At 33.5% G+C, this 72,089-nt stretch overlaps 7 protein-coding genes across 8 annotated transcripts in view; 6 read left to right on the top strand and 1 right to left on the bottom strand.

Moving 5' to 3' along the window:
• Positions 1-1,054: 1,054 nt before the first annotated feature.
• Positions 1,055-9,124, top strand: LOC149483318 (uncharacterized). The gene is made up of 3 exons (XM_089702322.1): positions 1,055-1,240; positions 7,773-7,903; positions 8,385-9,124. The coding sequence occupies exons 1-3, from the start codon at positions 1,175-1,177 to the stop codon at positions 8,485-8,487; spliced, it is 300 nt and encodes a 99-aa protein (XP_089558448.1). The 5' UTR covers positions 1,055-1,174; the 3' UTR covers positions 8,488-9,124.
• Positions 9,125-14,073: 4,949 nt separating this feature from the next.
• Positions 14,074-15,194, top strand: LOC149483319 (uncharacterized). The gene has a single exon (XM_089702327.1). The coding sequence runs from the start codon at positions 14,111-14,113 to the stop codon at positions 15,089-15,091; it is 981 nt and encodes a 326-aa protein (XP_089558453.1). The 5' UTR covers positions 14,074-14,110; the 3' UTR covers positions 15,092-15,194.
• Positions 15,195-15,623: 429 nt separating this feature from the next.
• LOC149483320 (uncharacterized) lies at positions 15,624-18,593 on the top strand. 2 transcript variants are annotated; one of them, XM_089702328.1, is made up of 7 exons: positions 15,624-15,769; positions 16,087-16,234; positions 16,307-16,429; positions 16,547-16,660; positions 17,021-17,169; positions 17,421-17,598; positions 18,041-18,593. In XM_089702328.1, the coding sequence occupies exons 1-7, from the start codon at positions 15,683-15,685 to the stop codon at positions 18,208-18,210; spliced, it is 969 nt and encodes a 322-aa protein (XP_089558454.1). In that variant the 5' UTR covers positions 15,624-15,682; the 3' UTR covers positions 18,211-18,593. The 2 variants fall into 2 exon arrangements, with proteins under 2 accessions (XP_089558454.1, XP_089558455.1); XM_089702329.1 differs by having other exon boundaries at positions 16,307-16,423.
• A 3,096-nt stretch (positions 18,594-21,689) lies between these two features.
• CenB1A (Centaurin beta 1A) lies at positions 21,690-40,735 on the bottom strand. Its single transcript, XM_089702325.1, has 20 exons — positions 40,494-40,735; positions 40,278-40,394; positions 39,826-39,999; positions 38,851-38,935; positions 37,844-37,987; positions 32,709-32,804; positions 32,151-32,407; positions 30,718-30,834; positions 30,159-30,335; positions 29,528-29,634; positions 29,204-29,292; positions 28,827-28,921; positions 28,315-28,449; positions 26,874-26,944; positions 26,312-26,443; positions 25,674-25,831; positions 24,444-24,557; positions 24,075-24,181; positions 23,105-23,253; positions 21,690-22,208 (listed from the first exon to the last, which is right to left on the bottom strand). Exons 1-20 carry the CDS (start codon positions 40,544-40,546, stop codon positions 22,189-22,191), a joined length of 2,397 nt encoding a protein of 798 aa, XP_089558451.1. The 5' UTR covers positions 40,547-40,735; the 3' UTR covers positions 21,690-22,188.
• A 317-nt stretch (positions 40,736-41,052) lies between these two features.
• Positions 41,053-43,302, top strand: LOC149483322 (transmembrane protein 19). Its single transcript, XM_089702324.1, has 5 exons — positions 41,053-41,659; positions 41,770-42,018; positions 42,127-42,276; positions 42,496-42,816; positions 42,940-43,302. The coding sequence occupies exons 1-5, from the start codon at positions 41,500-41,502 to the stop codon at positions 43,098-43,100; spliced, it is 1,041 nt and encodes a 346-aa protein (XP_089558450.1). The 5' UTR covers positions 41,053-41,499; the 3' UTR covers positions 43,101-43,302.
• A 388-nt stretch (positions 43,303-43,690) lies between these two features.
• On the top strand, positions 43,691-53,510 carry MFS10 (major facilitator superfamily transporter 10). The gene is made up of 11 exons (XM_089702326.1): positions 43,691-44,001; positions 44,252-44,451; positions 44,567-44,647; positions 45,059-45,302; positions 46,180-46,394; positions 47,165-47,326; positions 47,772-47,904; positions 48,490-48,603; positions 49,233-49,363; positions 49,645-49,743; positions 49,947-53,510. The coding sequence occupies exons 1-11, from the start codon at positions 43,908-43,910 to the stop codon at positions 50,019-50,021; spliced, it is 1,548 nt and encodes a 515-aa protein (XP_089558452.1). The 5' UTR covers positions 43,691-43,907; the 3' UTR covers positions 50,022-53,510.
• Positions 53,511-64,557: 11,047 nt separating this feature from the next.
• hry (bHLH transcriptional repressor hairy) overlaps positions 64,558-72,089 on the top strand; it is an 8,557-nt gene continuing 1,025 nt past the window's right edge. The window contains exons 1-4 of the mRNA XM_089702330.1: positions 64,558-64,849; positions 70,942-71,037; positions 71,154-71,451; positions 71,783-72,089. The exon at positions 71,783-72,089 is cut by the window's right edge and continues 1,025 nt beyond it. Coding sequence (XP_089558456.1) covers positions 64,754-64,849; positions 70,942-71,037; positions 71,154-71,451; positions 71,783-72,063 — 771 coding nt within the window. The 5' untranslated portion in view covers positions 64,558-64,753 and the 3' untranslated portion in view covers positions 72,064-72,089. The remainder of the gene's footprint in view (positions 64,850-70,941; positions 71,038-71,153; positions 71,452-71,782) is intronic.

The following is a 72,089-nucleotide window of genomic DNA, read 5'->3' on the forward strand; positions in this document are numbered from 1 at the left end:
ACAATCACAATCATTTAAAATTTTAATATCTTCCTAGAGTGAAATCAATAATAATTAATCTTGCGCAAGTATGTACTAAGTACCTATTCCAAACATTTTTTCAATATAAATATTAGATAATCTAGTAAAATTAATTTCCTCCAATACCTACTAGATAAAGTTAAGTATTCAATACATAAATGTACGTAAGTATATAATACAGATATTATCAAATAGTTTCATGGAATTGTGTCGAAATATTGTAAACCATAGAGATAAAAATCGTACGATCGGAAGTTCCGACTATTACTAGTAAAGTTACCCCGTTACGAAATGACGTGGAAATTTTGTACTAATTTTAATTAATGTATGTGGCTGATAAGTTAATTTAAATAATGTACACTATTTGCTTATTTCTAAGTGTCATCATAGAGGTTTAACAGTACATACTTAGAAAGATAATAAGAGGGAGAAATAATTATAACGTAGAACTTATAGTAGGTACTTGTAGTAATGAGAAATTAACGGAAACTAGGATGATGCAACTTTGGTGCACGCGACGTCAGGGCGGGCGCGCTCGCGGGCTTTGTGAAATACTATAATATTATGCCTTTCCAGTAACCATCAGGCGTCAAAAATTTTGTTCAACGACCTAAATACTCGTATAAAAAAGATGACACATCATATTCGGTTATATAAAGAAAATATTATGTTCATGAATTTGAGCATTTATTGAAATCTAACTAATCACCGTTTATTTTTAACTCGAGACATTTTCGCTCATGTTTTATAATGCAACCATTTTTTTGTATTAAATCATTCCGAGAAATTATTTTGGGAAATATCTTAATTACTGTAAAAATGTTGGTCAATTTTATTTAAAGATCATCGATCTCGTAGAACGTCTACGATTACTAAAACAAACAACACAATATGTTTATTGATCGATCGGCGGTTATCGCTCGCCCATTCATTCAACTCATTGAAATCGCAATGATAATTAAGTGATAATTTTCGTCGTAATGAATCGTGATTTAGTTTCGGACAATTTGATGGACTTCAGAGTACTTATATATCGCAGCGGCCGCACGCGGCCGACACTCAACAGCGAGCCGTCGCGACGTATACTTCCCTCGTAAGACGTATACCGTATACACTGTTTATCCATTTCGAAGTACCCACATACTCTAATACCATGAAGGCTCTGATAATCCTGCTGGCTTTGGTCTCGTTCACCGCCGCCATGGTGCCCCGACATCGGGTGAGTGTTCATCAGACCTTTTCGTTGATTCGCACAACTTTTATAAATCTCAATACTCGTAAGCAACATGTATTATTGTCAAACCATAATCACGCAGTTTTAGTGTTTATAGTTAGGTCTGAGTATAAATAAGATCGATTAAACCTTGCTTTTAAATTAGGCACTGAAACAAAAAAAAAATATTTTGAATATTGTTAACCAACCAAATTATATCTATGAAAAGCATTTTTGTAAAGAAAATCCTAAAATTTGTTTAGAAATTATTTGATAAAAAATGTCTACATATAGGTTATAGGTATTTGAAACTTGAACCTGAAATTGTCGTAAATTTATTTGTGCTAGTGTTTATAATTAGCTAACCTTGATGCTTGAACGTACTATTTTGTGCTTCCCCTGTTTCTAAGCTAAACTTAGAATGAGCTTAACTGTCTTGTGTGTGCTTTTTTGGTAAATGTATCAAACTAATGGATTTCATTAACAACAAAGTGAAGTTTTCTTACAGGATATCAGTATTTACTATTTGTAGGTACGCTTAAATGAGCGTATTTTCGTTCAGGACATATTTTAATTAAATTATTTCCACAGTTTTTCAAATACCAATCGTACAGCAATAATTTAACATTTATTTACAAACGAATGGTTTCAACATGTATAGGTTTAGTTTAAATTTTATGCATCATTTCAATCGATTAACTATAATTATAGGTATTCTTAGCGTAGCACAAAACAATATTTATCTTTTTGCTTTTTTAAATCAATGTTAATTAGATTCACGAACAAGGAAAAAAAATAACCAATGAGATATTGTTCTAACGATTCCAGGTGCTGTATTTTTAAGATAAGTTGTATAACGATCATGTTTGAGTTAGGAAGATCTTATTTAATGTTTCGTGAAGTGTTATCTACATAATAATTAACTAGGAAAATACTTCTCTGACTTCCGACCAAAGCTAATTTCTCGCGATATCTAGATGTAATACAATAAAAAAATAAGTCGATAGCTGCTAATGCGGATTGCACCGGGACTGGTCATAAAATGGCCTGATATAATGACGTCTCAAGTAACGAGTATGCGATATTAACTGTCTGGGTATGGGACTGACGCAGACATTCCATTTTCTGTTTAGCAGCTCGAACAGTAAAGTTTCAGATCAGCACTTGCGTTTCATGGTAATTACGTGTTCTTAGTAATAGTTGGCTCACGACTTACGAGTGAGCCTGTCAAAATGATAAGGCTTCGATAGCGCATGGCACACTGCTCTTTATTTAATGTTTGAAGAATCTTTTTTTTATGTATTAAAAGCTTAAAGAAGACTGTCGACAATATTCTCTCTAGATATATAAAAAATCGTTATTAACCTACTTAAACTTAAGTATTTTAAATTGAATCGAAATTTTAGCGAAATACCTATTAACAATGTTTCCAACAGAATTGCCTACTTATACTTTAAATTAATAATTAATGACGATAATTACATAGGTACTATAAATTTGTAGGATAATTGAATAATCTTCTATAATATAAAAATGAATCACAAAATGTGTTGGTAAGCTCAAGGTAAGGCATAACTCGAGAACGGCTGAACCAATTTCTATAATATTCCTTGAAGTACGAGAATGGTTCTTATGGAGAGAAAACGTAAACATGTACCACTGGTGAAGCCGGAGCGGACCGCTAGTTTTTAATATTTTTTTAAAATTATGCATAGAGAATTTAGAAAAGAAGAAATAAAACGGACGGACTAAACCAAAAGATGTAGAAGAAGTATCACATCCGTGTATTTTAGACGGATGTACTGAAAAATCTATTTTAAAAATAATAATATCAGCGAAAGCTTTATTCTCAATCGGTATCGAGGCGCGAGGGCGAAACAGCGGGGCGCAGTTAGTTTTCATTTATGAATGTAGCATCCTGAAATCGTCCAATGGCAGTATATATGTAATAAGGATATACGTCATAGTTTTCAAACCGAGCTTCCGGTGGAGAAGCAATTCGAGTTTCTCACGGTTACCGCGAGCCAGGATGACGTGACGTCACGGGGGCGTGACGCCTGTCACGTTTACATCTTCTGCACTAGTTGGATTACGCAAACGTGCATTGTTATGTTACCGTAGGTCAGTTGTAGAGTTTATTGAATAATAGCCGTCGGTAGGGTTACTTTTAGCATGAAATTGCAACGTTTTTATGATGGAACGATAATCTTTATTATAGAAATTGCTCGACGACACTGTTTCTGATGACATGCTATAAATGCATATAATATATTATACTTATTTCAAGTATATTTCACTGTGTTGCTACTTTGATTATTCAGTTCAACTTGTTTTTGGTCAAGCCAAAAGTAGGTCTATACTTAAGTAGATAGGTATTATTTTTTAGCAGAAATAAAATATTTTGATTTCATATTTAGTTATGCAGTAACTGAATATTTTTAAATTATTAATTATTATTTACAATATAAATATCAATTAATTGAAATTTATTTGATTTATTAACGTTTGGTTGATTTAATTAAGATAAAAGGGTTAATTTATTATACCAGAGATGTGCAGCTATGCTGCGAGAATGAAATAGTTATGCTGTGAAACTATTTGACTGTTTGAACTGATACTAAAGATATTATGTAGCGGTGCGAGTGATGCGCTAGGAAGATGCGCAGCTCGAGCTCGGAGCTATAAAGTAGGTTCCGTTCTAACAACACCACTCGTGACCATCCACAACACAAATCCATAGCACAGTCCATGGCACGCATTTTTAGCAAGCATCCATAGCACCCATCCTTCCATATACTTAAAAAAAAAAGTACCTACATCTTAGTTGAAAGTTGAAACCATTAAGCGAAATCCTAGATCTATGGTTGAAACTATTTCCACCAGTGCTAAGCTATATTATTTCACGCCTTTGCCGGACCCAGAACAAAAAAAACCAATAACACTAAAAATCAGTTTCTTAAATCGATATGATACGTACCGATCGGGCGATATCGACCTCACAAACGTTACCTCTTTCTTCTCTGTAATATTAAGTAAGGAGAATAGATAAAACGTATACCTATTAAGTAATAGATGTACCCAATAATAATGACTGTTCCTGCAAGAAGAAATATGATTATAATTTTTCCATCCATGAGCCACCAGTGGATTAACTTCGTAGTAAGGCTAAGATTGTAAATAAGTCATCGACCGACGTACGCTACCATTTACGCGGTATCCTGTTTACATGTTTTAAATGATAGCTAGTCGATCCACGTGATTTTCAATTCCATTCATCCAACGATACTATAATATTACAGAACGACGTTTATAATGTGCTTCGCTTTGTAACCGATAAAAATACTGAAGATACAAGCTGAATTTATGAAGTAGGTATATTGTTTTTTAACTATAACGTCAACCATATTATATTTAAGTAAGATACATAAGGCCTTTGACTACATTTTTCTGTTAGAATTCTGTCGAATTTAATCCCTATATTTCGCTTTATAGACACCGTTGTATCTAGCCATTATAACAGTATAAAATTACCAATTTAAACATACACGGTATTTCACTTATTTTCATTAGTGCCGTTACTGGTCTAGATTGCATTCGTAAAAAGTAGTAAAATACGCGTTGTCGTATTATAGACAGTGTAGTGACAGACCCTTTACAGTTTACAGTGAATTTTCCATGCTAAGTCGCACCGGATACGTTCAAGGGCACAATTACGATGTACGAAAGCAGAATAATATGGTGTACATAGTAGGGAATATCTACTGATAAATTATAATTACATATTTTGTTATTATGTACAAGTATTATATGGTCTAACTGCTAACAGGTTAAAAGTCAATTAAACGTTTCGAAGTAACTTGGATTATGGATATCTTTGTTATGAAAGGAACAACGAAAAAAATAAAGCTAAAAATGTAACTTAGGTCATATTGTTTAATATTAGGTCATTTTTATATTTTGTAAATAATAAATTTAATATTACCAAATGACCACAAAGCGAAGGTCATACTCAATTTACAGCTAAACTTTTACGCGCCGAATGTTCTGTGTTAATAATACAAAAATTCTCGGATTCGGTTTCAATTGGATTATGTAGACATTAATAATGATGTTTAATAAACTACAAGATAATAAAATGGGCAAGTATCGTACGGGCACGGGTGTCTCACAATTATTTAGAGTACGATAATACGATGACCTGACCAAGCTTGACCATGACGTCATTTGGTTCACACGATACTCAACATTGTAAAATCGAAAATTGATACCGCTAATATGGTAATATCGTATTTATGTCGCAGGCAAATTGTATTATTTCGCCGTTTACAAATGCTCGGCATTTTGTAAAATGCTGATTTACTTTTTCCAAAATTCTACAAAAAGACGGTCGCGAGCCGGGCTCCTATTTCTGTGTAGTTAAAAACACAAACCTAACTAACCCATTACCCACCCCCTTATCCAAACCAAAAACTTCTGATTACGAATTCTCGACATATTACAAAATGCAAAGCGTTTGTAAACGGCGAAATAATACAATTTGACTGCGACATTTACAGAATTACGATAGCGTCATTGACAAATAAAAACAATAACATTAACGACGCAATTTGTTTGAAGTTATGCTAGAATTACGCACTTTGATCTGTAACCGTCGCCGCTGATGACCTTTCAGACATTCTTATCAGTAATTGATTTGCTATAAATCATTGCAAAAAGTATTTGTGAATACTTTTATTTATGTGTATTTAACTTCTGATGATTTCTTCGTTCAACGCCCTCTAGACTATTGTAACTATGTATTTGATTTTCAATTCTGAAACATGATCGTTAGGCTTTGTGACGTAGACCTATGTTTTTGAAGTGGATAAATTCCTATCTAAGCGATCGTACATTTTTTGTTGCTGTTAACGGGTTTGATGTTTCGCCACACAGTGTTACCTCGGGAGTTCCTCAAGGTTCGCACCTTGGTCCTGTTCTTTTTAATTTCTTCGTTAATGACATTCCAGAAATATTAGAAAATTCTCGTTGCTTCATGTATGCTGATGACCTCAAGTTCTGTAGAATTATTAATTGCTTTGAGAACGCATTGAAACTACAACAAGACCTTGATAAGCTAGTCTTATGGTGCTTTAGCAATGGTATGGAATTGAACACTGAAAAATGCTTTTTCCTCCGCTTTGCTAGAAAATCTAAAATTATTCCTTTCAAATATCAGATAAACAATATCAATCAAGGAGAATTCTGTCACAAAAGACTTGGGAGTGCTATTTGACACTAAGCTAACTTTTATTAATCACCTTGAATATGTTACGAATCGTGCTTCAAAGATGTTGGGTTTTATTGTGAGAAACTCTAAAGGATTTCAAAACACCAAAACTAAGATCTAATATCTAATATCTAATATCTAATTCTAATATCTAATATCTTCTAATATCTAATATCTAATATCTAATATCTAATATATATTATAAAGGCGAAAGTTTGTAAGGATGTATGGATGTATGGATGTATGGATGTATGGATGTATGGATGTTTGTTACTCTTTCACGTAAAAACTACTGAACCGATTACAATGAAATTTAGCACACATATAGAGGGTAACTTGGATTAACACATAGGATAGGTTTTATCCCGGAAATCCCACGGGAACGGGAACCATGCGGGTTTTCCTTTGAAAACGCGGGCGAAGCCGCGGGCGGAAATCTAGTTATGTTATATAACAGTCTCGTACGTAGCATTCTTGAATACTGTTCGGTTGTCTGGAGACCACATTACGCGAATCACATTTTAAGACTATAACGTATACAAAAGAAATTCTTATGGCACCTGAGTTTCTCTTGCAGGTTATCTCGCAAAAGGCTCACCTCTTACCAAAAGCGTTTGTCGCATTTTCACATTTTATCTCTAGAAAACCGTTTTATATTTTCAGATATTATTTTTGTCACCAAAATTTTCCAGAATAAAATTGATTGTCCGCAACTCTTAAATAAATTTAATCTTAGAGTTCCTACTAGGTACCCGCGTAATAAAATTACACCTTTGGTTCCTCCTCTGCGTAGGACCGTATTTGGCCGAAATTCACCCATTTGTAGATTAAGTAAGCTGGTCAACGAGCATGCCAATTTTATTGATATTTTTCACGACAATTGTAATAAGATCCGCAAGTATTTAAAGGAATTATCTTAATTTTGTTTATTTTTTATTTTTTTGCGTTGTGTACCACATAGTTGACTTGACTCAAAAATCATGTTGTGTTATCCTGTAAATTTTTGTCACAATTGTAATTTTTTTTGTTATATTATGTACCTTAGCTATAAGTATTGTTGTGACTAATGTTCGATGACCTAAATAAATAAAATAAAAAATAAAATAAAATAAATAAATAGACCTGTATTGTAAATTTTAATTCAAAATTAGTTCATTGTTTTTAAATAGCAATTTGTGTACTATGTATATGCAGAGCGAGGTCAAAATATATAATTGTGCAAAATAATATTTAGCAAAAGCGATTGATTTTATTTTTATTTTTATTTTACAGCGGGCGATAAACGTAGAGGAAGAAAATACTATGAAAATTTGCGCGCCCAGCACCCCTTGTGCTTGGTCCATTTACCAACCCGGCAACAAACACGTTGAATCTTCTCAAATACTCCTCTTAACAAATACATAGTGAGTAGATAGATACTAATCTATACTTAATATTATAAAGCTGAAGAGTTTGTTTGTGTGAACGCGCTAATCTCAGGAACTGCTGGTCCGATTTGAAAAATGATTTCAGTTAGATAGCCCATTTATCGAGGAAGGCTTATAGGCTATACATATATCATTACGCAGTCCAACAGGAGAGGAGCTACGCGGGTGAAACCGCGAAGCGCAGCTAGTTGTAATGTATAATGAGATCGTTAATATATGTAATTGAAGATTAAAATTATAAATCGCAAGAAAACATATAATAAAAAAAAAACTATTCAACGAATCTTGACCGTCTTGACTAATTGGCCAAAGTGTAAGAGTTTTCATATAAAGCAGAAACATGTTGTAGAGCATGAAAAACGTGAAAGACGTGTTGAAAATCTCTTCAAAATATATGTCTTGTATTTGTGATTTTGTGATATCCACGATTTTATTAAAGATTTCACTAATTTTCCAGTTGCAATTGTGACGTAGGCGAATCGTGTCAAATGAGTGAAGACAGTGAGACAGCGAATGCATTTGTTCATCGTTGCAAAAGGCAAGGTGCGCCGGAGAGCTAGCGCGCCACTGCGGAACCCGAGCGGTATCTACGAGTCTGACGCCGCTTTTTATCAATAACAAAACGTTGTTCCATTTTAGGAAATAACGGAGTTCACCGTCTTCACCTACCTGTGCCGAGCGGTTATTTCCACAAATTTTTACACTACTAAAATGAATTTATTCTGACTTAATAATGTAAGACCGTTTTGTTAATGACTGATTTAATCATAAATCAGAATGTAAGATATTTTCGCATTTTAAAGAACCTTATTAGGATCAAATAATTTAGTACATAATAATAATATCTTCATTTGATTATTTTGATCATTAATCTTTTAATACGGACATAGTATATTAGGTATTCGTTTTATTCCGCCTTGATCCTTGATTAGGAGTTTTATTTTATCTAATATTCTATCTAAAAACATTGTTTTCAATGGAAGACATACTTGTTACTCATAGCATGCTTCTCGTATGTAACATACATATTACATACACTATACAGGTACCCACACTTCTTACACTACACATATATTATACTATGCCTACACTCACAGTTTCTGATATTTTCACCAGAAAAGTCAGCATTCCAAAAAATTGAAGGTAATTGTTTCAGTATGTTAAAAGCGAAATAAGTATGTATATGTGCCGTTAATTAAAACAAATGAATTTGATAAAATTTAATCATAATAATTTACATAACTAAATAAATATCACTAATGACTTATTAAGCCATCTTTTAAAAATTTCATTTTCGTATTATTTATAATTTTAGTTGGGTACCTTCTGTTTATTATAACGATAACATACATCTGTATTAATTATGTATTTAAATGTAACGATATAGAACATCCTATTGATATTCATTTGTCTTGGTTACAGCCACAGACGATAGATTAAACTAGACTGAGCGAGCGCGTTTTTGGAAACCTAGCATAATCTCATCTGTAGACCATCGTGTAAAATTCCGAAATAAATAATTGAAAGTGGATATTCTCCATTTTGTTGCAGACTTTTTTAAAACATTTATGTAGAATTTTTTTTATGTTTTGCACAATTTAAAATGAACTTTTAATCTGTTACATGCAATTCTCTCAAGATGCAATAGTACGTATTGTCTTATTGTCTAGTTCAATTTATGGTATGTGTTTACAAATTAGTTTAGATTTATCGTTCTACTGACTAAAAATATGAAGTACTTATTAGCTTTTAGTTCTATAAATTTTAGTGCAAACGAGATGTACAACCACGCCATTTATATTTAATATTTTTATTGTAATATTTCTAATTGATTTTAAAGTATTTTTATACATATTAGCTACAGTACATAAGCTATTGTCATTAGATGTATGACATAATACCTACCTATATATTAAGTAATACTATAATCAATTTACCGAATAAATAATTATAGAAATAATGGTGGTTTACTTATTTATTGGGATCGATATCAAACTTCCTTTAAGTATAAGTATTTGCTGCTGTGTGTAGAAATAAGTCATTGCGAATAACATTCAATTGTACCTGTGATATAGTTAGAATTGCGAATGAAAAATATCCAATTACTGTTTTGTCGGAAGATTTTTTTTTATATAAGTAAAGATTTAAAGTTAAATTGAAAATTCTATCAAAAATGAAAGCTTCAGGCAAGGGAGCTTACAATATCAAATTATTATGTTCGTCCTACTAATCCATACTTAATATTATAAATGCGAAAGTAACTCTGTCTGTCTGTCTGTTACTCAATCACGCCTTAACTACTGAACCAATTTGCATGAAATTTGGTATAGATATATTTTGATATCCGAGAAAGGACATAGGCTACTTTTTATCCCGGGAAATATTTTATCCCGGAAATCCCACGGGAACGGGAACTATGCGGGTTTTTCTTTGACTGCGCGGGCGAAGCTGCGGGTGGAAAGCTAGTATAAATATATATAATAATAAATAAATACATACTTAACATTATAAATGCGAAAGTAACTCTGTCTGTCTGTCTGTTACTCAATCACGCCTAAACTACTGAACCAATTTTCATGAAATTTGGTATAGAGATATTTTGATACCCGAGAAAGGACATAGGCTACTTTTTATCCCGGGAAAATGACGCAATCCCGGAAATCCCACGGGAACGGGAACTATGCGGGTTTTTCTTTGACTGCGCGGGCGAAGCCGCGGGCGGAAGCCTAGTATAAATATATATATATAATAATAAATAAATAATATTATAAATGCGAAAGTTTGTGAGGATGTGTGTGTGTTTGTTACTCTTTCACGCAAATACTACTGAACCTATAGAACATATAGAGGGTAACTTGGATTAACACATATGATAGGTTTTATCCCGGAAATCCCACGGGAACGGCAACTATGCGGGTTTTTCGTCGAAAACGCGGGCGGAAAGGAAGTATGGTATATTTTGAAAAACTAGGACCTGGGTAGATATTGTTTGCTAATATTGCCTACCTAGTATAACATATTAGTCCATGGTATAACCTACCTAATCTAAAATTATAATGATATATTATGAATATACACAGATTGTTTTAAATAATAGATATTTAAAAAGCGTAAAGTATATCATAAAAGTATATCGCAAAGTTGTTTTTAAGATTGTCATTAGTTTCTAGTGAAATACTTCATCATAAACAACCGATACACAAATCATAAGGCATAAAAACAAACATGTTCTTATCATGATGTACCTACATATTATTATGTTGTAGTTGTTTTGAAGTACGCATAAAATTGATGACCCCTAAATTATGTTCGAATTGTGCTTAATAGTCAATGATAAGCACATTTTTAAGCTATTGCTTAGCTTCTATCGCGGGCCTTGAGCGCGGGGACCGAATCGAGAAATTCCGTAACGAAAAAACCTCACGCTCCCCACTCCGACGGACACGGAGGTGTGGCTTGAAGGCATGCTATGCAATAGCTTTACCGCGGCAGTCCCCGAGTGCCACACGTCTTTTTTGTATAGTAAGATGAAATATATAAGTTGCTTTCAAATTAATATATTACAACAAAGTTAGACCATGTTTTACTCAAACCCTAAGGTGCTTTCTCTGGCTCCGCCCGGTAGTATTGCATTGTCAGAAAGATACATAAGTCAAAAACAGGACCTTCTCCATTCTTTTGGAAGTTGGTTTAAAAAAAGTCGTGTAAGATCAAATTTACACAAGGCTAGCAGCTAGTTAGATAGGTACATGTAATATGAGTAGTGAAGTAGGTATATAATAATATGAAAGCGATGAAAACACAATACTTATGCAATTAAATTTTTTCTTGTAGGAATGAAAGGACCCATGGAAAAGCACAACATCTTTATTGTGCGTGAAACGATAAAATTTGAAGTGTTTATTATCATATTTCTTAACGACACAAGATTTTAATGACAAAAAATAATATATTAGGTATGTTGACATGTTTACCACCTACGTGACTGTTTACGTTTTATAATAATTTAACGACTTTCTTTTTCGCCTCGTTTGATGTCAACAAATCGATAGCAACTTGTTTTCGTCAAGTTGTTCATATATTCTTAAATTAACTTTTTTATCAATTAATGATATAAAATACAACAGGATACAAAGCTAGACACGCGGCAGCGTGTCAAGCCGAGTTCAAGTGAAGAGACCTGGCGAGCAGCAGCCGTGTGTAATATATTACACGAACCATTTGGAGCCACTTTTCACCCCCTTATAACTCGAAAACTATTTAACTTAAACAAACCAAATTTGGTTCGTATAAAGAGAACTCCAAGATAAACAAGAATCTTAAATTTCATAAATACAGATTAAACAGTTGCGTAGCGTAGCATATCGCAATTTTTAAGACTGACTGACTCATAGATATATATATATATACAAAACCTAACCCACTTCCAGATGACCTAGAAAGTTAAAATTTTGTAATCAACTAGGTAATAGGTACGTACAAAGGAAAAAGTCAGAAAACAGTGAATTTATCTGAATTTAATTTTTTTTCAACAACATTTTGTTAAAAAGGTAAAAATTATTAGCGCGTGTTGAATTCATACGAGCAAAATAGTAGATTGTTAAAGCAAACAATTACTTATGACTTTTTGAACCTCATAATTTGACTTGGCTAGTTTTTAGAACCTCACAAATAATAACGTTCAATAACATCAATTTGAGAAGATAAAAAAACTAGCCTGATCAAATTATGGGGTTCAATAGGTCATTAGTTGTTTGCTTTGTGAAAATAATTCTATTATTCTAAATTTCTTATTAAAAAAAGTCATATTTTGGAATAAACGTTGTTCTATAAGGAGAATAAAACAATTGAGTTTTCAGTTCACCTAAGAATTTACATCTTTGTAAATAAATTTCTGGACTGTCTACAGAACTTGGCACACATTTAGATCTCAATTCTTTTTTCGGCAATTAAGTCAACGATTGAACTTGGCTCTCATTTTTACATATTTATGTTTTTGGTGGGATTTTCATTATTTAAATTGCAATGGGGAGGTCTGTGCCAAAAAGACAATGGCGAAACCAGTGTCTACTAGTTATTATTCTGTGCCAGTGTCTAAATACAAATAATAATACTATAATTATGTTACTTTATAAACATGCATGTTTTAGGATTGTTAATTAAGGCCGGTTGCAGAGCTTCACCGACCATCAGTGCGTACGTCAGTCGCGCTTGTCATATGTATGGAAATTCATAAAACCGTTCATAGCTAGACCGACCATACGCACGCGTATTTTGCTACGCACTGCGTACGAGGACCGTCGGTCGAGCGCGTCCGCTTGCGTAGCGTCGGTCGACTGAGAGCCAGTCCACACGGCGCGTTGCGTTGCGTTGCGTCGTCGCAACGCAAATATTTTGACGCATAGCCGGCCACACGGGCGCTGCGCCATCGCAGCGTTACTACGACGCAGTCTTAACGTTCCGTGCTGTGAAATGAGCTTGCGTGTATCCTCCCTATCAACGCACAAGCAACTGAGCGCTGCCGCTCCGACGCGACGTCGCAATGAGTACACCCCCTCCCGCTTCGTCTCGGGGGCTGCTGTCCGTCACGTGTGCGTTGCGCCGACGTAGGCTCGCGCCGTGTGAACACCTTGGTTATTTTATTTGTATGTAAAACGACGCAGCGACAGCGCTACGTGCGTCGACGCAACGCTGACGCGACGCGCCGTGTGGACTGTAACGTGTAAAATAACGTGTACTTGAAAATCCCTATGATTTTCTCAAGTAACTTTTCAGTTTTGAATTATCTGCCATGAAAGAAATAACAGGCACAGATGTTTTTTGCATCATCATTCTAAATGTATTATGTAGACATAAAAAACTGTGTAGGACGAATCAGAATTATGTACATACTATTTTTAGCTTCAAGAATTTCGTGGATAAATCTAGGTACGTGAGTCAGTTTAAGAAAGACGTTCATTTGTAAGAGAACAGTGCATTTTTAATTTTTATACTAAACATTCACTTATCAAGTACAATAACAATATCTACAGCCTACATATGTGTTATGTATGTTTACATAACACTCAAGTAGATAATATATCAATGTTATGAGATAAACGTTTTACGTTACACACCTAAAAATCTGTATTTCTGTGTTCAGGTGTAGATAATTGTGTGTTGGCGTTTAAGACCGAAAAAAATATGACCACATCGACTAATTTTCCAACCGATATAAAATCATCAGCATTAGAACTAATTGGGAATACTCCACTTGTTGCGTTGGACCGCTTGCACCAAGGACCTGGCCGTATATTAGCGAAATGTGAATTCATGAATCCCGGAGCGTCAATAAAATGTCGCTCTTCTTTGCATATGATACAAAAAGCTCGCGAGCGAGGAGATTTAAAACCTGGAGATCCTGTTATAGAAGTGACATCAGGAAACCAAGGTTGTGGTCTTGCAGTGGTATGTGCAGTACTAGGACATCCCCTAACCCTCACTATGTCTAAAGGTAATAGTGTACAGCGAGCTATTCACATGGAAGCTCTTGGTGCAAAATGTATAAGATATCCTCAAGTGGAGGGCACGTATGGAAACATTACGTACGCTGACGTATCGATCCCAATAGAAGCCGCAGTTACTTTAGCTAAAGAAACGGGGGCATATTTTGTTCAGCAATTGTGCAACGAAGATAATTCAGCTGCGCATTACGAAACAACAGGACCCGAAATTTGGAGACAAACTGGACACAGAGTTGATGGCTTTGTGACTGCTGTAGGGACATCTGGAACTTTTAGTGGAGTCTCAAAATTTTTAAAGGAACAGAATCCTGAAATATTTTGCTGCGTCGTGGAACCCGCCGGCTCTGAGCCGCTAAAAGGATGTCCTATTGTAAAACCGAAACATTTATTGCAAGGATCGAGTTATGGAATAGTCCCAAATTTATTTAAATCCGAATTTATGGACGAAAGTATAAGCGTGACTGATGAAGAAACGGAACATTATAAAGATTTAATTGGCAAGAAAGAGGGGTTGTACGTGGGTTACACAAGTGGAGCAAATGTTGCTGCTGCTGTGAAGTTGTTGAAATCGGGAAAACTGCCAAAAGATGCATGGGTTGTCACCGTTCTTTGTGATTCGGGTCTTAAATATACTCCAGTACCAGAATCATTAATAAACTAGTGATATGGAAATCGGGTAACGATTCGGACTCGCAACAACTCCGTACAAATCAGGTTACTTTTTTACGCTTACTGTTTTAAATCGCAAAATGTATTATGTTATGCATTAATTATTTTTTTAACTTTTAAAATACATCTTGTATTCTTCCTATTATTTTTTTATACATATTATATGCATTGAACTTCCTCGACTAAACAGTTATGTAGCTTATTCCTATTCATAAATAAATAAAGTATTAAAAGAAATACATAGCGTCTCTACTGCGTGTTATAAATATTAGATTTAAATGAATTTAACTTTTGGCGTCGATTAACAAATTAGTTAGTAGATGGTAGGTACGTTTAAAATTGTAAGAGATTATCACGTAAACAAATGTCCGCAGTTTTACATCCACACAATTTGTTAACATTTTGAGGGTAGGTGAAAATATTTCATCAAAACATCTTGGGATACATTGTGAACAGTTGCTAGTCACATGACCGTATTTAGCTATAGGTGTTGCTATACAGCTTTACTATAAAATAGACGCTCGCGTCTCGAAGTTTCTTTTTAATTGCAGTGACGCGTCGTAGACGATAGTGTTAAATAAAAATGGAACAAATAATAAAATTTAATTTGGAAGATATAGACGAGAATAAACCTATGTTTACCACGAGTGATACAAAAGCGACGACAACGGTAAGTGAATATTATTTTATTTCAAAAAATAGCTATTTACTACGTTCCGGGTTCATTTTTTTTATAAATAAATTAATATCAATATTATAATATTATGAATGATTGGTATAAACTTTGGTGTTAGTTCGATTAAGTTGAATCATCTAGCTATGCTTCAAAAATCCCGACACGTTTGTTACACGTGGCATTGCATTTTGCAAAGAATGTACCTACGCAGTTCTGTTACTAATCCAAATTATGTTGAATTTGCGTAAGTTTCAGGATGGAATTATACGTCTTTGTGCAAATATTATATTTACTTTCAATATTTACTTTAGGATAATTTTGGACCGACTTTGGATACTGCGAATATGATGAAAACTGAAGACAGTCCATTTTCACCATTAGCTCCACCGTTTCAGAGTCGGGTCGGTAATGATTTGATTAACTTGATTGGTCAGCCGGAACCTAACGTGGGTGATACAGGTGCGTAAATAGCAGACTATTAATTTATTACTAATATCGGTAGTTCAATATTAAATATAAATGAAATTTCAGCACCTCCGACATCGGAAATCGATGACTTGCTGTTAAATCATCGAACTTCTACAACAACCGGACGTTCAGATAGTTTGTATGACGACTTGGAGCAAGGACAACATAATTTTTTCATGGGTAATGGTAAGATATTATGATTAATTGATTTAAATTAAACAAGTGAAATACTTGTGCCTAACAGTATAAATATCGGTATAAGTTATAATAAATTTGAAAATTGTAAGAAAATATTATTTTTAGGAGGAAATAGACCGGATTCAGGATCGTCGGCAAATTCTAATATATTTTCGGAAGGATCTGGAACCCCCGGCAGAAACGGCGAAATAGTTGACGTTTTTGATTTTCTTATAAAAAGTAAGTAAATTTCTTTAATATTATAATATTTAAACAAAATACTTTACATAAACCCTTGTGTTTTCTTATAACACATGATGTTACAAAATTTATTTATGGATCCATCCATATTCATATTTTATTATGATAATGCATTCAACCGTCGCGTCGGAAGCTATAAGCGGTTGTAACACAAATAAAGCTTACTCGGTGTAATTAAACCGACAGGCTCTCTGGCATAACTTCACTGAAATATTTGAAATGTTTTATTCATTTTTATACTAACTATGTGTATAATTAAAAATAGCAATTGTTTATTTATTTTTTAATTTATTGTCCCAAAAGACAATGCTTTTCATTGTGGAATCTTTATTGGTGTAGGCTTGTCTTCGGCCAACTACTACGTGTCGATGCTGACCCGGGAGCAGCTGGCGGTGCTCCGCTCCGTCCGTCCCGGTCTCCTCTACGAATTTTTGCTAGAAATCGCTAAAGTTAGAAGCGACAAGTTTCTACGACGCGCATTACCTAACGTAAATATTACTTTTATTTAGTAGTAACTGCAATTTTTTGGCTAAAAGCATTTTCACACAAATAATCGTTGTTCCCGTAATAATATAAATAATGTACTTGATATAAAAGCGAAATTTAATTGTTCTATTTCACAATAAACATAATTAACCCATTGAGCCCCGAACGGCCCGATCGGTTCACGACATTCTATTGTGTCTGTGATTCCGGGGCCTGAGTTATTTACCACTAATTAAAAACATTGTTTACACAGGAGTGTGCCTTCTGCAAGAACAATGGCGAGAACGAAGAGTACTATTCCTCGCACGTGCTGAAGGACTGGCGCGGGCGCGTGCTGTGCCCGGTGCTGCGCGCGTTCCGCTGCCCGCGCTGCGGCGCCACCGGAGATCGCGCGCACACCATCAAATACTGCCCAGAAAGCTCTGATGGCGGTAAGTCATTTATAAATAACTGCTTCGCTCGCTTTGTCTAAAATCTAATAAATTATATACTAACTTCTTCTTGAATCACTTTATCTATTCATTATTCAATAAACCGCAACGTAGTTTTAAAGATTTAAGCATACATAATAATTATGTAGACATGTTTTTACTATGTAGTGAAGTCTACAGGAGCACACCTGTATAAACTTATTAGTGTACACTGTACAGCTAGTTTAGATGTACATCCCTGATATGCCCAGATTTGTGAAATAAAAACTTAAAAATTTTCCTATGTTCACAATATGACTTTCCATAATTGAGTAGAGAAGAATTCTCAAAACTCACTTTATTTAATAAATGTTGTTTTGTTTAAAAAAGGCGTGTTTTTTCAATAGAATTAAATCTAAAAATAGGCTTTATTGGGAGAAATATTATTTTTTTTTACTTGTAGGTATTGAAAGGTCAGGCCTCCTGTCCCGTCGTCGCATGCAGTCGGCCTCCCCGCTGACGCTGGGCGGCGGCAACCGCAACATGGGCGCTCCTTCCACGCCCGTCACATCGCCTTCGCCAGCCTCTGCCAACCTCAACAACAACTGGTGGACCAACTTTGGCATGAATTAACGTGCCAATATATTGGAAAAGTAATACCTACGCATAGGTATACGATATACCTACTGAGTGAGGTATTAAGTAAATTTAATTTAATCGGTGTAATTTTTTTCTTCCGATTCGAAGCAAACTGTTCACTTTACTACTTTACGTAGAAATGTAAACAAAGCAAACGGCCATTCCTTACTAATTCAAATGTTAGTATGCGGGTCATACTTTCTTTGAAGAAGTCGCAATGAGGCCGAATCGGAGTTAAAGTTAATTTAGTGGATTTTTCATTGGGCCTTTGAAATTTAAATATTCCATTTATATCCCCGTTTTAACATTATGCAATATGTATTTACTGTCTTATGTTCGTATATTAAATGCAATCAAAATCATTGCAATCCAAAATTTCAATAAATTTATTGTCTAATAATTATATTAATTCGTATCGATAAGCCATCAAATTGTTTTAACCTTTCAAATTATAATTGATTATGTACCGGAATTATTGTACCAATGAAAATTCGAATTATAGCTATACTCCTGGTGTGGGTTTTACTTGGGTTTTAATAAACGTGTGAAAGCATTATACTAAGTTTGTTTTCTTTAAATATCCTTTAGTAAATTATTCATGCAGATCATATACTATTACCACAGACTAATAATATATACTACGTATACAATTACTCGCTATTACTCGTATTGATACCACTTGATAGCATAGATTCCTTGAGCACTGGATAAGATAAATAAGAGATACTGATAGCAAAATAGTTGAAATTTACATTTGCAAATCAAATGATTTGTTTCAATCTTGGACAAGGCTATAAAGTTTTTTTTTAGTGCTTTCATAAAATGGATGGATGAACATTCTTTTGCAGAACGTACAGATGTAGAGTAGATTGATAGAATTTTTTTATCTTGGTTCAATATTGCCCTGGGATTCGGGAATAAAAAACATGCATTGAATTCGTAAACATTTAATAGCAATACAACTACAAATAAGTTCTACATCAACGATATAACAGAGTATTATATAATCTAGCGGTAGACATAATTATTAACAAATAATATTAACTTTGTCCTGTAAGTGCTGACTGGCAATGGCACTCGAGTTCTGGAGGTATCGTCCGATACAATAACGATTATTTAGAAATTTAACGGATTTATATCCAGATTTATTAACATATTATTAATTTGGTGACCTCGTTTTTTTAATTAGGAATAAATCCCGTCTAAGTCTTATTAGTAAATAGAATAGCTGTTTGTTTTAATAATATAAGTTAATATGTAATAAGTTTCCTTTAACAATATATTGAAAAGTGAAAACAATTATTGAACGTATTCAACAATATGTATGTTTGTTTTTCGCTACAAGTTCATAGTTTTAATAACATATGCAATGCCACATATTTAATATTAGTCGTTTTGTATCCAGAATAGGCCTTTATTAAATTGATAACTATTTCGGCACGATTTAATACGTCACTAATAGGCCTTGTATATTAGCAATTATTGAATGAAATAATATTTAGCCCAATCAGGCAGTTTCGTTTCAAATCCACATCAGTCTTATAAAATAGTTGATATCGGTTTTCAAATGTAATACATACATCGTTTGCAGTAATTTTATATTTTAATTATTTAATTAAAAGCTTAGGCGACAAACAATGCATTAATAATAACACCAATATAGTAACTTAATGTTACAAAATTCATAATTTCCTTACATTACATAATATATAAATAATTTTACCTAATTACCACAATTGAGATTCGATCGATTTAAATATCGTGTCGTTGTAAATGCGTATTGGAATGATTTCTGATGATTTACTATGGGAATGTTAAAAAATAAGTCACAGAAAATTATAATACATGATACAAAATTAAAATAAACATACATAAAAATAAGCACTAATGCATTTATCGATTATAATATAGAAAAAAAAAAACATTTAAACTGCAACAATGATTTATAAAACTACGTTCTATTCATGTAGTACAATTAATATCCTAAAAACAATATCCTCAATCCCTTGAAGGTATCACAGAATGTGTTTTAATTCACTGAGAATTTTATTGAAACAACAATACGCAATCAAATATAAATGAAACATTAATTTAATAACATATTAAGTCTCTTACGCGACCATCACAGTTTTTAAGGCCAAGGTCGTGTGACGAACGGTTTTCCAATAATTTCTTTGGTTATAAATTGAAAATCACAAAGTGCTATCAAATAACAACGAAAGCAAGGCAAATGGCATAGTATATAACGAATATTTTCAAACATTTCAAGCCTCAAATTAGTTAGGAACAATCTGACGAAGCGTGAAAAGACACCTGACTATATTTATAAAACTTACAAATAAGAAATGGGTTATTTATCTGTGTGTCAAAACAGTTTTTTATCAAATGCAATTAAAAAAAAATTCTATGAATATTCATAGTAGTGTTAATAACTCTGTCCTTCTGTTTACCTACTTGATTTAACTGAACTCGGTACTTAAAAATTGCTATTTTTCAAGATTACAAAACCAAAGCATCAAAATATGATATATTTTGGAAAATTAAGGGGAGGAGGTGTGAGATAATATGACGTTTCTTATAAAAAATCTGACTTTTTATTGAACGAGGAGATTGAAAATTTAACTTATTTTTTTGTTCCTCAATTCTAATATTGTTTAAGTGCTACACGCTTCGTCAGGTGTCCAATCTTGCACCTGCACACAAATATAATACCTATATAGTCTAAAACAAGGACTATATTACTAAGTATCCATAATACAACATTAAAAGTAAAGACAATTTTTTTTTCGTTTAACGTCGATGTGTTTAAATTTTTTCCTTTATACAATCTTTGTATAGAAGAATTACAAATAAAAGTTCAAGTTAGCGCTCGTTGTAATGTACTTATCAATGTAAGAACAAATTTTAGTAATCAATTTTAAATTTTATATCGATTTTTATGTATGTTTTTTATCTTACAGAACCGGGAACATCAAACCATTTAAAATGATTATTTATGGTCTTCTTATTATTTTAAGCCATCCATATACATATATGAGCGAACGTAAAGGAAAAAGTATTCGAACCAATTTTTAGCGGAATCAGACATCTATTATGGAATTCCAGAAGTTTTGATTTCGTATAATATCAAATTCAAATACACCAAAACTTGCGTTGTCTATAATACAATCTATCATGGCGCAGTTTCATTAGTCGTTAACTCGTTCGGTATACAGCATACGGGGAGTCCCCGCAGGCGAGATAACAACCAATGAAAACAAGTTCCCCGCATGCTTAATACCGACCGTGATATCGACCAATGAAATTCATCGGTCAATATACAGCTTGGAAAATGGAGGTTCTCCCTACACCCCGCATGCGGGCCCTATCGACTAATGAAAACGGTTCCCCGAATGCTGGCCCTGTGGCACGCGTTCCAGAAATCTCTCGCACCCCGCATGCGGGCCCTATCGACTAATGAAACTGCGCCATCAATATAGATATTGGACCAAAAGTTGGCATCGAAGCTTTAATGGGCCCCCTTCACAATCGAGAGCATTGGCCCAACAAATGATTGTCGATGATTGCCGCCATTATGGCGATTATGGAAACGTCTATAATGACGGCCGATCATAGACATTCAGCCTTCAGGTAATGCTTCTGGCCATTGTGAAGAAGGCCCATCAATCTATACTATAAAAATGAATCGCAAAATGTGTTGGTAAGCGCATAACTCGAGAACGGGTGGACCGATTTCGATAATTCTTTTTTTATTATTGAAGTACCAGGATGGTTCTTATGTAGAGAAAACATAAATATGTACCACGGGCGAAGCCGGGGCGGACCGCTAGTTGCCAATACAAATGGCATGTCATCAAGTTATTATAGCAAATTTTGGCACAAATGTTGGCGCCAAACTTGTAGCGATGCGTCCAACGTTTGTCAATCCTCGCACCACCAACGTTGCAATCGACGCAATTGTTTCTCCAAACGTCATTCACTCGACTGTTCGCCTGTAAATAGAAGTTTATATGAAGAAAAACACATAATCCTTGTGGACAGATGGCCTGTAAGAAATAGTTGAAAGTTACAGTTTGTTTCAATACAAACGGTAACTTTCAACTTACATACTGTATGTGCCATACAAATTAACTGCTTTTTTTAAAGTGAGAGATGAAAGTTTTCTAACATTGTTCGTGTTTATAACGATTTGCATGTGAAGTGGGGAAACAGTTGGTGGTAAGTTCAGTTGCTTATTCTAACATAAGTAACAAAATCCTAAAAAAAAAGAATGAAGACAATCCCGCCTCGAGATCGGATTATTTCATTTTTTTTTATGAATAGAAATACATTATATGTATATATCGAGCTGGGATACAAAATATAAAACAAAAATAAAATAACGCGTGAAAATAAAATAAATTTTACTCTCAACACACCTAAAGAAGTTTCATTAAAAAAAATGTGTGCGTGTACTAGTGTACACACGTAAGAAGTGAAACTTCTTTATGACCTTATTTTTCAAAATATAATTTACTATATGAAACTTTACAGAAATACGTCGAATCACGCGTGGTAGGGATAAGAAAAAGATGGCGCGTAACGGAAAAATGTCACGTGTAACGAAAAAATGTTACACTAAATTCTTTTACAACCCCGATAAAGAAGTTTCACTTCAACAAATACTTTGACGTGACAACGTCTTATAAATTGGTTTGCCGAGTGACACTTCAAGAAACTGCGTTACGCTCCGCTCACGTTATGCGCTCACAATGAGAGCGAGTGAGGGGCACGCGGGCATGGTTAGCCCGCCTAAGAGCGAGAGAGACAGACATAAAAAGTCGTTGTCACGTAAAACATTCGCCCGTATACCGACTTTACAGGCAACCAATTTTTTTTTGTTCCATACCCTCGTTATTATTGTGTTTAGCGCGCACGAGCCGCTCGGGGTGCGAGTGCGCGAGCTGCGTGTAGTCGCGGAACACCTCGTTGTATGTGTCGTCGTTGGACGACATCTCGCTTTCGCGCATCTCCTCGTTTAGTTTCGTTAGACGCAACCTGTCACACACATACATTCAAACTCAATAATGTACATATACATAATTCATTGAGGTATTATTATTCATCAATCATTAATCATTGATTCAATTAGACTTCTTCTAGAAGCACTTTTCAATCGTCATAACATAATAGTTTAGCATATACCAAATAAATGTATTACTAGCTTTCCGACAGTGGCTTCGCCCGCGTATTCAAAGAAAAAAACCACACAGTTCCCGTTCCCCTGGTGTTTCTAGGATTAAACCTATCCCTTGTCCTTCCTCAGGTCTCAAGCTATCTTTGTACCAAATTTGAAGTAAATCCATGCAGTTATTTTGAGTATAGCCCGGAAATACATACAGACAAACAAACAAAAATTTTAAAAACTATATTTTTGGCTTCGATATCTATTGCAGATCACGCCCCAAGTAATAAGTATTCTTTTAAAATAATATTCAATGTATAGATAATATCAGTTGGTCAATGTGGTATCCGCTAAAAATTAGTGAAGAATTTAAGTCACATCAATGTGCTTAGATTATCATATCACGGAATGGACATTCCATTTATACATGGTTTAGTTTATTTTATTTTGTGTTTAAATATTTTTAACATATAAATGAATGTTTTTTTCTTTCTTTCTTTCTATAAATAATTACAGACTGTGCTTCACCTGTTTGGTCTTCAACTCAACAAATTATATACAAAAACCTTCCTCGAGAACCATCCTATAAAAAAAATACCCATCAAAATCTGTTGTGTAATTTTAGAGAATTATGTCTGTGCATTACTGTTCTTTAATATGTAATGAAGTAATGTAAAGTAATATAAATACATACAATGTGACGATATCAGCATTCGCCTGTTCAACAGCTATGTCGAGCGGCGTCCGACCTTGCTTGTCCACTATAGATTGGTCCGCGCGGTATCGGAGTAACAGACACACCTACAAACATTTATGTATTTTAGTACAATACGCGATAGTTGCCAATGCGTATTGTATACAATTAATATGTATTATTTGATTATTTGTAACGGATAGACTCAAAAACTACTATACTTACGCCTAAAATCTATAAGTGATAAAATTATTTCAAACATAATGAAAAACATTCAATATCAATTATAAAGTTTTAAATACAAAAATGTTTTGTTTCGAGTACAACCGCGTGACTTCACTAGTATGTATATATAATATAATATATCACCTGTCCAGTGTGACCAGCCTCTGTGGCCAGATGCAGCGGCGTCATACCGTCGTCATCTTGAGCGTTTATCTTACTGCCGTTCAGCAGAAGGAACGAACACGCCATTACTGAACCCTGTCAATTAAAGATATAGTTTTATTCACTTTTATTACTATTTTTATCATAAAACTACGATTGGTTCGGCTGTTCCGTAACTTTCGTTACATCATCTTTGTAATAAAAGCGGAAGTGAATTGTGTGTAACTACGACAAAAAACGGCGCTGAAAAAGTATAAAATAAGATTTTCAGAATACTGAACTGAACAAAGTTGCTAATGTAGTTGCAAGTAAATGGACACGGTAGACTCTACCAAGATGCCTTCGTTGTAAATTGACAATAATGTCATACAATACTATTCTGAAGTAAGTATGCAATATTCCACTGTGTAGAGATAAATTTTCATGTTTGGAAAACCGCAGACACACGTTGTCAAAGTGCTACGGTAGATAGGTATAAGTAACGTGTGACTACGCCTTTCCAAACATGATAATTTATCTCTACACAGTGGAATATTGCATACATTCACCGACTTGACGACGACAACGAAGAAAAGACTTTTTGGTTTTGCATAACCAGCGTTTACAACATTACACAAATTATTTAACCAAAATTAAAATATTATTTTGTCTTTAGTCTTTTCTTCATGAGTGTACGTGCGCAGACGGCCGCCAATTTGTGGTCATCTTTCGTGAATCGTACCGTACCTGGGCTAGGGTATGCGCTTACACCCACACAGACAATAACCGTCTCGTGCGCACCACGTCATTCATACGAGAGCCGCTTTCGAGAGTAGTAGCTTTCGTGTTGGTAGTAATTAAACGGATCTACAAGCCTGTGTGATATCCCACTATTGGACAGGTATTATATCTAGTACAATCAGGTACATACACTAAGCACAGCATTATGCAGCGGCGTGCGAACTCGTCGTGCTTGCGATCTTTGTGTAACCCTCTCCTACGTACCTCATAGTAATAGCTCCCCCCCCCCAACTTTCAAGCTGTAAAGCCTTGTATCTACTTGAGCATGCTCAGGCGAATGAGCGGCTCATTTGGCCGAGCCGCTCAAGTGGAGACGCCTGAGCATGCTCGGGCCGCGCGTGCTTAGGCCACTTGAGCGGCCAAATGAGCCGCTCATTCGCCTGAGCATGCTCAAGTGGATAAAAGGCTTAACTAGTACAAACGGATACATACACTGAGCACAGCATTATGCAGCGGCGTGCGAGCCCGCCGCGCGAGCGCACTGGGCTCCGCGCCGGCCGCCAGCGCGCCGCGCATCACACACACGTTGTGAGCGCGCGCCGCTCGGTGCAGTACTGCCTCGGGGGACAGGCACGATATGTCCTCCGCGTCTGTGAAAAAATTTAGATCTTTTATCTATTTATTTAACAAAACAATGTAAGTAAATCTAGTATTTAAACTAATAAGGTATAAATATTTTGCACAATAGGCGGCCTTATTGCTACACAGCAATCAATGACAGGCAACCTGGTAGAAAAGGAAATGTAAGAACTTTGTTGTTTTACAGCAAACACATTATATTTTGTCGTGTTTGATTTGAAATTGAACATTTTAATGGCAGAATCCGTCCTCACTGGGATCGGGAATTGCCATTTAACAAAGAGAAGAAATATTTTAACAGATTTTAAACGCTATTTATATGTATATTCATTAAGCCGATTTTTTTTTTGCGTAAAGGAGTGACGAAACCTCAAATGCTACAATATTCTGAATATCAATGTGCAATTGTTATATCATAATAATATAGAATCAATTATTTTAAGAACAAAATCTAAATTACTGTATGTATTTGTATCCATTTAAACCCATACCTAGATCGTCATCCTCCCCTTCAGTAGAGTCGTGGTCTGAAGGCAGGCTGAGGTCCACCGCTCGGTCTGTGGCGAGCTCCTTTCCGATCAGTAGCACTGGACTGCCGTCCGACTTACTCGAACTTTCTGATACTGAAAAAAAAATATTAATACATGATCTTTTCACTCTGACCTTGTTTAAAATCTACCATATTTGTTATGTGTATTTCGATTTTTTTTTGCTCATATAATACTAGCTGCGCTTCGCGGTTTCACCCGCCTGGTTCCGCTCCTGTTGGTCTTAGCGTAATGATATATAGCCTATAGCCTTCCTCGATAAATGGGCTATCTAACACCGAAAGAATTTTTCAAATCGGACCAGTATTTCCTGAGATTAGCGCGTTCAAACAAACAAACTCTTCAGCTTTATAATATTAAGTATAGATTCACAAAATAGTTATTCAAGGAGAATATTATTTTGTAGTTATAACTGCAAAGAGACAAGAGTTAAGACAGAATCTACCATTCATAACATTGTATATTTATAATTATGTGTATAGAGAAAATGCTTTATAAGACTTACCACTTGAGTTGCTATTTACATCGCTCTTTTCATCTTTTATCGTGTCTGGGACTGCGGGTGCAGGACGCAACCTGTAAGTAATAATTTATTATTATTTTCATCACGACTAAAAAAAGACCATACTATTTTTAGTATTGTACATTTACTCTTGATTTAAAGAATAAGGGACGCAGTAATGTTTTATTTTTTCAAGAAAATAATTTTAATAATTATATTATTGATATGTACACTATTTAAACGACACTCGTCAGAATTTTTTATACTAATAAATTTTCTATTCTAACACACATAGATACTTATTATCCAATCATGAAGTGTTTATTATATGCACCAATTGTTTAAAATATATTGTTTTATAAACCATATAAGGACACCTCACCGCTACCCTGCGATCTCTTATATATTTTGAGGACAATCAGAGCAATAGATGATAAAATACTTCAAGTAATCTTTGTTGAAGTGAAACTTCTTTATCGGGGTTGGAAAAAAATTTAGTGTAACATTTTTTCATTACGCGTGACATTTTTCCGTTACGCGCCATCTTTTTCTTATCCCTACCACGCGTTATTCGACGTATTTCTGTAAAGTAGCATATGGTAAATTATTTTTTGAAAAATAAGGTCATAAAGAAGTTTCACTTCTTACGTGTGTACTAGTGATGCAACGAATACTACTTTTACGAATACGAATACGAATATCAAACCTACTATTCGGCGAATACGAATACGAATACGAATATCTCGCCTTGGTAATAAAAAACTTATTTATTTAATGAATGCTTACTCTTCTAATAATTAAAATTTACAATGGGCAAATTTTTATTTAAAAAACATAAAATTCGTAGATTTTCTGGTTTTAGACGTTTTTTTTTTCAGTCTGGATATTTCCAGCCGTTGAAAAAAGTCTTTCCTAAGCGACTGTACATGGCTTCAGTGAAAAATATTTTTGGGCGAGTTTTTTCTAACTTGGAAAATGGACATCTTCTCGCCAAAAGACCAGTGGATCAGCAGTCTCTACACACGTCATATTTTTACGCGCGATTTTTTAATCTGTACCTACCTAGTACCTAAATAGAGTTGCGTACAAAAATATTCGTTTTTAAATATTCGTATATTCGCCGAATACGAATATTCGGTAAATGTCTACTATTCGGCGAATACGAATATTCGTATTCGTATTCGTTGCATCACTAGTGTGTACACTAGTACACGCACACATTTTTTAACGTGATAACGTTTTTAAAATCGTTATAGTCGGGTGACATGTTCAGAAACTTGTGTCACACCAAAACCTCACGAGCGCGATCGCAGGTATAACGAGAGAGAGACGGACCGATCTCCCGTCTCATCTCGAGCGCTGACACCAATAAGACGTTATCACGTAAACATCTCGATCGTAAACCTACTTTACAAACAACCAATTTTTTATGTAAATGGTTTACCTTCGTCTGGGCCGCCTCACGGACCACCGGCGGCCGCTCTGCAGCGGGCCCGGTTTCGCGTCGCACGAGTTCACGATGTTGCGCACAAACGACAGGTTCACGTATTTCGCGCGAATCCATTGTTCTCGCACGGAACTGTCAAATTAATAGCTATATTTATGAATTTTACAATCAGTTATTATAGTTATAGTCCATTGAAATGTTACATTTTTTAGGCCTAACCTTGTGTTACTCACTTACTTACACATCAAAAAATAAAATTGCGTCCTCTAAAAAACGCAACCCCAAATGTAACTTTTCAATGGACTATTAAATCAAATTTAAAATTGCACCCGAAGTAAGAACATTTTATATGTACTATTATTATGTTTGATTATTATGAGCATACTTTTTGACAAAAAAAAAATATCCTTAATACGTGCATAATATAAAGTAAAATATTTAAACGAAAAACATCTTTGGCTACAAATAAAATAAATATGATTTTATTTTTTAATAAGTTTAAAACTTACGTTTCACAGTCTGGAGTAGCTCTGACGATGGTAGATCCTTCAGTATTAGCTTCGTAAATAAAATTCACAAGCTTGTTGCCCAGTTCCGCCATTACCTGCAAAATAAATATTAAATAATTTGTAAAACTATTACAATTAATAAATAAATGTGTTATCAGTTTTTCGTATCCATACTATACTAATATTATAAATGCGAAAGTAACTCTGTCTGTCTGTCTGATACTCAATCACGCCTAAACTACTGAACCAATTTGCATGAAATTTGGTATGGAGATATTTTGATACCCGAGAAAGGACATAGGCTACCTTTTTATTGCGAAATATGTACCACGGGCGAAGCCGGGGCGGACTGCTAGTATAAAATAAATTATGAATACCTTTATAATATCGGGTTCCCAGTCATCCAAAGTGAGTGAACGCACTTTACTAACATGCACACCGAGAGATCGGTGTATGCCGGAACATTCTAAAAAATATTTTAATCGTACTTAATAACTGGTATTTTATAATTTGTAATTTTAAGTGATATAATTAAAAAAAACTTTATGATAATAAAATAATTTTGAGAAAAAAATTCAACCTACATAATATTTGAAATACTTACTTATACATTATTTTAAAAAGAAACTTAGTATCATACAGCTAAGAAATAAATAGAGATATGTATTTTTAGATTATTTTGTACTTAAGTCTTAACATACCAATACAAAGTGTGATTCCAAGATTAATGCTCGCCCATCGCGGGTTCGGACTGCCGCAGTCACAACAGTAGTTGTTACCCGGTATACTGAGCAATTGTTCCCATATTCTGAAATTGTATCAAACACTATAATAAGCATCTCACACTTATAACTAAAGTATGTGTGAATAAAATATGAAGAAGCAACAATTTTGTAAGCATGTTTTGTTGAAGCTTCGTTCGGTTAGGTTCGAAAAGAAACTCGTTTGTTGCGCAAAAGTACTGCACGACATACGAATTTATTTGCGAATTAGCGCCAAACTGATAAAATTTAATGTGTAACAAATTTGAAGCATCATGAATATACTTCAAACTCAAACATTTATTTATTCAATTAGACTTCTTCTAGAAGCACTTTTGAATCGTCAATACATATTTTTTACATATACCACCAATTCGGAAAGCAGTATCTATGGAGAAGAACCGGCAAGAAACTCCATATAGTTGCTTTTTTAAATATACAATTTAGGTTTACAATATTATGTAACTACATAATATATCATAATATGCCAAAGAACTGTCCTGTAGTTCTTACGCGACAACCCTCAAGTCATGACTGTTAGTAATTTATTATTATGTATCAGTGCATTTACCTAACTTTTTTCATATTCCTATCGCTGTTAGGTCTAGATTCGTCTGGCACGAGCACTAGTTGCGAGTCCGGGTTGTCCCTGCTTTGTCCCTGTTGTATCGCCGATCTTATACCATTTTGTAGCGCTTGTATCCATGAATTTAGCATTTCTTCTGAATCCGCTTGTAGCATGTGACTCCTGGTAAGTTAATTATTTCTTAATGCTATTAATGTGTCTGAAGTTTAAATCAAAAATTTTCGTAATTAAATATTTTCTCTATACGATTATACATCTTCCTAGTTTCTATTACTGTAGGACTGCATCAAAGAAAATTATTTTATTGTTGAATTGAAGTTGAAGTTTTAAGTAACCAAAAAATGAAGCATTCTTATTGTTTTATTTTTAAAAGGATATCTATAAATCTTACATAGAAATTATATTATACAATAACACATACCTACTTATATAACTACTTATACTATTTACGTAGTACCCAGTCATAGCCTTCTACACACTGTGTCACAACATATTTACATGCAAATATCTTTGTTAGTACAAACGCATTACAAAAGTAACTCACTTGGACGGTGAAAGCACTTCGAAACAATACCGCCGTTCGCCATCAAGCACCGGTTTAACTGTACACAGCCTTAAGTCTTCCTCCATTACTGTCACATTCAGTTCACCGGTTCTTTTTCTGTAATACAAATGAAAAATATGTCGCTACTAATGCTTTTTTTAAATTCTTTCACCAGTTGGCTATTATTCTTGGTTATTCCTGAAAAACAAAGGTGTTTTTCTTTTGTTTTTAACCTCGCTTTCACGCGGGTAAAAAATGGTTAAGTATAATATTTCCCTACATTTCATTCATTCTATACTTTTCTTCTATTTCTATACCTCAAATAATAAAAATATAACTATTAAACATTTCTCCTTATAAGTTCCCTGAGCAAATATGTACATACAGGCAGTAACAAAATAAAAAAGAGTAAGTAAAATGCAATCCTATTTCCTGCCACGCTTAATTGTGATAAAAAGTTATCAACATTGATAAAATTACTCATCAATAAAATTCAATAAATAACTTCGATAAATTAATTGGTTTTGGGAAAATATATGAGATAAACTTGAATATTAATAATCAGAATTTAATGTTTATTGAAAAAAAAAAATATCATTCGACCCGACTCCACTTTAGGAAAATAAGCTATAGTAATCACCCAAAAACAACTTTTACTAGTTATATTGCAAATCCTACCAATAAAGAGGATATTTTTCAATTTATTTTAAAAATATTGAATAAAACGTCAATATTATGTGCGCAAAAAGTGTGCAAATCGTATTAATTAACGCGTCCTTGACCGCAATACCTTACGACCCACTTAGCTCTTGCTGAAGCGTGACGGACGAAGGCAAATAGGAGACTTTTGGTTTCAGTTTCATAGAGAAACAGCTAATGTTTGGTTAAATATCGATCAAGTAAAACCACTTAAATACTAATGAGGAGACTTAAAGCCACGAAAATTTAAAAGCCGAGTAGACTTAAAAACTGAGGAAACTTAAAAGCCGGTTAGGTCTGAATCCTTGATGTCTTAAAGCAGTATTATATTCTCTAGTGTGTAAAAATAGCAGCTATATATAGGTCGGCTAGCGCCATCACTTTCCCACACTCGAGAAGAGATAATGGTGACCCTGGTCGGGTCTAATATCACAAAAATACAGCCTACCACAGAAATATTACTACTCTACGTAATAAAACCGATCGGAAAAGCAGATGGAAAATACATATGCACTGGTAACCCAAAGTTCTAACTCGCATATTAAATTTCTTCTATCAAATAACCTATTTGATCACTTGGGACATCTATATATTTATTTAGAGTGCTATATCGCAGGCAATAAATATAGTTTTGTCTTCAAGTGTAAATAAGATATAGAGTAACAAGCCATATCGCAAAAGACTTTCAACGTTTGATTCATACAAAAGTGTCAATAAAAGCATGATTCACTCACCTATATACAAGTCGATTATCATAGAGATAGAACCACCGTCGGTTCCACGTCTTGAAAGCATTTGACGTCCTTTTGAACAGATACCCTTGCATTCTGGGCAGGTTTTTCAGGCATGGTGTGCTCAATAACCCCTCTTTTTCCCCCACCCCCTTGCTAGTATCACAACTGGGCAATACCGTATCCTTACTGTTCACGATCGTGTGACGATTCTCCATCTCCTTGTCCAATACCTTTGTGTCGTTACGCATTACTGCGATCTGCAATTCGATCGTTAGTGAATTGTTTAGTATACAATAATAATTATAATTCTTTGCTTATTCGCTAATTGATCCGGTGGCGATTAATGATTAATTAACATTTCTTTTGATGTTACTTCGCTATTGCTTTCAGACACGCGATCGCCAGGAGATGGAGGTATAGGTGTCTAATTAGACGAAAAATTACAGGTATTTTGGCTTTCTATATACTTATGTACATTCACAGAGTCATACAGTATGACTAAAATTTTTATTGGTAAGTGCATTTAATGTTTATTGAAAGAGTTGTAGTGTAAGATACCTCGTCGGCTGTCGTTTTCAGGAAGGGTTCCAAATCCTCGGACAAGTCAGCGCCTTGGTGGTTGTACGTGCAACAAGCTTGCAAATATGACAGGAACTGTAATAGATATAGGCCACTTAATTATTTGGAATCACCGTTCAAAGAATATGACATCATTTTATTTGTTATTGCGCATTATTTATAGGGTATACATTTTATGTACTTGAAGGATACTTCAAGTACATTACTGAAAATATTTATAGACCAACTTTAATTCATATAATATAATCTAAATATATCTCGAATTAATAAATACAAATTTTGTTTAAATTAACATCAATGTAAAGTTTTGTTAATGACATTGAAAAGCTTGAAGCTTGTTTTCAATGTTATTTTTAAATAAATGGGAACTTCTTTCTGGTTTCTGAAAATACGAAAATTTAGCACTTTTCATAGGGCAATTTTTCCTGTCAAAGAATAAACATTGTAGAATACTACAACAATATAAAACACATCAATGTTATATAAAATACAAATACTCGCACACACTTAAACATTTTTTTAAAACATTTAAAAACCACAAATTTTCACCTCGAATCACGATTCACTGTCACTTGTCGCACAGCACTTTCCCATTAAATAAATACTTATACTATATGTCATTCGAGTACATATCACATGCGCAATGTTCAAACCCACTCCTTGCGCGATTCGTGAGTCGAAACGAGCAACCTCTCGACCGCGCCGACCAAAACTATTGAGGCTCTAAACTTCTGAGACTAGAACAGTATGAGTAATCTTTTCGACGATTGGCTCAAACACAATATTGTTACGGAAGGAGTGTCCTATAATCGGTGTTGCGAATCGTGATAAGGTACGATTATATTGATAATACGTGGACGTGTTAATTATATGTTACGGTCTTTGCATATTTATTTTTGATGTTAGAAAGTACATTGGATGCGTGTTTATAATTATAATATAATTACCGAAATTATATAAACAGTTGTCTTGGGCAGGTATCTCTATTGTAAAGCGAAACACTTTGTTTACGTCTTAGATCAGTTTTTATTTTAAGGAAATTCCACGATAGGAAAAATCAATGATTAGAAAAAAAATACTAAGGAAGAGTATAACTACATATTAGGTATTTGGTTAGGATGATAAAATATTAAAATATACTGACGTCGTTAAAATAACGTTGCTAACGAAAGAAATAAATACAATTCAGACAAATGACAGAGTACATACCGTTAAAATAAAAAAAATGTCCTAAATACAGCATTTACCTACGAAGCAAACGACACGACAGAATTTTAAATGTAATACCTAATTATAATATACAAACAGGTTTTTATAGTCAACTTAATTTTGCTTTTAAAAGCATGCATTTTAAGTTATGTTTTTTTGTCTTCTGTTTAGGTACATTGAACGCTGAAAGTGTTCATCTTAGTATAATAAAAACCATGAAAAATTATAACGGAGCGTAGCTATAAAGCCATATAAAAATTTATAAAAGGTGAAACAAATCAAATCTTAACCACAACCAAACATGAGTATACCAAAAACATTCCCACGGCATACGGAAATAAACAATTCGATTGGAACAAATCTAATAACTGTAATAAAACAGTATACAATCTCCTAAGGAGTCGTGCTATTTTTATAGACCTTCCCAAAATAAATATCTATAAAACAGAACGGTTACTAAATCTCGATGAGTTTCAGAAGTAGGTATACATGCGACTCATCATTGAATCATACTATTTCTATACATTTTACATTTTGCGTATGGTAATATGCAAAATAGATGACATAGTAAAATAAGTTGCATTTTATCCGCATAAACAGCTGTACATACGTACTTACTGCTTTTTTGCAGTTTATAATAATTTAAGATGATACCTTTTCCTGAAGCCGTAATTAACCTTCTCTGCGATTTAATTTATGTTAGTAAAAAAATTGTATTAAATATAATATTATGTATGAAAACGTATGCATATTGCATACTACAAGTTTACTGTGAATTAGGTATATTTCGTTGTTTAAAACATCTTAAGATTTAAACACGGTGGATGGCATTTTAAAATTCCCATACCTAATTGTATTTTTAAAAGGCCAAACATTGAATTAACCACGTATTGTTTTCTATACATAGCGCACAATACATTATCTCAATCACAACCGACGAGTCGACGTAATTGTTACCTTTTACATAATTACGTAACAAAATAATGCCGACACCTGACTTATTTTATGAATGTATTTTATATGTAGTATGCATACGTTTTTAGATATATTAGTTGTTACTAATATTAGAATATTGAAAATCTTTGAAATGATTTTAAAATCTCATTGTAATATGTTTGTCTATTGTTTTAAATTGATAAGGACTTGATTGGATTCCCCGTTGTTTATAATACCAGCTATAAGGATATTCTTTTCGATAAAAAAACGGAAAATTAATTTATCGAAAAAATAACAAAGCAATTCTAACTAGCTCGTTGAGACGGACGTTGTGATAAAAAATGTAAAAACAAAATACCTAACTGTACATTGCAGAATCTACAGTGTAGACTGTAGATAGTCGTGTCTTGGCATTATTACATTGTATAAAAAGGAATTGATTGAAACACTAATCACGATATTTGATCAGAAGTAATTTTATAATGACTCTGTAGTCTGTTCTACACAAGTTTGTTAAAGGTATGGTAAGAGGCTTGTTTAAACGCAAAATGCAAAGAATGAATAATAATGTTGTTTTTTAAGTGTAAGAAAGAATAAGAATAGATGGTTAGCAAATTATTAATAGTATTATAGATATATCGTAGAGTCGGTAGAGTTTCTTACTGACTCTTGTTTGTAAAAGCTGTTTACCAAAACACAGTAATTTCGTAATGTGACGATTCAAGAGCGATTCATTCATATAAGACACGGCAAATAAATAAATTATAAACAGAAGATAAAATTTTATTTGTCTAAGCTTAAATAAACGACCGTAAAAATGCAAGTCGACTTCTGTTGTCGCGTGAATGAATTTAGTGAATCCATAAAATAAAGATCCACTCCTTTCAAGCAAGCTTATCAGCATTCAGTCAAAGTAAATTAAATCTAAAGTCAATAACACGTTTTATCATTAGTCATACAACGGAACATGTCTACAAATTACAATAATGAAGTTAAAACTGTATGCACGCGATAGTAGCACATGTGACCGACCGGGTGATAGCCCTGAATCCTGCCACGCAATAAATACCCACTTACAAAATCGATACTTCTGCAATGATACCCGTAAAAGGCCTATGCAGAGCCTATTGAATATTGAAAGGGTACATTTTGAAACCACGCATTAAAAAGTATATCGTTCGATATGCATCATTAGGCTTGTATATTTCTGGGTAGAGATTGTCTAATCTAAAAATGAACGCCCCTCCACTGTGTTTACGCTCACATTCAAAGTACGTGTATAGATGCAATACACACAAATTGGTCTGCCTCATTGGTCGTTCAGTCTTCCAGTCCCGTCCATGCCCGAACGACAGGACCAGTTGGCCAACTAGTGCATAAATGACGCGATGCACGACAGAACGGACGTGTCATTCCGTACATAGCGCGCTCTCCCCGCCATACAATGCTAGGCACCTGAACTGATCGCCCGATTAGTTGACAAATCAGTGCGCGAGTGTCAAAGTTTGCAGTAGAATCGACGCGCGCACACATATAAAGTGGTTCAATAATTATTTGTCCTCACACATTGAAACAATTAAGTTTAGTGGAGGGGCGTTCATTTTTAGATTAGACAATCTCTACATAGTTTAAATATTTTTTTGTTGAAAAAAAAACTCATATGGAAACTAAAACTAAATTTACTTTGTAATGACTAATGATATAACTTATAAATATTTATATAAGCCATTAACACTACCTCTAGGCTCTAATATCATTACCACGAATTCCGCGTAAAAATAACGTTATACTTTTACTATATAACCACAAGATCCGAGTTGTATAATAATGTACGTTCTGATACCATTAACGTGTTTATTCTATGACGAATCAATTACATATAGGTACTGCATTATGTACTTATTAACCACACTCAGGTAACATAATCTCCATTATTAAATGAAGCATAAGTGGCGACAAAACTCGTTAAATCGTATTATATTTCTCAATCGTTAAAAATATTAGTAAGAATCAGTCTTATTTCGTTATTGAACTTTATAAGAGATATGAAAATAAATTCTTAATATAGAAAAATCAATAGAAGCTGTCTGTGAAGCTTACAAAGAGGTCAAATACCCGTTCGACTGAAGTATATGACGTCTTACCTCTCACACTCTCTATGAATAGGGAGATATTGATATGAATGAGGGGCATAAAATATACATACTTTTAACTATTACTGCATGGTGTGAATAAAATACACTTTTATAATATAAAATCTGTCAAGGTTAGTAACAAGGTTAATAGTTCAGGATCCATCGCCCATTTTTGCACTTGATTACTATCAAGCTAATTTTCCGTGAGTAGCTTTATTTTGATGAGACGCCCAATAATTTCTTATACGAAACTCTCGATTGTGGTATTCACTAAATATTTGAGAACCATCAAATCAAAACATTTTATCCTTGTTACCTCTGTAAGCTACCACAATCAAGAGTTTCGTACAAGAAATTATTGGGCGTCTCATCAAAATAAAGCTACTCACGGAAAATTAGCTTGATAGTAATCAAGTGCAAAAATGGGCGATGGATCCTGAACTATAAGCTAATAAAATGTAATTTCATACCGCGCCTATGTCCCAGAGGGATGATAATTAACTACTAAAATATTATATAAATAATTGGAAATGTTCTGGACATTAGAACCGAATATTAACGGCTACATAAAGCTTTACATTTGTGGAATCACTAATTAAGAAAATAATTAATTGCCATATTTAATTGGAAATAACTAAACAACAAAGAAAAATTAAGTACTAGGCTTATGTATTTAACATTGAATTCACTGACATATAACCAATGTTATGAGGAGTAACTTAGGCTTCATTTTATTTTGTTATTCCATAACGCTTAGGAATGTTAGGATTAACAGGAAAAACTTATTCACGCGGGTGAAACCGCGGGACGCAGCTAGTGTATAAAGCAACTTACCGTTGCAAGAATTTCATGGCGTTTCCTCGCTTGTAACATGGTAATCTTCTGCACATGGTCCAAAGCCGTGTGTCGGAAGCAAGAACGCGTAGCTAGCAAGAGATTCACTATCTCCTCTACATCAGATGATTTGTGGCGTGATACCTGTATTGGTATTTGATAATAGTTAAAAATGGGATATTTAAAAGGTTTCACTTTATAACATCAAATCCATTTTATATTAGGAAGGTGATTTAGAAACAACTTTTAGATTAAAAAAAAGTAGGAAATACAAAGAACATATTCTTTGTACTCATGTTTCAAAAAGGTGTCACAAAAACAATTATTTCATGCAATTTGAAATATCACTGACACTGGAAACATTTCTGCTTGGAAAGTCATTGTGAATGTGGCTTTAGAGGGTAAATTTCTGAAGCACTGATCTGATCATTAAAATTCTTTCATTATCAGAAAGGTATACCTACAAGTTACACTAACTACATATTTTTAATTTCCCTGTCAACTTTATCATTATTCAGTTATACTCATATATCCATAGTTAAAGATTTTCTAAATAAGGGTGCACTCACACACATCAGTCACCGTCAAGTCACCGATGACTGATCGGTGACGGTTCGTGTACGTATCCACAAACACCAGTCACCGTCATGTTGTCCGTCAGTCACGTCGCCGGTTTGACTGAATCATTGAACACATACATCAGGTTAGTCAGTGATTAGACGTGTGTCACGCTAGAGAACATGTAGCAATTGACGGTAGCACGACGCTGACTGAACTGAGACGTGACGGCACCGGGTGAGTGGGGATAAAAGTATGATACATGTATGGAAAGATTATTTGACGTGCCTGACCGGTGACGTCACTGATAGATTTCGTGCCGGCGACTGTCGTGTGGGAACAGAGTCATACTAGAACTATTGATACATATTTTTTTTTAATCCTGTCCGGTGACGTGCCGTGACGGTGACTGATGTGTGTGAGTGCACCCTTAAGATGTCAAAATCTACCTGAGAGTTTCTAATTAAGGCTATATCCAGATCATTTGAGATTTTTTCAAAGTGATGTTTACTCTCCTTTACTCCTTTTATATCTCTGAAATAAAAAAGAATATTAAATATACAAGTATGATTTATCAGCAGCCATATGACTCATGTTATTCTATTTTACGGTTAATTATTGTACTGAGTCATCATTTTATTCCAAGACTTGATTCAAATTTTAAACATTTTAAAACTGTTTTAATTCAAAAAAGAAATACTTCAATGAAAAACTATAATTAGTATGTATAAAAAAGATACATAGAGTAAAATCATTTATTACATTCATTATTATCTATAACAAGACCATGTTAACATGAATGTTAGCATTGACATTTTAAATAAATATATAGAAATAAAAGTAATGATTTGTTTATGTACTATTCAAATTATGTTTAAATGTCTATTTATTCTACATCAGTTATACATAATAAAAAAAAAAAGCTCATTCCAAGTCAAAATAAGGCTGACACTGCACATCTCTAGATGTAAGTAAATATCAAATTCTTGTGTGGAAAATCTCTAGATGTAAGTATATTTTAAATTATTTTGTGGTCTTAACACAGATGTGGTTAATAAATAGCTAGGTAAACATTACTTGGCTATCTTAATGTTAATTAGATTCTATCAGAGAAGGAAAGTTATCTTATGTTGTTGCAATCTACTTTATAAGAAATAGTTGGAGATTTTCATATGTTGTAAGCTTAGCCGTTTCAGAATACTCCATTCCAGTCCTCAGAATTCATGTATAATCTATATTTGATATTTTATTAATGAACCTAAAAGTTCTAAAATATTATTTTTAAATTTTATATGAGTACATCTGGTGGTGTTTATGAGAGTCATTAATAAAATTGATTTGAACCATAACTGTGTGCACTATAAACAGAAACTTAAACTGTGTGCTGGATAATAAAAATTAATTAAAACACAAAATAAACCTACACTTTGATGAAAGCTGTGAGATTCTTCAGTATTGTTCTGGATGCTTGGTCCAACAAGATGGAATGGAACTTGGTCATTTCTTGTAATGCATGTATCATTCTGTTGAGCATTGACATAACAGAGGGATCCTCTGCAAAGTTGCTGCTCAAATCCCATAATGCATTTGTGAATGTGCTGAAATTTTTTATTTATTATGAATCCTTAATACAAGGAGAAATATGGAAATAAACATATTTGAAATTTAATATTAAAATTAAGTTATTATGTAACTTATTAATATAGCACCAAATCTCTCATATTCTTAAGACAAAGTGATTTATTACAATACTATGTAATTGCTCAAACTAGAAGTTTCTTCTCAATCAATACAAAAATACAACTATTATGTTATTTTGACTTTGGTTTTTATAAACACATAAAATAGGTATATATGTAAGATATTGTTATATTACCTTCTATGATTCATGTATATTTTGCCCGTTTCTATCATAAGTGAGCATGTTTTGAGAATTTTATCAAGCTTTTGTTCTAACGCGTCAATGCTAGCCTCCTCAGTTTCCAGCTGTTCCCTGCATAACGTTTAACATTGTTATGTTCATTAAAATACAAAACACGGATGTAATTTCACTTTCTATTGCGAACTTTCATCAATAAGTTTTGTAACTTACCTAAATTTGGGAGAGTCTCTCAAACATTCATCGAAATCTATAACGGGCTTCATTGTTTATATTACCTATAATATCACATTTATTAATAAGCAATCACTCATAACTCACTGCACAAAAATTGAGATTATTGTAAAATATTTAATTGATAGAATCGAGACTTGGGTACAATTTACAAACAACTCACAACTCAATACTCATTGAACTGATAAAATAAAAATTAAAAACACCAGAAAAAACAGGCTCATAATATGAACGACAGATAATATGTATGAACCACAGAGCAAGTATGAACAACTTGTGACTACTGACTTGACTTAGGACTTGACAGTTTATTTTGCCATTTATTATTAATTCTTTTTGAATTTTGACTTGGAAATGTGCTTGGAAATGATGAATAATTTTTAATTTATGTAAATTTGGTAGAAATTATGATGGAAAACTAGCCCAAGCTCCACTGTAGCTGTTCAATCACAAATTCGTGTTTTGACAGGTTCTTGCCACAGTTCTAAAAAAGAAAGCAAATTGTCAATGTCAATTATGACATTTTGTTGGTTGCTCTGTTGTCAGTTGTCACTTGTCATCATAAAATAAAAAATTAAAATGTGATGAAAATAAATTTCTGTAAAAAGGTCAGATTTTGTATTAAAATATAAATAAAATTTTAGTTTTATTATTTACGTACACCCTGATATGAATACCAAATCCAGGTGGTTATTATAATTGTGAAATTATTTGTACTTAGTATTGAATTTTAACTTGCAAAGTTGGAATCATAAAACTTGTTTACCTGAATGATTTTATAGTCATTTAAACTCGAGGAACGACCCTACTAATACTTTTAACGGGACATAACCTTCGTATTATGAATTGCCGATAACCTTAAACGTACTTGCACATATCTGATTTAGAGGAGAGGAGTTTGTTATCTCTTTAGTTATTATTGAAGCAATAACTACATAACAGTAAATACTAACTTAGTTAACAACTGATATACTGAATACTCACTATGCAAGCTAAAGAAAATCCACTTAAAGAAAAGAAAAATAGATTACAACATGATCATGTTTTATCAGTTCTTATGATTGCGGTTGCAATTCCGCTTTCTATGTCTTTTTGGATAATTAATATATTATATACAAAGTTGACCCATGAGGAAAGTTTTGAAGGTATGTAACACAAAATTATTATTCCTGTCTTACATACATATATTTTATTTTTTTAGTTTTAATTTCTTATCCAAAATAAAAGTAACTGTTTTATTTGTCTTAATTTACAGATGTGTCTACAATATCTCCTACAAGATGGTTAGCATCATGTTTGATTCCTATACCAATATCTCTGTATGGATACAGGAGGAAGACATTAAACCTTAGCGGGGCTCTTCTTGCTTTGGTTGTTGGATTTGTACTTATTTTGGCAAATTATTGCTTTTTGATGACACTGTTAACATTTTTCTTAACATCATCAAAAGCATCTCATTTTAGGCCACATTTAAAAAGAAAATTTGAAGAAGATTTCAAAGAAGGTAAACAACTTTTTATACAATTACTAAATGCTTTTACAAAGACAGTGATTCAAACAAATAGCAAACATATTTCTGTTATTAATTTTTTAAATTTATCAAAAATGACAGGTGGTGAAAGGACATGGGTTCAAGTACTTTGTAATGGAGGGATGGCAACCCAACTTGCAATCTTATATATAATTGATGTAGGCTCATCTGAAAGACCTATTGATTTCATTAAAGATTATAGAGCATCATGGCTCAGTATGGGTGTTCTTGGTAAGCAGTCTTGATAAATTGATGTGTACCAATGAAAAGTGTATGGGAAAATAATATCCTGTAATAGTTAGCAAAGTTTTAATTTTTCTCTCATTTTGAATTTACATATAAATAATCAAGAAAAAAAAAATTTGCAACTATACATAATGGATTAGAAAATTGTTATTACATAATTAAATTAAAAGCCCATAAGTGTATTTTAATAATTATTATTTACAGGTGTTCTTGCATGTTGTAACGGCGACACCTGGGCTTCTGAATTAGGAACAGTTCTGTCGCATTCTGACCCATACCTAATTACAACATTTAAAAGGGTGCCAAAAGGAACAAATGGGGGTGTCAGCGTTATTGGAACTATTTTGAGCACAGTCGGAGGTCTTGTTATAGGATTGGCTCACTATTTGTCTGTTATGTATTTTTCTGACAGAATATTGTTGACATATGCACCACCACAATGGCCGATAATCTTGTATGGTGCTGTTGGTGGTCTTCTGGGAAGCCTCATTGATTCACTCATGGGGGCAACTTTGCAGTATAGTGGTATGATCTGTTTTAATGAATTTTGTAAAAATATAGAAAAAATGTTAGGTTCAGGCATTATTCTTGTTCAGTTCAGTTTAAAAACGAAAATTTTTTTTGTGATATTTTTTTTTCTTTTTACAGGTGTTGACAAGGATGGGAAAATTGTTTCCCACTCAAGATTATCTGTGAAAAATATCAGTGGAAGAAATATTTTGGATAACAATAGTGTCAACCTAATGTCTACTGTTATCATGGGATTGCTAATACCTACTCTTTGTAAAAATATTTGGCCTATATCATAAATATATTAACATGTAAAAATAATTATAAAAATAGGAGTCTGATACGTCCATTACTCAAGGCTGCATTTTATTGTTGACGTTTTAATTTAAATTGATTATGTTATTTTAATTAAAATATATTATTAAGTTGATTCTACTATTTTTCAATTAATTGATTAATATAATTATTATAAATAGTGCTCGGTAATTTAATAAATAAACAAACAAACCACATTGTTTTATTGTAAAATACATATCACATAGGTAATAGAAGTTGGCATTCCACATTTAGAATACTGCAGTACAATTGAGCATTATGTACTAAATTATAAAATATTTACGTTTGCAAGCGCTTTTGCTCACATTCGAATAAAATTGTAAATCGAAGCCATTATGGAAACTACCTGAAGATACAAAAAATTTAATTAAAATTGGTTCAGCGATTTCGGAGGAGTTCAGTAACAAACATGTACAGAAGAAATAAGTAATAACGTATTATTGTCAGCTTGAAAGGGATTTACAATGTTTCAGTTAAACGGAACGAATTTTGTTTACAATGACAGTGACAGTATGAGTAATCACGAAATGTCGAACTGACAGTTGTACTGCTATGAGAACTGTGATTGTCGTGTGATTGTGTACGGATTTGTGCAATTGAATCCTTTGTTTACCATTTATTCCTCTTTAGAAAAGTTTATGAGTCATTTCAAGTTCTGATTACATGTATTATATTTATTATTGTCATAACATTTATAATAAACAACTTTATGTAACTAATTACGTATAACGGCGTTTGATTAGGAATGGTTGTAAAAAATTAAATAAACCATGTCATTACCAATAGATGAAAGTCCTATAATAAATGAGGACATCGAAAACGATGTAACGAGTAGTCGGAGAACTCTGGTTCAAACAGAAAGAGGTAGGATATGTTATTGTAATAATTTAAAGTGTAAATAGTAAATACTAATGACGGAAGAAATGCTTCAGCGATTTTTATTGTTCGATAGCCTACGTAAATTACCTGATTCATTGTTTATGTAAAATTGAATGTTTATGTTTTTGCTATTCAAATACCATTGCAATAATAACAAAGCAGAATTTGTGAAACAAAATAATTGCTCGAACTATTTACAGTAAATTTTCTACAGTTTAATTATATTATATTTTAGTTGAAGAAACAACAGGATGGATCAAAAGTCGTACTGTATTGGGAATAATGGGATTCCTTGGCTTTGCCAATGTGTATGCAATGAGAGTAAATCTCTCTGTTGCAATAGTAGCCATGGTAAATTCAACAGCTCCAGTACCATCAAATGAAACTTTGGATGTTTGTCCTGCATCACCATCGAGTAATAACACAGTACCTACTGTATGTATACGTTTTCAATATGAGTGTAATTTCTTTGTTCATGTAATAAAATGTTTCCTTGTTAAAAAATCTTCTTTAAATTGAACAATATTACAAGAGTTTTCTTGAATTTTAGAGACCCGGTGATTTTAATTGGAGTGCAGAACAACAGAGCATAATCCTAGGATCATTCTTTTATGGATATGTATTAACACAGGTAATTATTTTTATTTTTATTTTATTTATTTTTACTTTACTAAACTGATCCATAACAATCATCATCCATACTAATATTATAAATGCGAAAGTAACTCTGTCTGTCTGTCTGTTACTCAATCACACCTTAACTACTGAACCAATTTGCATGAAATTTGGTATAGAGATATTTTGATACTCGAGAAAGGACATAGGATAGGTTTTATCCCGGAAATCCTACAGGAACGGGTTTTTCTTTGAAAACGCGGGCGAAGCCGCGGGCGGAAAGCTAGTAGTTTATAAAATATACTATGCATTAGTCTTCAGAACTATTCATTTATATGAAAAGTCACCACTCAAGCTACATACACCTACATACACACACCTTTGGAACAGCTAATAGTTACATAACATGCACTTTTTTTAAACACAGATACCAGGTGGAAGAATAGCTGAAATATTTGGTGGGAAACTAGTATATGGTGTGGGAGTATTATTGACAGCTATCTTCACAATTTTGAGCCCCATCGCAGCATTTGTGGATTTCAAATTCTTCATAGTTGTGCGAGTGTTGGAAGGGCTTGGTGAGGGAGTGACGTATCCAGCCATGATGGCCATGCTTGCAAGGTGGATTCCACCCTTGGAGAGATCTAAGTTTGCTGCTATTGTGTATGCAGGTAAGATTTGATTATAGTTTTTGTGCTGTGAATTATTGTTTTATGATTAATATTAGGAAGGCTCTGTCTGTTTAAATTGTTCTATTTTTTGCTGCATTTTGCTACAGTTTAGTAGCATAATAGTATTATAATAATTAATTATGTGTAATAATAGATCAGAATAATTTATTAAGGTTGAATGTGGGGAAAATAAATAAAAAATAAATTAAGATTAAATAACTTACAAATTGATAAAACACAGAATATTTTGTCAAAAATTTAACATTTGAAAGATTAAACCAAAGAAATCTAATAATTGTTTACCATCCATACATTGCGAAAAGTATTGTACAACAGCATTATCTCATAGCCATTAACTTAGTATGATACTGGGACAGTTGTTTTCAAGGTTAATAGTTGCATGCAATATGTATTATCAGTTAATTCATAGTTTTTATAAATATTTCATGTAAATGTTTGACACAATTCTCACTATTGTTTGAATCAATCATGTAAAATAATTTTATATGAAACAAGAAATCCGCCCATGTCTTTGCCTGCATTGTCAAAGGAAATACCCATATGAATGACATGTTTACCACGGTAAAAAGAAGTTCATGTCGTTCTCTAGCCTCCTTTCTTCCAAATATCTCCTTTAAAGTATCAAATTTAAGCCCATTCTACACTCGCGCGCAAAGGAAGGCGCGTACCAATGAAAATTATTGTTTTCTTATTTCTGTGTTTGCGCCACAATCATTAGTTCGCGCTTTCTTTCGCGCGCGAGTCTAGAGCGGGCTTTAGAAACATGAAATAATCCAGTCACAACAGGACATGGCAAATTCAGTAATGTTATAGATTAGTATATTCTTCTTATTATATTCTTTTTTATTTGTTCAAGGTTCAAACATTGGCACAGTGATATCCCTACCAATATCAGGGTGGCTATGCACATTAGAACTTGGCGGCGGTTGGCCACTCTGCTTTTACTTATTTGGAGGTCTCGGTGTGCTATGGTTTATCGCTTGGATGTTTTTGATATACGACACGCCACAAAAGCATCCGCGAATATGTCCCAAGGAGGTGGAATATATCACACAGACAATTGGACCACAGGTAATATATTATTTATTGTTGTTTTTGTCATTTTTGTAGGGATTGTTGATTTTCTTCTATCATATGTCGGATAATAGCCTATTTCTAAATAGAGACTGCAACTTAACACAGGAAAATAAGCAATGTGTTAATCTCATCAAGGTTATAACTATAACAAATTGCAACTTGAACTACAACGGAATTTTATTAAATCTTTTTTTATTTACTAAGCTTCATTCAGAATTAAACAGAAATTGGACTTTTGAGAATAGATCCCAATCTCGAGTAAATTTAAGTTGTACATTAATTATAAATGTAGGTAATTGATAAATGATGATTCATCAAGCAGATATAAATGAAATCACAATGTACTACTCAATGTTTTGGCATAATTAATCAACTTATCTAGAGCACAGTTGTTTCAACATAATATATTTAAATATATATGTAGTTATTAATTTTGATACAATGTGTTTCTCAATATTTGCGCATTTCAGTTGGTCGGTATAATTAAGCACCCCACTCAATTATAATTATTTATGAGAAAATTAAAACCTTGTTAAAACACAGATTTACACACTTTCTGTGAGAAATAATTATTTCAAAGTGCACATATATAGTTTATATGATCACAATGATTTCTTACAATATTTATTTTACTTATAATGTGAGCTAAATAATTTGATTGGAAACTTCATGTAGTTTTTTTTTTAATTAATCCAAAGTATAACAATTATGTACGCACATCCTCAAAACCCTTATATAATAAAAATGTATTTGATATTGAACAGGATGACAAGCCATCAATGTCAATACCATGGTGCAAATTCCTCACCTGCTTACCGCTATGGGCTATATTGATAGCGCAGTGCGGCCAGTCATGGCTGTTCTACACTCAACTAACTGAATTACCAACGTATATGAACAATATACTGCACTTTGATATTGTGTCTGTGAGTATGCATTTTTATTGAAGTATTTTTCCATTATTATGAAGAGTTAATTTTGAATGCTAATTTTTTTACGTTCTCATTCGGAAAATATTTATCATGTAATTTGAATGTTTTATGATTTCAACCTTAGAAAAATAAGCTTTTTTTATAATATAACCTATGTTCTAGTTTTATTTTTCTTTAAATTCAATTTTTCAAGTGAAATCAAAAACGAAGTAAGCAAGCAATGGTGTCTAAGGATTACTATGATATAACCCTTCAGATGGCCGATCTTTAAATCGAGACAATATTTGTTCAAATTAACATCTTATATCGTGGTAGTAATTTTTAAAATATACGCTCATTAGAAAACTCTGAGGCATAGGCAGAGTGTTTCATTAGACAGTTTTTGGACGTGAATGTAAGTCCAATTGTTTAAGGTATGTCATTGAATTAATGTTTACAGAATGCAAGATTATCCGCTCTACCATACCTGACAGCTTGGATTGCAGGCATCATTATAAGTATATTCGCTGACTGGCTCTTGGCAAAAGGGTGGATATCTCGACTGAACAGTATGAAACTGTGGAATACAGTAGGTAAGAGTAGTTGCATAAATATTATTTTAATACTAGCTGTGCCCCGCGATTTCACGCAAATATTTATCCCTTTTTGCAACTTATAATTGCTGGTCCAATTCTATTGGCCCTAGTTTGTATACTGTATAAAGATTAAATTCCTCAATAAATGGGCTACCTAAAACAAAAAATAATTTTTCAATCAAGACCTAGTTTCTGAGGTTAGCACATTTTATAGTATTAATATTAACCCATTGAGCCCCGAACGGCCCGATCGGGTCCACGACACAATAGATTTTCTATTGTGTCTGTGATTCCGGGGCTTGAGTTATAACAGATCGAAAAAAAAAAGACGGATTGCACTCCGGCAGTGCCGGCATAAGTGAAAACTTGATTATTAACGTTTAGCATGTTTGATATTTTGGAATGGTATCCGTCTTACGCATGGAATATAAGGGCTAAAAAAAAAAACATCCGTCTTACGCTTTTTCGATCAGGCCACGTGTCCTGACGCGAGCTTAAGGTTTAATACCCAACGCCGCTAAAGAAGTTTTCACTTCAAAAAAGGATAATTACCATTAACTTATCGATATATTTATTTGTCAGCGGCGTTTATCCCAGCGTTCGGTTTGCTGGGCATCGCGTGGGCGGGCTGTGACCGCATCGCTGTGATGTTGTTGCTCAGTATTACGTCAGCGTTCGGAGGCGCTGTTTATGCTGGTAAGTACTTGTATTCTATATTAGCTACGCCCCGGGGTTTTACCTGCATTTCTCCGCTCCTAGTGGAATAGATTTCGTGTAGTCATTAATAATAAATAAATAAATATTATAGGACATTATTACACAAATCGACCTAGTCCCACAGTAAGCTCAACTAAGGCTTGTGTTGTGGGTAATAGGCGACGATAAATATAATATTTAATAAATACATATATAGATAATAACACCCAGACCCAAGAACAAATAATTGAGTTCATCACACAAATATTTGCCCTGACCGGGGATCGAACCCGGGACCGTCGGCTCAGTAGGCAGTTACTTTACCACTGCGCCAACCGCGTCGTCATTATACATCATTACGCGAAATCTTCGATAAATATGCTATCTGACACTTAAATATCAATAAGGATTAATTTCTGAGATAAGCGCATTTAAGATTGCAAACTTCAGATTGATAAATAAAAGGAATGTAAAAAGATGAAAAATGTAAAAGGGCATAGGGAATATTCTTTTACTGCATGAAGATTGAATCAAGGTTTATTGGATTATCATTAAAATTATTATTCTTTAATTTATAGAGTGCAAAGTTAGCTTAAAAATAATAATTAAAATATAACAATATTATTCAGGTAACCAAATGAACCACATCGACCTGTCGCCGCAGTTCGCGGGCACAATGTATGGGATCACGAACGCGGCGAGCAACATTTGCGGCTTCATGGCGCCCTACGTGATTGGACAGATTATTAGTTCCGATCAGGTATTTGTTTTACTATCATTATTATGTATTATTTGCCATTATACATTACATTTTTAACCAACTTCAAAAAAGGAGGAGTTAGCTTATTCGACTTTTTTTAATAAAAAAAAAAATACAAAAATATAGTTTGTACTATTGAGGACCGTTACGATACTTCTACCCTCTTCTGTTTGTTGGCAATAAATCTAAGTATAAAATAATACATACTTGAGCAATGAGCATACATATTTTATTTGTTAGTAATACTGACATAATATTTAAAAAATATTTTTTTTTAACAGCAAACCCTGGGCCAGTGGCGAGAGGTGTTCTACTTAGCGGCGGCAATTGATCTCGGTGCCAATCTGTTTTATTTATTCTTCGCTAGTACAGAGGAACAGGTAAATATTAATACTACTGCTCGCCACGGATCTACTGTTTTTTAACAATACATGTATGTAAGCAGACGTAAAAAATAGATAAAATAATAGAAAAAGGATAATACGTTAATTTAAAATTTTTTTGTCTACACAAATTGTCTGATCAAATAAAAATACACAAACCCACAAAATGAGTCGTATATTTAACAATAATTCAATTCCAGGACTGGTCTCGGCCAGACAGCGACGACATGACAGCATCAGCTCCAGTGGAGAGTATATTGTTCCCGGAGTCTTAGGGGACAATATGCGCGCCTGCACAATACGATACAGCGGTTTGAGTCGTCTAACATTGCCAGATGTTGTACGATCATTTGACGTTTCGATTTCAAAATTCGAATTCGTTTTTTTTTAGTGTCATTTTGACATTTTTTTTTATGCCAGTGAGCGATGAATTTTTGCCAGTGTGAAACTTTTTGGTCTGCTAGCAACAGATAAATTAAATATACTTTACTTTTACTATAATACCCTTCCCTTTAATCTCCAAATTTTTATTTTCATAAGCATTCTGAAATATGTATCATCTATAAAATCTTTAAAACATTAATTGTACGACAACTGGCATTGACGACGTGTTTTCGAAGTATACGATTGCAGTGCAGGCACGTTTTTAGATAAATATTATAGTAATCATAGTGAAATAAAAGAAGTGAGCTTCTTGAATTATAACCAATCAGGAAGCGGTAAAATGAAAAATGACATTATATTATCCAATCAGGTGTTAGTTATATAATGAACAGTGATATTTAATCGTATATAATATGTATTTTGTATTATGTAGTTGGTAAACAATCCATGGACTTATATCTCTCACACAAATTATATGATTCTTTATTATAATAAAGTCAATGCGTGAAGCGAGAAATATCAAGAGATGAATACGAAGTATTTTTGGCATGTTATATTTTATAGTGAAGGTGCTAAAAATGGTATGAATGTTAAAATCATTTAGAACAACATAACAGTTATAAAATGTGTATTTTGTATTAAAATTGTATTTGGGATATTCATTTTATTCAAATTCATTCTGTTAATAGAAATATTCATAAACTGTAACAACTTTGAGGAGTACTTAAAATCGATTATACATTATGTTTTGGATTTTTTTAACATAACATGTTGCATTATCATATTATATAATATATTATATACGCAATACACACGTACGTTCCTATTAACAATTTATAAAATCTATTTATTTTACACAACAGCTTGAATTATTGCAACGATTTGAATTTAATAGCAATTTATTTCTACTACAATCAAATGCAGTATCCTATTGCATGGGAAACATACATAAATATAAATAATATGAGCATACTTTTTATTAAAATTATTAACTCCCAGTTTCACAACTTCTGGAAATGTTCCGTTTAGCAGTATCTATTAGATAACGTGACAAATAATGTATGAGTATACAAAATAATGTATGAAAATAAAGTGATGAATTGTTAAAGGCTATCAGGGACTTTATTAGCAAGATGTGAAATGGGATCTTAATTTTAAAAACCGCAAAAACGTGGTGCTTTAATACAATAATAGTGGCATAGATAACGCCCCTGCCAAAGATTTTGGAAGTATTTTTTTCAACAGATATTCATACGTGAAAAGGATGTTTGGAAAACTTTTTAAACTGTAAAAATATTTTAAATAAAACGACTGTGATGTAAGTGTAGCGAATGTGGATATGAAATGGTGTAATTCTTAGAAAAATGTATACCTAAGATTTTTATTGTTTCTAGTTATTTCTAGAATAAGTCGTTGAAGGCAATTTTAAATTATGTATTCAATATATTATGGCATAACTGAAATTCGTATGGCTATTATGATATTACATTGGGAATTAATTAGTAAAAAAATCAAAGTTTTAAAAATAATATTAAGCTATTGCATAGCTTGTATCGCGGGCCTTGAGCGCGGGGACCTAAAATTCCGTAACGAAAAACCTCACGCTCCCCACTCCGACGTGCACGAAGGTGTGGCTTGAAGGCATAGCATGCAATAGCTTTACCGCTGCAGTCCCCGAGTGCCACACGTCCTTTTTTATTATATTGTGGAATTAAATTCAAAGTATTAATGCCAAATTTTTAAGGCGTATGAATTTGTATCGTGCATGTGGCATGCAATATTTGCGATTGAGAATGGTATAACCATACAATATTAGTCTGTTTTAATTAAATATTCAATTATCCGCTTCATTTGTTTAAATAGTTTAATTTATATGACAATAGTTTACTTCCGTTTATTTGCACCTTAGACTATCCGGTACAAATATTTATTTTATTTAAATATGGCTGTTTTAACTTATTGCTAAGGATTTTAAAATCCAAAAGCGTTATCAATAATTGTGATTGTAATGCATTTTCATGACATTAACCTTTAATCTTATTAACACGAATCTTCTTCTTTCACCAAAACATTTATAGCAAAATCAACCAATGTGTATTTGTTTGTTTTCAATGAGTGTTAAATAAATAAATTATAAGCGTACTACTTAACATATCGAAAATACTTATCAAACGAAATTAGAATATTTTTTCTACATTAAAACAGTATGGTCCCTCTTCACAATGGGCAGCGTTGGTCGAGTATAGGCAATCACGATAATGTAGAGGGCCTAAATGTCTATGATCGGCTGTCGTTGTAGATGGTTATTTATAATAACCGTAATGGCGGCAAACATCGACAATCTTTTGTTGGACCAACTCTGTTCGTTTTAGACAAGGTCCATTACCTTATTTGTTTTATTTCTTTTGATATCTGTATTCTTTGGCTAACATTGTGTCGCTTCCTTTTTTTATTATATCGCTTTTTTTTCATAAACTATTAGAATAAATGCGGTACAAAGGACCGTTAGTTAATTTGTTATTTAATCATTCCAGTAAATTATTTTTAAATAGTTAAGATAGCACAGTATTCGTTTGTGATGAGCTAATAATCAAATATTTAGGGAATTTATTGTCATTTTTAATCGACATTACACTTTTTATTGGCGAATTTTATAATTACTTTTGTTAAGATTTACAAAGTAATGGCTTTTTTCTCATGTGTAGATTTTTTTTTATTTCGCACATTTGTATTTTGTTCGCGAATGTTTTGCCCGCGCAATGCGTGTCTATCCATTACAAAATGATGTAAGTTGACCTTAGATATGATGCACTCCATGATTTCAGCACGAGAAAGTATCCGTACAGAAAAGGTTTTAAAGTACCTACGAAGCTACTGTCTAAAATAAATACAAATTTAAAGCCAATCAATTAAATTAATTTTACTAAATACGTACGTCTTTGTACGTCTGTAGCTGTACGGGTATTTACCGTTTCTTATTTATTGAATTACTCATATAAGTAATATCTACTATTCAGTTATTAATAAAATAAATTATCATCATATTGTCTATTTTATGTAACACACCTAAAAAGTTTTATAAAGGGTACTTAAGCTTTTATAAAAGGTAAACTTCAATATTTTTAATTTTGAAATTTGTACATCTTTGATAAACGTAAATATAATGTTTTCCAAATAAATATAGAATCTCTAAATAGTATACGTGTATTACTTTAATATAAATTTGTTTTGTCAAGCATAGTGAAACAAATTTGTAGATACCTACTTTATTAAATGATATTGTATAAACTAAAACGATAATGTTATATATAATTCAACGTCTACATATGTAAGTAAATGTATTTTTGTAGAGCATTCGAAAATAAAATTCGATAAAATTACACGGATTTTTATTTGTTCCCGCCGCATGCATTTTGTTACGAAAATGTGTCGATGCATGATGATAAGCAAGATGATACGTTAGTTTTTTGCGCTCGAATTTTCTCGCTTCGGTCCGATAAAATTATAGGTTGGGGGACAGTGAAATAGGGGTTCAGACGAATTCTGTGGCAATCTTTACACTATCGGCGACGCCGGACGCCAACGGTGATTATCGCAAAAAACTAATGTTTGTTTTCGCCTCGAGTATTTTGTACGGTTGTAACATTTATCACGTTACGAGCCTGGATGCTGTATAATCACGCAGTTTGTGATTTCATAGTCATTTAACGAGTGCAGGTGCGACATTCCTGTGCATCGATGTTACGATAATTTGCAATATTTAAATTGCTAAAGGTGTCAAAATACATTAACAGCTCTTAAGGTGAGATTTTTTTAATATTAATGTAGTAGCAGAATGGCAATTACATTGCCGATTACCCCCAATAACCGAAATTCGTAGAAGTCTTGCGCATTTTTTAAAGTCTGTTTTATAATAATAAGGTAGGGATTTTCTTGCTTACACCGTAGATTTATACCTACATATTATATCTTATGTTTTTAAAATGTATTTATATTAGTTAGATAATTATGAAATTATTGTAGAAATAACGATCAAATGTAGGTACTATATAATACATTTGTTTCTCTTCTATTATTGCACCTTCTATTTTAAATTATTCTCGTGAAAAAAGGAGAAAGTAGAGAAATTTTGTTAAAAACGAGGATAGGTAATTACAGCCACATTAAAATTTTGGCGTTGTTGCTCATAACGTTTATAGTCAATTGACGGACACAAGAGACTTTTAAAAGAGATAGTTTAAGAATCGCAAACCTTTCTCTGACGTCGTAAAGTTTGTGTGTAAAAAGTGTTTAACAAAAGAAATGCAATGAACCCTTGCAGTAACCGTTAATAAAGTAATTTCGCCGTCTCAACGCGTGTTTGCTAAATATTTTGGCGGGTATTGTCCTTTAGTCCCTTTTGCTGATTTCAACCCGTCAATTTCTCTTTATTTAAATACCAAATATTAACGAAGGTCTCGGAAGACTTTACGAGCCGCCAAAGGCTACCAACAAAGCTTAACGATCGGCACATTTATGACTATGTTTAACAATGTTTTTTCATGTACGCCCGTTATGAACTTACAAACCTTTGCATCTATTGTTTTGGACGTTTGCGTCATAAAAATTAACGGTTTTAGTTTGGTTAGGAAATTTAATGCTTGTTTTGTCTAGCAAATGTAGGTAACTTAAATAATCGTAGCCTATCAAAAGTTTGTTTGTTTGTTGCTTTGACTTTAAGCTTTTCAAAGGTTTAATAATATTAATTCTACAATCTAACTGAAACATATGCATGAAATAACGAAGTTTCAAAAACATATATTTCAGAACATTCCGGTGGTGTGATTTACTTTTTTTATTAGAACAGATAACACGTTCCTAAATCTAAGAAATTAATGCGTCCACTAGTCTATAAATAATGTATGTATCTTTCGAATCGCTATCCACGTAAACGTATGTGGCCTGTCACCCGTGCGTACCTAAAAATATTTATTGTCTTCTGCTAAGCTTTGTATCGGTTCTTACGTCGTAGTCATTGTGGTTTAAGTTACTAATGAGTACCGACACCGCGTTCAATTATTTCCACGACTCACAATTCGTTTCGGACCGCTTCTCGCATTACCATTCGCCTCATTGGCTATTTATTTATTCGTCACCAATTATTTACTGGCCGATGCGGTGTTTCGAAGAATTTTAAAACCCTTTTGTTGGAAGACACAACTTTTATTGCTACCGCTAGCCTTTTCGTTTGGAAAGGAGAAATGTTAGTGATGTCTTGCTGTGTAACGAATTATTGTCGAAACAATTAACACACCACAGAGGTGGTGAAATGACAATTGTTATGTATAGCCATGGTATTATCTCCTATACATTCTTTGTTGCTTTATTTCCAAAAAGTCTCTGACAAGTCATTCCTGGACCTGAGAGATCTGTGGTTTTTTTCAATAATTCAATAAATTCTTAGGTAATGTGTACCTACATGATTACACTGCTGTAGTGGCTGTAGTCTGTAGAGCGCACGGATATAAGAACAATGAGAAGAAAAAGCTTTGAGAACGCCTAGCAAAACAAAACATAATACAAACATACGTATTTATTTACTTTACAAGGTACCTAATTACTACACCCATGACCTACTTGTGTTTGTGTACCTACAAAGCTTGAAACTTTATTGAGAAGGTTTGTTCTTAAAATTCTACTACGAGAATAAAAATAAAGGACCAAAATGATCTGGGTTCTACCTAAAATACTTCAATATGTAAAAATGGAAATGCATTTATCTCAATAAACGGTGCAAAATAAAACATCAGCTGATTTACTATGTGCTTTATTTTTTGGTTGGCTCCAGCCTCCATCGTTAAAACTGTACCCACCGACTACCGGTATCGGATAAACTCATATGGGCCCTCAAAAAAATTGAAGCAAAAAACTTTACTTAGAAAATAACAGTCACGACACTAAAACATCATAGACTTTAAAAAGAAGACCAATAAAAGATATTTGCTCCAGTTTTGGCCATAAAATGTTTAAAAATAGATCACTTCCATTGTTTATCGGATACCTTTTGAATAGGAGCTGTGGGCGGCTGCTTTACAAAGGTAAAAAAATATCTGGACCGTTAAATTGTAACTGTTATACATATTTTTAGATAAAATTAACGGCACAGTGTTTTCTGGGAATTTATTAATTATTAATTGGAGCAACTTTGCCTTTCTATTACTTACGGTTCAGAGGAAATTCTTATTTACAGAATAAATTATAAAGTAAAAAAAAACACAGTGAGATATAATTACAAAAATATGATTATGGATTTTTTGAACCTACAGGCTTTGTGTTTAACTGAAATTATCTCATTTCATCTTTTTAGACAGTAGGTATATGATGATGATCAGACTGCAGTGCATTCTTACTTTTTCTAGAGTATTCGTCGAATTGGTCTAGTAGTACCAATTCGATTAAACCATTAAAAATGAATATCCGTACATGTAAATAGCTTGAAAATTAGTTTTAACACTTGTTAACTGCATTATTACAATGCACAGGTATGTCCGCGCTGTAAAACATCTCGCAAAAATGCAAGCTTCGTTAAGTCCATAATTATTTACTAACATGCTTTCATTTTGTATGAATAGCAAGATGGTGTAGGCATGCCGACTGATATTCAAGATGTTGAACGTTAAGAACCCGGCGGAGGCCGCTCGCAACTGCAATTCGAAGCGAAGGCAAAATACGCTCGAATATTGTTGTCTCTATTGCACAATTCCCGCCGTGCTGCGAAGCCGCGCGTGAGTTTGTGTGAATAGTGTACGTACCATTGTGTGAGTGTACCATTCATTCATATTGACAAACGCATTTCTTTTTATTTAGGAATATAATGTTCCTTATTTACTTTATTTTTGCAGCAAACTTTGGGCAATCGTTAGTGTATATGCAGAATAGCAATGCGTTTTTAGGAAATTTCTATACAGCACTTATATCATAAAATAATATCTCAACATCTAGGCTTTGTAGAAAAAAATCTGGGTGTAAAAATTAGGGTACATTTTTTACAAATATAATGTATAATAATAATACGAATAAGTACAGCTCGCCCGAAGATATACTTATTACTTACGCCATCAGTTTTACGTCTGGGATAAAATAACTGTTCCCGGCTAAGAATGATTAAAATAAAAAGCAAGGATTTCCACAGGTAAACATTTATTATGTTATTCATAATTAGGTAAGTTATAGAGATTGTTACATTGATTTCTAATAAAGTGTAGGGTGACCATATTTCGATTGCTGGTCGCAAACTCACCTCGACTTTAATATTATTATAATAGCCAATTTAACACACTTTATATTATTTTCATTATTTTACTTTCTTTATTACTATAAATATATTTTTCATTTTACAGTTGTAAAAAATTACACGATATGAGAGCTATGTCATCTAAAACATTACAATAAAATGTAATAATTTGATATTTTGTACCCTCAGAGATGATTGAATGTAGAAGAGAATTTCGATAAACTAAGGGGGTGATTACAAATAGCTTAGTGGCAGAGCGATTGAGGGCTATACCCGGTAGGTTGTGGGATAGAATTCTGCTCATAATCGATTTTTTCTTTCTTCGAATTTTTGTGTTCTCATAGTATGCATAAATACTTTATAGAAATGCTCATGTATTTGTAGTAAACTCCATGAAAAAAAAATTATTTATATCCTATCTCTGATAGGCAGATTTCTAGGCAAACGGGGATCTATTAATTCTGGTAATATGCAATTAAAATAAAATTCTTGTAATTTGTTTACAATAGAATTCCAGAATTCATTATCTTTTTCAATTTTTTCATATGCTAAACCTTTTGGCGTCCACACAATAAAAATACAATATTCGCGGTTTGCTATATGCAGCTGGCCCTGTACCTGATAATAATAATTATGATTTCTTTTTAGCTTTATTTTATTTATCATGTTATCTTTAGTGCAAAAGGTAATTTTTTTTTCGTCTATTGCTTCAAATGGCGTAAAGTTTGCTGCGCTTGCAGGGCACTTTATTTCGACGATACCGTTCACACCTATCAAACCATCTGGGCTTGCTCCGAGAAAATGTAGATTTTCGTCGATAAACAACCCAGATGGTTCAATATGAAGCCCTAAAAGTGTCTCGGCATCTTTCAGTGCGATGGGTTCATTTTCATTTCCGTATTTTGTGGCATCATTACCTTTAAATTTACTATACAGCAATTGTTTTATAATGTTTTGGCCAGATGTGGTATCTCTTAGTTTGCAGACTTGACCAAAGAATGAAGCTGTCAACCTCATTTTTCGTTGCTTCAACCATTCTTGGTTGGCTCCTTGACCTATAGTTTTTATTTGAATTTCATGCCTCTGACTCGCACTTTGACTTAATTCTAATAACAGTTCGTCTTTCTTTTTTTGAAAAACTTCACTGTCGAGGTCTGCTTCTTTCTCCATATCCCCATAATGCTCATCTGCATGTGCAACATTTCTTTTGATACGTTTTGCGTTTCTATTTGTGTCTGCTTTCCTTTTGTTTTTAGAAGCAATACGCTTTAAATATTTTGTTGGTATTTCGGTATTTTTTGCTAGCGCATTTACTAAATTACCAGTGTTTTGTTTTGCAGCTGCTGCAAAACACCGCGCTTCGTAAGTACCACGCAGACAATAGTTGACCCGTTTTCCACCAATAAATTTGGCGATAATGGAATTAAATTGTTCAGCTATATTATTTGTGTGAGCCATTAAAAGACTTTCTGCATTCGTTATAAGAAGGCTCAAAATAGTAAAAATGTCATACCATAAACCACATTTTTTCATTTCAGGGACTAAATTGTCACCACTTATTCCTTTGCAAAAATAAGGTTTACATTTGTCGTGGTCGCCGAAGACATGGCACGGACTATTCAACAAATCTTGTTTTAAATTATTAATTTTTTGCTCCATTGTCATATTTGGTAACTTTGAATTAAAATCTACAGCGCCTTTTACGGCCTTTCGTAGCCTCAAGATATTTAAATCTAGGGTTTTCCGTAATTTTACTGGAACCGATCCAAATTTGTTTTCAGTCTTTTTTACTATTTTTTTTAATTTTGAGCAATAATTTCTTAATAAATGATTGCTACATTCAATTTTTTTTATCATGGTACAATGGCCGTACGGTAAAGATTCATTGAGAGCCCTAGTAACGCTACTATCACCATCACCGATAAGCGTTTTATATTTAATTTGATGCATGTCGATGCTACATTTAAAGCCTTCCACAATGCCATCAGCTTCCATAGCGGTCGAGCTTTTGGACCAATTTTTAAAGCATCGGTGAACTTTTGGGTCAATGCCTTTATTTTTGGCTAAAGCACATACGCTACAATATGCATTTCTGATGCCCAAGAATAATATTTTTTTAGTTTCGTAACCAATTATACAGGCCACTCCAGACAAAGAATTATAATTAGTCCTATATGACCGTTTGGCCCACGAACCATCTACTACAACCGTAATATAAGGAATTCCGTCAGGATCCACGTTACCTTTTGCGACAGCAATTTTTTTTTCTTCGATGCCGGCTTGGTGCATACTTTCCAATGCAATATCTTTCATTATATCGCCAAACACAACGTTTTCTTTTATAAATAGCTTATCAGACATACAAGGAATGTCAACGTGTGCACAAAATTCGTCCAACTGAGCAAATCCATTACCTGAGGTAACGATCCCATGAACAATATGTTGATTTATTGCACCTTGAGATCTATCATTTTTTATAATGACGTCGACGCCACACATTTTACATTTAAATTTAAATGATGAATAAAATCCACGACGGTTCTCGTTAACAAATTTTAAATCTTTAAAAGAACAATTAAAAGGACTGTGATCTATCGCTGACAATTGTTCAAATAAATATTCAATGTCAAATATTCTTCGTCCGGTTAGCTCTGGAACTTCGATTTCGTCATCATTTTCTTTTTCAACTACCAGAGACTCAGCAGTCGTAGTGCTTGTTGGAGTTAAATTCCTATAAGAAGCAAAGGACCAGAATAAATGTTCTGAATCGTATGGAATAAAAGTACGTCAGCAAGTAAAAAAAGTAATGGAACACCACTGCATTCGCGTCTTTTATATTACAATAATCTTTAATAGTACATATACATATTATATAATAGGGAATAAACGGAATTGATAACCTCCTTCTTTTTGTAGTCGGTTAAAAAGTGTAGGTAGGTTACGTACGTACCTGCTAAACGACTGATTGGTTAAATCCACGTTCAAGGTCTGATTAGGCTCTATATTAATATTAGGTTCAAAGCTTGGCGGAGCATTTATTTCAACAGTTGTTGTAATTTCAATGCCGCCTGGACCACGTGAAGAAGATCTGGGTAATGGTAATAAAATATAATTTATTATAGGCAATATTATCATCTTGATCTGACCCTACAAAATAAAATACAAGATAAGGTAGATATTACCTACTGACACGTTCCTGATTATTCATATTATTCTCATTCTCGTTTAGTTCGGTAAGTACTCCTCCACGAAGACGAGGAGGCACTGATGTATACCGGGAACTGCCAATGATAAAATTTTAAACATTTAGGTAAATAAATTCTTGATAAATGCTACGTACGATGCAATATGGCTTACCTCAAAGAACGCTTATTTTCCTTTTTTTTCCCGCATTTTTTTTTGGGAACTGATGGCCATAAGCGTTTTTTACTTGATCGTCGTGGCTCTGAAAATATTTAAATCAATTATATTGAAGTCGATTTACTAGATCTGCTTGTTGATAATAAGATTATAAGGACTAACTAGTTATAGGTATAATTAGTATCGCAGCTACCAGGGTTACCAACATAGATATCACATAGTCGTTTACACGTCTCGCCATAAGAATCCAAAAATTAGAAAATGAAATTACTGAACTACTTACTACTTGAACGTTTCTTTTACAATTGTTGTGTGTAATAATAATGATTATTCTTATTATAATATTTTTTAATTATTTTACAAAAGAAGCAAAATCCCGCCCCACGCCATGAAACATAACTTGTCCAAACAAAGCCAATCGTATGGTCACTCCACCCTGGGTGTGCCGATCAAACTGTATAGTCTGTCCACTATAAGAATTGCCTTTTGACAGCTCGACGGGTGATACCAGAAGTGATGTCCAAAAGATTATCGATTGTGATACCATTTCAATTATAAATTCAAAATATTATCATAAATCGAATCAGGTACGTAAATAATAATTACAACGTAAACGTACTAATAAGATATGTAATAATAAGACCACATATCTATGCATTTTATGTTAAAACTAAACTAATATTTTATTATTTATTGGTTTCTAGTAATAGAAGAAGGTCTAATAGAAGAGTTTTTCTGTATCGGATATATTTTACAGAGTATTTCTATCGATAATTATAATCTATCGACCCATCATTGAATAATTCTGTGTAGACATCACTAAGTGAGCGGGGCCTGTCCATGAAGTACTATATGTAATTATTTGTATGTCATTTTAACATAGACAATACAATCCTTCATAGGCGTGAAGCTGTCAAAAAGCAAATAACTATAAGTAAATAATGTCAGGATTAAATTACTTAGGTAGGTATTTTCTGTGGGTATTATGTATGTAATTTAGGTACCTACGCAAAACTAATACCTTTCAGTTCATAATATTTAGTGGTAATAAATAATAAAATATACTAACCTAATACTTATTTATTCTAATACATACTTATTTATTTTAACCTTATTTTAACCTAATACATATTTATTTATTCTGGTAGGTACCGATAAGTTATGAAATGAATAAGAACCTATATACTAATAATAATGGACCGAAATATGAATCATAAACACATCTAATTTTGTACCTAACAGTAAAATGACTATATTATTTACGCTTATGAACGGGAAAAATGATTTGTAGGTATTTTCTTGATCCGAGTTTAAAAAAAAAACAAATAGGTAGGTATATACTTACTGTGAGATACGTCCCAACGTTCGGAGTCCATGTTGGTAACTTTTATGGTATAGGTAGGTACCTATTTAAATCGTAAGCAAATATCGAAGTCCGTAAACAAAACAAAAGTCGTAATAAAGAAGGTAGGTAGGTTTCTCGATTCCAAATCACAAGCAAATCTAAATCCAAATCCGTAGCATAGGTCAAGTAGTGTCAGAAATATTACAATTCAATTGGCAAACAAATACGCACGCACAACGCAGACTAGTAATCGTCTAACACTGACGAATATTGCTATTACCGGTAGGCGGTATCCTATAATCCTGCGCGTCCACGCACACATTGACATTTATCACTCTACTTCAACAGTGCCGCACCCCTCTCCGGCCCCACGCTTGATGCGACAGCACGACGACCGATGAAAATTTGTGATTAATTTGAACGTGTGCCGTAATACCAAAAATGATGAATGAAAACTCAATGATTTTCCAATTTTTTTTGCATATTGTGTAACTCTACAATGTAAGCCATGTTTCGTATTACATTGTATTAAGAATATTGCCGTTTTTAATACAGAATTGATGAGTAGAAAATATATAATTTATACTGTAAAAATGTGAGAAATACAAATCGTTTACAATTCGTTGTATTTAAGTATTTTGCAATAAAAATCAAATGAGAACCTAGATAAATACTGTCTTATACCGAATAACAGCACAATAAAGTGCAAATATGCTCAAACTGAAAATGATTTTTGTATTACGTTTGTATGGAAAAATTGTCGTCCGCCGGCCTCTTAAGGACCAAACGAACGGATGGTAATAAGCGGGCCATGTCTAAGCTTTGCATATGCTAAGTAGATGTATTGTGAATACTGAATGCTACCGCCGCTCTAGGCTGATATTTTTTGTTCATAATATGGCTATTGTATCGATGATTTGATTTTTATTAAAGCTAGAACCGAACCTTCTTCAGTACCTAATGTAGGTAGGTTATACGATCGTAGGTAATTGTATACTACCCGATCCTGAAAATTCTTTCACTAATTGAAAGTTACACTATTTTTTATAACAGGCGAAACCAGATCAAGCGATTATTACATTATAAATTTGATATTTTCTATAAACGGCTACTCACCTACCTACAGCGGGGGCAATAATATTGGAATTGCATTGCACCCTTAATTGTTATGTGTATAGGCAAGCAGGGGCAATTTAGAGAACAGCTGAAATTGCTCCAACCGTCGTGCAACCGTGAGTAGTCGGCTTTACTTTACTGGGTCTGAGTTTTCGGGTTAGAACTTTCCGAATTTAATCTACCTACTATCTTTCTATAAACGTGATATTATACATTCAAAACTACATACTTGGTTACTTATAAGTATCAAAAAAGCAAAAATATCAAGGAGTTAAAGGAAGGTTCTACAAAAAATAACAGTTGATTTTGCATGCTGCTCGCACGTATCATTAGAATTAATGATTAGAGGAATATTTCCTACAAAGCAAGGGAGTCATAGGCTCCTCGCTTATGCAAAATAGACGTAAAACAATCGCGGTTAGCTTTGATGTATTTTGCTAATATGAATCTGGCTTAGAGTATAAGAATCTGGAGTCTAGCCATTATCTGCATGAAATTATGTCGAGCAATGTTAATGTTAGTCTAAATCGTAACTACATAAGTTTAAAAACAAAATAAATTTGTATGCATAACCTATTTGTAATTTTAAGTGAAAGCACAGATGATATAATATCTAATATCTATCATAGAAGAGGAATATATTGGTCTGTGAAACTGGCTCTTAGTTTACTTTAGGTACCTACCATAGAAATCTAAATAAGTAACAGTCTTTAGCAATGGTCTAGTCGTTATTTAGATTTCTATGGTAGGTACCTATTGGAAATCTATATATGTAGATATACAAAAAATATTGATTTCACAGTTATTTACTTAGTAATTTAGTTGTATTTGAAATTTAATAAGAGTAGGTATTAGGTAATTGATTTAACTAAGTAATTAATTTATTTTCATAAATTATCATCATCATCCTCTTCATAATCTGAGCGTTTATCACGTGTTTATCGCCCCATAACATATCATTTCCCACTGCAATCTTCAGGAACGAAGGTTTCCATTAACTTTAAGCAGATTTTTATAAATTATTATTTTATGTAACTAAATTGCTTTTAAAGACAAACGTCAAGAATTTGATTTCCTGTTATGTAATGGAAATCAATAACACGTAAACAAAGAAGTAAATAATGATAAATGTAGTTGATTGATTCTATGAAAAATATTGTTATCTACGTCGTATCATTTTCAGCGGTGAACCACGTTAGCGCAACTAGTAGCAACCGCAGCACCTGAAGGAGCGTGTTGGTCGCCCGCGAGCCACGCGAAGAGGCTGCGTGGTGTCGCGTGCCCAAAGCGAGGCCCAACGAGACACCCAGCCACGAGAGCACAAGCAATCCGACTTGCAGAACATCGGCCGTCGTCGTCCGTCGACCGCCACACGAATCACTTATCACGATTTTCATTTTTCAATTCAGTCGCGCGCCAACTCTCGCACGCGACAGACGTACTCCTGTTTACGGTAAACTTCGTTTCGTGCGTAATGCTGTGATTAATCCTGAAACTGTCAAGTGAAATAATTAGTGATTGAGAACAATATGGTGACCGGTGTTGCTGGTACGCAGGCTAACCCTGCTAGCAATATGAACAGTACTAATACAGTTGAACAGAAAAAGCCGGGTGATAATCGGCGGGTAAGTTAGCATTTTTTTAAATATTTTTTTATTAACTAGAATTTACTTAGATTTTTTTTTGTACGCATAAAAATAATATTAATTGATACAGCCTTCGTAACTTATTAAGTAGGTACCAGATTATTTATATTTTATGTCTAAGTATTTATTATGTAAACCAAGTGTAGGTAAACCAAATATGTAAATGTAAGGATTGTAAAGGAATTATTAGGTATTATCATCTCATAAAAAAAATACTGAAACAATTATTTCTTAAGAATCCTACATAATATGTACAATTCCTACATACCTACTTCGGACTATGCTCCTTAAATAAAGAAAAAAAATTATAGGGAAGTACATCAAACTACATCTTGACCTGTATTTTTATTTTTTACTATTAAATTTTTTAGTTTCATAAATTAAAAATTTTATTAAGGATGTGAGGTAGGTATAGTAGGCTGATTTTTACGATTTATACCTACCATCATTGTGCTTGTGTATTAGGAAGGTATATTATGTAGGTACTTTCATATGAGTAGATCTATCAATAGAGAAACCTTCCGACAAGTGATGAATATTCATTGACATTTGCGTCAACGGCGGTGATTATTATATGCCGTGCAGCTTATTAGTGTTATTATATGCACGACTGTCGGCTCATTCAGATGAAGCTAATATGTTTATATCCGCCACCCGTCGTCATTCAACAATACTGAATACAGTAATCAGTGATAGTGATCGTTTTGTACCTAAATACTTTTGGTACCTACTAAGTAGGTGTCTGCCACAGAATGTTCTGTGGTGTCTGCAATGCAGTGCCGGTGTAAGTGCCACTGACACCCCGGGCGAAAATATTGTGGCGCCCACATGAGTTGTTCTGAAGGTTTGCACCAGGAGAGGCAAGAGCCTCCAACTTCAGACGTTTGCGCCCCCCAGAATTTGTCGCCCTGGGCCATCGCCCCCTCTCGCCCCCATCCTAACGCCGGCACTGCTGCAATGTCAATGGCAGATACAGGGACTCGCAATAATTCACAACACAATTTGAGAAAAAAATAATATAATGATATTAATCGTAGGAATTGTGTATTTTAAAAGCTACATTAGCTATAGCGAACATTATTATTAAAATATATACCTAGTAGTAAATACCATACAAATAAGTGTAGGTAGGTCGGTAGGTACCCAGGAATAAAAAAAGTAGGTATTGTGGTAAATTTAATGGTAAAACAAGTCTATGACAATTCAATATTCATACATGCTTCTAGAAGTCTAATTTAACAAATAATAATAATAATTTGAGTTTAAAGTTTAATTTAATGAGTAGATATTTATTGTGTATTTGTTGTGCAATTCAATTATTTTTCTTTTTCTCCTAAGTTAGGTCATTTAATTAATTATTATTTTGCAACATCTAATGAGTAGTACTTCATAAACATCAAAGCAAGGCGCGTTTCTTTATCAAGACCAACACAAAACGAGCTACTGATTAAATACAAAATCGTGGAACGTGTCTAGTGTTTTTTACACAAAGAAACATTTCCAACTCACGAGGAAACGTGACGTTACATCTTCGCATCGACTTGCAAACCACGCGCGTGTTGCAATGTTAATAAGTACCAGAGTACCTACTTATGGTAAACTAAAATTATTATGGTCATAACACACCTATTTTAATAATTTCGATTGTACAAATACTAAAAAGGAAAAGAAAATTTAGTTTCGAGAAGATAAATGAATTCTATTTTATTTTTATTCTACAAAACTCCAAGAGGAAGTTGCGGTCATCCTAAACTCTTATGATTATCAAAAAAGTGTGTATGGGCCTAATTAATTGAGCTATATCCGTTGCAAACTAAATAAGTGTTAGCCTCATTACGAGGAGCGACCGGCTAATTCCTCTAATTAATTCGTATATTCCGGTTACATGTTGCAAGAAATTGATGCAATTTGTTCAATTGCCAGAACCAAGATATTTAGATATTCCGTGAAAATTTATTTTTGCAATTCAATTACAACTCAAATTACACTTGTAGCCCATTATTAATGAAGGAGTCATTAAAAAAGGGAAAGATTGCAGTTTGTTATGAAAATGACGTTGGACGACACCAATTTCATAATGTAGGGCCAATAGAATGATTTCACTTCGCTGGCAGCCCTGTAGCGCCAGACGGTCATGAGTCACAACGTGGGCGGCGAGTGGGCACCCGGGGGCTAATTGTCGTGGGAACGTGATGCTCGCCCACTGTAGCCGTACCGACTTGTGGACATTGAATTACGTGTGGTCGATTAGAATGGTAGTGGATAGCTTGATATCGTGGGACATACAGGAGCATTTGATAGGGTTGTCACATTTTAAGAGTCTGTTCGTTATATAATGTTTACAGAGATTAGAAATGTATATGTACATGGCCATGCATACTCGCAATATCATTTTATTTCTTACCTATTGAAAAATGCCATTATGGTATTTCAATTTAAACAATTAAAATCTAAAAAAAGATATACATATATGTATATGTATAATACAATTTATTGATATATAATTATGTTAAAAACATAGACAGACTGCAAAGGATTTATTCAACTTTAATTTTGTAATTACTAATTATGTAATCAATGAATGAATTTCACTTTCTATTCATTATAATTAATAACGGACTTATTGGAGATATTCAATGTTTGAGCGCTATGTACAAAAAATTGTAAAAAGTTAACACACAATTTTGATAAATATTAAATACACCCCTGAATAAGTATGGTAGGCGAGCGATGCATCACGCGATAAACATCGTCGGAGATAAGCGCAGCGTGCGACTTGCGCCTACACAGACTCCCGCCCGCCCACTACACTCGACGCTAATTCACACAATTAGCACGCTTTGTTTTAGTACGGCTGTAGATATTCATGAATTAGATATTTTATAAATATGGTTTATAATGAAATTGAAGTAGGTATAAGATCTTGGTGTCTATGCGTACCGGTACTGATGTATGTTTTTCTATATACAATTGTAAAAGTTTATGTTCATAGGTGAATTAAAGGATGATTTATTTTTACTTAGTCAGCGCATCGAGTCAGCGTTATTTCCATACATAGGAGTCGTGTCCCGGCAATGTTGTTTTCAATTTTATGAAATAGTGTTCATTCATAATATGAATCACATGCAATTCCTGTTTATATTCTATCACATTAAATATGAATGCTAGCCATTAGTGCGCGTTAGTGCGGATCACAAGCGTGCCGGAAGCGTCTGCGCCCACGCATTGGCACGCGCCCCGCTGCATGCTTCGCTATTCGACAAGCGTGCCAAATGCCTAGTGGGTAAAGCGAGCCATGGACTAATAGCGCCGGCACAGATAATAATATACACGTTAAACCTGGGTGGTCGCTGACAAGCGATAACGCAAATATAAAAACTATTTTTATTTTATAGGTGTGACGTAGGTACTTGCAGATAATTATTGTTCGAGATTTGATAATAATAGTGATTTTAAAAATAAGCGTTTTCTCGAGGTTTACTGATAACTAACCGCGAGTTTACGAAACTGTTTACGTTTTTTTGAACCAATTTAAAAAAAAGTCAACTAGATTAGTTTTAAATTTTAATTTCATTTACAATAGCAATTGGCACACTGTATAATACTTAGCCACCAATTTTGATTCTTGGAATAGGTTTTTACGTTTGCCTAGGTGACCTAGGTCAGGGAATGTTTATATTTCATTCGCCACTTCCGATAAATTGTAAAAAAAAAGATTTTTTATTAGGTATATTTTATTTTATATAGTGCCTTGCCTTGCATAACAAAGTACACAACAAATTAACTTATAAGTACATTATTTCTATTCCTTACGCATAACATCTAAGTATAACAACAGAATGAAATGATTTTTTATTTTAAGGTTTATTTACAAATTGTTTATGATAACGTTAACGTTATAAAGGACATTTTATCTATAGAATATAAGTAATAAGTGTCTAGAGATAGGTGTAGATAAATAAAATATAAAGTGCATGTTGCATACCTTACAACTGGGTAAGTGCCAGCTCGCAAAATAGCTAGTTGAAAGTGACCCCTGTAATAGTTTTCAGATCCAATTAATTGCGTGAACATTCCTATTGAATCCTTTTACTATAATGTGATGTAAGTATAAAATATTAGCTCTTGGGGAGTAATTTAGTATTTTATCCCTTTATGCATGCTTTGCTTTCGGCATGGTATGTGCAATAATTAAATACAATATAATTTAACTATCGATTAATAATGTAAATGTCCTAAGTTATAAATTTATTAATCTTCACACTTATTTTACGTAATGGATTCTTCGAAAAGCTCTTTCTACAATTAATAAACAATTGTCTCAAAAATAGCTACTATAAGACTAAATTAGAACACTTCTGCCATCTACCTAGCTTGAACGTAACGCTAAAATCTTTATTTAAACTTCTCTTGCATTACACAGATAGAATACTACCTGTATTATTGTTTTTTTTTGTTTTTATGAAACAATACGGTACCCTAAAACATATTCCGTCACACACGTGCGCGACACGGCGCCGTCTAATTCCGTGTCGGTGACTCGCCAAATCGTTACGTAAACTACAGTCTGCTAAACACTATTGATTGACACTAAAAATAGTACAGATATAATGGCTTTATTTCCTTCCATACAGCCCTTTGAACTCTAATCAGTATGGAATTCTCCAACGAAAATCTTGTGTGTAACTTGTGTAATTACTAATTAGCTTATTATAATTACATTTTAACCACCACAACCCAAGTCTTCAGTCATTTCATCCAATGAAGACATAAACTTTATACATTTATTAATTACATTGAAACTCTATCGAGTTAGAAAGTTCTTAGACTAGTCTCTATTTTTGAACTGTATATGCATTTATAATAAAATTTAATTTATATTTATTAAATGAAACGACCATAGCCAATCTATCTAACAAGCTCCGTTATGGTGTTCCATATTTATATACCGTGAGATATAAGATGACACGCGTCTTGCAGCCACGTGCCGCCCGAGGCGTGTGCAAGGGCGATAGAAATTTATCTTGTACATCGTAATTATATACAGGAGTTACGTAACAAGAGCTGAAGTTGGAAATGTTTTAATAATAAAGTAAATATCGTTCTATAATTAATCAATTTACTTTTTAAGCCAAGCAAGCAAAGGTTATCTTTTTTTGTTAGTCGTAGTAAGCAATTATTAAACTTTTTAATAATTTTTGTTACAACTGCAGATAGATAGAAAATGCTCGTTAAATAATCGGAGCAATGTATTTAATCATTAATATTTACCAAGAATATTGTTAAATATGTTTTGACTAAAACGTTTATTGTATTCAAAATTTGCATTGTTCTGTCAAGGTATATGCAGATCGCAGCATCAAATATCAATGGTGACATTGAGTTTACATGAAATAAACACGATATTATCTTCTTAAATGGGATATTTACTTAAATAAAACTTTATTAAATTGCTAATAAAATGGAAGCAAAATCCGAGAACAGCTCACATCGAATGAATTCAGCTTGATGTTTATAGTGAAAAAAAATGAGACATTATTTAGTTATTGAAATCGTCATGCTTAACAAACGGAAACTAGAGGCCAATAAAACACTTTCTCTATTTGCGTTTATTGGCTGGTCACTGAAGCGTGGTCCTTCGATACGGATAAGTCACGTGTCTCGCGTGACCCGGCGTCACGTCCAGTGCTAATCGCGGCCTTCACCTTGCACGCCGCACGCGCCATAGATATCCATTTTAATGTCTTTTAGGGTTGTCTATTTATAGTACGGTTTATTAAGGTTGGATTTGTGATAAGAGTTATTTGTCTTCTTGCACTTGATGTAATACTTTACGAAGATGAGAGATATGATAGCTTTTCATTAATGTTCATGAAACATTCCCACAATCATATTACATATATTAATATTGCTTCCAAGATAAATAGATTGTTTCTAAATCACGACGTGACTAGATGATTCTGAATCAAATGCAAATTGAATGACTTGCTTTCAATATCACATATAATTTATTACATGCACAATTGCTGCACTGAACCTTATAAACTAACGTCTTTTATCTTTTGTTCCAGAGCAACAAGCCGATAATGGAAAAGAGGCGTCGAGCTCGCATCAATAATTGTCTAAACGAGCTCAAGGCGTTGATCCTCGACGCAATGAAAAAAGACGTAAGCATTTCATCTTGTCTCATAAAGAGCTCTTTGCTTTAGACATATTACTCTTAATGGCTTATGCAATTTAAAATTATTGTAGCGTACTTACAATTTACTAATTCTTGTTGCAGCCGGCGAGGCATTCGAAGCTTGAAAAGGCCGACATTCTAGAAATGACGGTGAAGCATTTAGAGGGCTTGCGTTCTGAGGGGGCGGGCTCGCCTGATAGATTTAGAGCGGGCTACAGGCACTGTTTGTCAGAAGTCGCAAAATTCCCAGGGCTGGAAGCTGGTTTGAAGAGGCGCTTAGTGCGACATTTAGAAGGATGTGTGAGCACTCCTGGGAGTAGACCAGCCGGGGCACCGACACCGCCGTCCGATGCGGAGGACGTTGTGACTCCTCCACAACATTCGGCCATCTTTATATCAGGTAATTTAAATAAGATTTTGAACAAATAATATTTTTGAATCGTTTGTATAATAATTATATTTCTCATAATTGTAAAACATATGATTTATGAATAGTGAACTTAAACTTTCTTAGATAACGATTAAAACCTGTGATTGAAACCTACACGATTATAGATAAACATTGTGATATTTTCATAGTATTTATAGAGTAGGTATCTATGTATTGAACATGCAAATGTATGTGCACCTACGTATTCTTATAATTGATTAGTATACATATATGCATCACATTACCACACGATGGACAATTTTAATGACACAATCATAATATTAGCTTTTTATTGTTCCAGCTGGATCCGGGTCTGGTGTTCGTTTGGTACCAACTCGTTTATCGAATGGGGATATTGCTTTAGTTCTACCAGCTGGTATGAGCGCCAGTACGTTAGGACCGGTCCCCACTCTGGTGCCACTTTCTCCCCGGGATGCTACATCGTCGGCGTCATCTGAGCCCCGTTGCTTCTCCCCCGCGAGTTCCGGGTGGGACTCCCCCCCACCGCCGACCGACGAACCTTCCCCCCTTGCCCTGGTAACTCGGAGACCACCAGAAGAAAAACCATGGCGACCCTGGTGACGCACCTGCCTTCCATTCCTTTGCCT

The sequence above is a fragment of the Colias philodice genome, chromosome 13, assembly GCF_061535455.1.
Source record: "Colias philodice isolate Cphi_HAF_F1 chromosome 13, ilColPhil1 Martin Lab GWU primary, whole genome shotgun sequence".
Classification (NCBI taxonomy): Eukaryota; Metazoa; Arthropoda; class Insecta; order Lepidoptera; family Pieridae; genus Colias; species Colias philodice.

Bases quoted from the DNA above. Each gene is read 5' to 3' on its own strand.
- LOC149483318 (XM_089702322.1), top strand. From the start codon at position 1,175: ATGAAGGCTCTGATAATCCTGCTGGCTTTGGTCTCGTTCACCGCCGCC. The intron at 1,241-7,772 runs GTGAGTGTTCAT...TTTATTTTACAG, and splicing joins CCATGGTGCCCCGACATCGG to CGGGCGATAAACGTAGAGGA. The intron at 7,904-8,384 runs GTGAGTAGATAG...CTAATTTTCCAG, and splicing joins CTCCTCTTAACAAATACATA to TTGCAATTGTGACGTAGGCG.
- LOC149483319 (XM_089702327.1), top strand. From the start codon at position 14,111: ATGACCACATCGACTAATTTTCCAACCGATATAAAATCATCAGCATTA.
- LOC149483320 (XM_089702328.1), top strand. From the start codon at position 15,683: ATGGAACAAATAATAAAATTTAATTTGGAAGATATAGACGAGAATAAA. The intron at 16,235-16,306 runs GTGCGTAAATAG...ATGAAATTTCAG, and splicing joins ACCTAACGTGGGTGATACAG to CACCTCCGACATCGGAAATC. The intron at 16,661-17,020 runs GTAAGTAAATTT...TTATTGGTGTAG, and splicing joins TTTTGATTTTCTTATAAAAA to GCTTGTCTTCGGCCAACTAC.
- CenB1A (XM_089702325.1), bottom strand. From the start codon at position 40,546: ATGAAGCCCGTTATAGATTTCGATGAATGTTTGAGAGACTCTCCCAAA. The intron at 40,395-40,493 runs GTAAGTTACAAA...AACGTTATGCAG, and splicing joins AGAGACTCTCCCAAATTTAG to GGAACAGCTGGAAACTGAGG. The intron at 26,444-26,873 runs GTAAGTCTTATA...TTTTTTTTTCAG, and splicing joins TGTAAATAGCAACTCAAGTG to TATCAGAAAGTTCGAGTAAG.
- LOC149483322 (XM_089702324.1), top strand. From the start codon at position 41,500: ATGCAAGCTAAAGAAAATCCACTTAAAGAAAAGAAAAATAGATTACAA. The intron at 42,019-42,126 runs GTAAACAACTTT...CAAAAATGACAG, and splicing joins TGAAGAAGATTTCAAAGAAG to GTGGTGAAAGGACATGGGTT. The intron at 42,817-42,939 runs GTATGATCTGTT...TTCTTTTTACAG, and splicing joins GGCAACTTTGCAGTATAGTG to GTGTTGACAAGGATGGGAAA.
- MFS10 (XM_089702326.1), top strand. From the start codon at position 43,908: ATGTCATTACCAATAGATGAAAGTCCTATAATAAATGAGGACATCGAA. The intron at 44,452-44,566 runs GTATGTATACGT...CTTGAATTTTAG, and splicing joins GTAATAACACAGTACCTACT to AGACCCGGTGATTTTAATTG. The intron at 49,364-49,644 runs GTATTTGTTTTA...TTTTTTTAACAG, and splicing joins AGATTATTAGTTCCGATCAG to CAAACCCTGGGCCAGTGGCG.